Genomic DNA, 60948 nt, shown 5'->3' with positions numbered 1-60948 from the left:
TATCTTTGATGAAGATGAACAAAACACCATTAAGGAGTCTCACTGATGAACATCTTCACTCTATCCTGAGGATTTCCTCAGCTCAGAGCCTAACCCCAGACATGATGCACTTGCATCTAAGAAGAGATGCAGGAATCTGTCTTCAACCAATCAGAGTATATCAAAGTGTAGCAAACTGAGCTTGAATGAATGTTGTGTTTATGCACTTTTTCTACTCCAAGTCATGGACTGTTAATAGTTGAAAGATTGCCTATTTTTAATTAAAGAAAATTATTATTATTTTTGGTTTTGTTGTTGGCCTGTGAAAAAAGATTTACATTAAAAAGGAACTTAAAAGGCTACAAATAGAGAGAGACATAATAAGAAACAAATACCACTGATGTGTTTTATTTCCAATTTAATTTCTCATGTGTTTATAATATTAAACTTTGGTTGTTCCAGATTTAATATTTACGCAAAACTAAAGTTTGTTTCCATATGAAAAGGTTCAACATTACATATCTGGAAAGAAGGGAAAACATGCACAATTGCAGTCAATTTTCTAATAAATATTGAGTTTGGCCCGCGACTTCGTCCCAGTTTTTAATTTTGGCCCACTGTGAATTTAAGTTTGACACCCCTGATGTAGATGGTGAATTAAAAGCAACTGTTAAACAAAAAGAAGCTAATCAAGAAATTGAGACTTGTTAGATTCGAAAATTCAGCAGCGTTTGTGAAATAATATTATTATAACCTCAATTTTGGTATTAGGATGCAAATGCGAAGATTTATCTCATGTCCACACAAAAAAACTTATTAATTTTAACAATTGTCTCATATTATATCCTGTGTTCCCTGGTTCAGAAAACTAATTCTAGATAAGGAAAATGTGTCCTGAACTGTGCTTCGTGAAATAAATAATATTATGTAATTTAAAATATTACATTAGGGGAAAAAAGACACCGTTATTATAGATATTGAAATCAGCGTAAGCGAATTGAAAGGAACGGATTTTGTTGAAAGTGCTGCTCCGGTTAGACAGATGCACAAACCAGGTTCTTGTTTATGCTGTCTTTTACATTGAACGAGGAAGCTAAATGGCTAACAGCAAACTGGATTTTGTTCCTCCAGACCGCAATAGACTGATGTTTAAGAAGGTGAATATGAGCAGCAGGGATTCTTCCATCGATTTACATGGTGTCTAATGTTTCAACAGGATGCTGCTGAAAAATATTCAACGTTAGCCAGTTAGCCTTCAAGTGCTAACGCTCGAGGCTCTCCAGCTCCGTGACTCCAAATAGGTACTGAGGAGAATTAAATTGTTATTACTAAATATCAGATGAATTCTGTGGCTGAACAGGGTATTTATTACAACAAATCTTATTCTATCAAGTTTGTTTTCTAGTCCTTTAATAAAGCCAGAGATTCCCAAACTAGTGTCTAAGCTAGCTAATGGTGACCTTAGATTTGCTCACCAATGCCATATATATAAGAAGAAAAGGGGGGAAAAAAAAGGTGACAAAAATGCAATTTGGAAGATCTTTTGGAAAATAAGCATCTCCTTCTCTTCATATCGCTCATTGAACTCTATTGTACATTAAATTGGATTGTTTCTCATTGTACTATAACATTCACTGAACTACAGATTTGAAAATAAAACTGCATTAGTTAATCAGATTCCAGAGTCATTTCTGCTATGTATTTCTTTCTTTTTTTAATATTATGAAATCATAAATGAGAAGAACCATGACAACTTTTATTTTTTGGTTTAATGCAACAGATATGTTTGGGTTATTGCCCTCAAGCGTTTGGGCAACTTTAGTAAATTACAGTCTTCAGCTGTATATGGAAATTAATATGTAAATACAGTAAAGTAAAAAAAATACAATAACAACAATGGATAAAATGTTATCAAATATCATACAAAATGTGACCTTTATAGTATGGAAAAGGATACCTGCATTATTCAAATTGTACAGATAATATGCAATGGATACTTAATACAATCAGGAATATGATGTGCTTTATACATATGTAAGGCTGTCTGGTACATGGTACGGCCCCCACATCTGGAATTATTTCCCTTAGTTATTAACATAGTCTAATTGTTTGTTTGATTTACCCACCAAGCAACAGAGTTGTATATTCCACATAACTTAAACATAAGTGTTTTGATTTAAATAGCAATGAATATGAAAATAGGTAATTATGATAGTAATATTGCGCTTTTTAATAGGATAGATAGATAGATAGATAGATAGATAGATAGATAGAACTTTCTCATTGCATAGTACAGGTACACAGCAATGAATTGCAGTTTAGCATCTACCAATTATAAAAATTGACACGTGCAGATAAATGTGTAAGTATATAAACAGCATGCAAATATGTGTGTGTGTGTGTGTGTGTGTGTGTGTGTGTGTGTATGTGTATGTGTGTGTGTGTGTGTATATATATATAAATACAGTAAAACCCAGTTTGACAAGCATAATTTTTTTAGGAAAATTGCTCGTAGGTCTATTTGCTTGTACGTTCGAACTAATTTCCCCCCATAAGAATTAATGTAAAAGTGATTTAAACCATTCTGAGACCTCATTCGATCGCTTATTTCTGCACTTAAAAAGTATTTGTAGCCCATTTTAACAAACAAATACACCGCAAATTACTGTATTGACATAAAGAAATACATTATTTATAATAAGATAATAAAATACTTTAATAAAAATAAAGATAAATTAATAAAAATGCAGTATGGTAAACATAATTTCACACTTACTCATGTGGTAATGGTTGATTGCGAATGTGAGATGGTGGTGGACGGTGAGAGAGTAAGGAATTTCCTCTCTCCTTCTCTTGACCTTCTCTTTATTCTTCACTATGGTGCTTATGTGTATATGTGTATATATGTATATATATATATATATATGTATGTATGAATGTACAAACTTTTGGCCTGTACTGTATATGTATGTATGTATGTATGTATGTATGTATGTGTATGTAAACATATGTACAGTGAATACATATAAAGGCTATAGCAGTGAATAGATGTGTAGACATGGTTGAAAAGTACAAGTAAATGGTTCTAAGGCAGTAACAGTGATAAATGTGCAGACATTGTTGTAAAGGTACCACAAGTAGAAGGTTATTAGGTTATGGCATAAAAAAAAAAAAAAAAAAATGTGCAAGCTGAAAAAACAAGTCATATATATATATATATATATATATATATATATATATATATAATCTTCTTCTTCTTCTTCTTCGGCTGCTCCCATTAGGGGTCGCCACAGCAGATCATCCGTCTCCATACCACCCTGTCCTCTACATCTGCCTCTTTCACACCAACTACCTGCATGTCTTCCCTCACCACATCCATGAACCTCCTCCTTGGCCTTCCTCTTTTCCTTCTACCTGGTGGCTCCATCCTCAGCATTCTTCGGCCAATATAATTCATGTCCCTCCTCTGCACATGTCCAAACCAGCTCAATCTCGCCTCCCTCACCTTGTCACCAAAACATCCTACATGTGCTGTCCCTCTAATAAACTCATTTCTAATCTTGTCCATCCTCGTCACTCCCAACGAAAACCTTAACATCTTCAGCTCTGCTACCTCCAGCTCTGCCTCCTGCCTTTTACTCAATGCCACTGTCTCTAATCCATACAACATCGCAGGTCTCACCACAGTCCTATAAACTTTCCCTTTCATTCTTGCAGATACCCTACTATCACAAATCACTCCTGTCACTCTTCTCCACCTCTCCACCCTGCCTGCACTCTTTTCTTTACTTCTCTAACACACTCTCCATTACTTTGCACTGTTGACCCCAGGTACCTGAACTCCTCCACCTTCTCCAGCTCTTCTCCCTGCAACCGCACCACTCCACTGCCCTCCCTCTCATTCACACACATGTACTCTGTCTTACTCCTACTGACTTTCATTCCCCTTCTCTCCAGCGCATATCTCCACCTCTCCAGGCTCTTCTCAACCTGCTCCCTACTCTCACCACAAATCACAATATCATCTGCAAACATCATAGTCAGGAGACTCCTGTCTGACCTCGTCCGTCAACCTGTCCATCACCACTGCAAACAGGAAAGGGCTTAGGGCCGATCCTTGATGCAGACCAACCTTCACCTTGAACCAGTCTGTTGTACCTACTGCACACTTCACTGCCGTCACACTGTCCTCGTACATGTCCTGCACCACCCTCACATACTTCTCTGACACACCTGACTTCCTCATACAATACCACAACTCCTCTCTTGGCACTCTGTCATACGCTTTCTCTAAATCCACAAATATACAATGCAATTCCTTCTGTCCTTCTCTATACTTCTCCATCAACATCCTCAAAGCAAATAAGGCATCTGTGGTGCTCTTCCTCGGCATGAAACCATACTGTTGCTCACAGATGGTCACCTCTTCTCTCAGCCTGGCTTCCACTACTCTTTCCCATAACTTCATGGTGTGACGGATCAACTTAATTCCCCTGTAGTCACTGCAGGTCTGCACATCTCCCTTATGCTTAAAGATCGGTACCAGCACACTTCTTTTCCATTCCTCAGGCATCTTCTCACCTTCCAAAATCCTGTTAAACAATTTGGTTAAAAACTCCACTGCCATCTCTCCTAAACATCTCACGCTTCTACGGTATGTCATCTGGTCCAACCGACTTTCCACTCTTCATCCTCTTAATCGCTGCTCTCACTTCCTCCTTACTAATCCTATCTACATCCTGCTTCACCAACTCCACATCATCCAACCTTCTCTCTCTGATTTTCCTCATTCATCAGCTGCTCAAAATACTCCCTCCACCTTCTCAACACACTCTCCTCACTAGTCAACACATTTCCTCTCCATCCTTTACTGCTCTAACTTGCAGTACATCCTTCCCAGCTCGGTCCCTCTGCCTGGCCAATCGGTATAAATCCTTTTCTCCTTCCTTAGTGTCCAACCTCTCATACAGCTCCTCATATGCCTTTTCCTTGGCTTTCGCCACATCCCTCTTTACCTGCTGCCGCATCTCCTTGTACTCCTGCCTACTTTTCTCATCACTCTGTCGATCCCACTTCTGTTTTGCCAACCTCTTTCTCCTTATGCTCTCCTGCACTTCCTCATTCCACCACCATGTCTCCTTGTCTTGCTTTCTATTTCCAGATGTCACACCAAGTACTTTTCTAGCTGCCTCCCTCATCACTCCTGCAGTAGTTGCCCAATCATCCAACACCTCTTCAACACCACCGAGCCTCTGTCTGACCTCTTCCCTGAACCTCACACTACACTCTTCCTCCTTCAGTTTCCACCATCTTATTCTTCTTTCAGTCCTCACTCTCCTCCTCTTCTTCTTCGCCTCCAAAACCATCCTACAGACCACCATCCGATGCTGTCTAGCTACACTGTCCCCTGCCAACACCTTACAGTCTCAATCTCCTTCAGGTTGCATCTCCTGCATAGCACATAGTCCACCTGTGTGCACCTTCCTCCACTCTTATCGTCACCCTATGATCCTCCTTCTTCTTAAAATAAGTGTTCACCACTGCCATTTCCATCCTTTTAGCAAAATCTACCACCATCTGCCCTTCCACATTCCTCTCCTTAAAACCATACCTACCCATCACCTCCTCATCACCTCTGTTCCCTTCACCTACATGCCCATTAAAGTCTGCCCCAATCACCAATCGTTCTTTCCTAGGTACACCATCTACCACTTCATCTAATTCACTCCAGAATCTTTCCTTCTCCTCCATCTCACAGCCAACTTGTGGAGCATAGGCACTGATGACATTTATCATCATCCTTCAACTTCCACCTTCACGATCATCACCCTATCAGAAACTCTCTTCACCTCCACTACACTCTTACTGTACTTTTCCTTCAGAATCACCCCTACACCATTTCTCTTTCCATCCACACCATAATAAAACAGTTTAAACTCACCTCCAATGTTCCTGGCCTTACTCCCTTTCCACTTGGTCTCCTGAACACACAGCATATCTACCTTTCTCCTCTCCATCATATCAGCTATCTCTCTCCCTTTACCCGTCATAGTACCAACATTTAAAGTACCAACCCGAACCTCCACTCTCCTGCACTGCTCCTTTCCCTGCCGTCTCTGTAGACGTCTTCCTCCTCTCCTTCTCCTTCGGCCAACAGTAGCCCAATTTCCACCGGTAGCCTGTCGGCTAACGATACCTGTGGCGGTCGTTGTTAACCCGGGCCTCGACCGATCCGGTATGAAATTCACATTTGTGATCCCCATATTTGATTTGGCACATGTTTTATGCTGGATGCCCTTCCTAACGCAACCCTCCCCATTTACCCGGGCTTGGGACCGGCACTACGAGTGCACTGGCTTGTGCATCCATAATGGCTGGGTTATTTATATATATATATATATATATATATATATATATATATATATATATATATATATATATATATAATATAAAAAATTGGGAACCCCTGGATTACAGGAATTGTTTCTTACTGTAGTGTTTTGCTTTATAATGTAAATGTGTAAATGATCTGTTTGTGGAATCACAAAAGGATCGTCAAAATGTAAATGAGCCACCTGACCATTTTAATCTAGCTGACTTGCAAATCTCATTTTACCCACATTTTTTTCCCCCTCTTGTGTCTAAAAAAGGCATGCAGTGTACCATGCTGATGGCTAAATGTCCATTGTTTTTGAAGAAGAATCCACCATTCCTTGTGTGCTCACCTAAAAATGGAAGATGATATTGGATTATTCTGTGTACCCCAAACACACAGAATGTTGAAATCCCCATTTGAAGATGAGAAACCTGCTTTTCATACAAACCAAAATCCTTCTGGTCCCTCAGAAGCATTTGTTCTGTCAGGGTCCATTCAAGTGCCGTACACCATTAACAGATACCTACGAGACTACCAGCGAGAGGGGGTTAAATTTATCTATGACAGCTATTCGAAGTCCAGGGGTTGCATCCTTGGTGATGATATGGGCCTGGGAAAGACCATTCAGGTACGCTTAATACATACTTGATCATTTGTAACCACAAAGGATATGGATAAAGGCAAACCATGAATGAATGTTGCCTTTATGATTATATCTTTTAATTCTTTTTTTATGTGACAGGTTATCAGCTGCCTGGCTGCCATTTTGCAGAAAACAGGGACATGGAAAGATGTTGAAAATAACAGGCCCGAGTTTTTGCTGTCACAGATGCCATCAAACCTATCAAAAGTTAAGAAGAAGGTACTTGTCATATACATATATATATATATATATATATATATATATATATATATATATATATATATATATATATATATATACTTGTCACGCTTTATATATGCGAGCATAATCCATTCGGGATTATTGGTGCTCGAAAACTAATTAACAAATTTCCCATAAATTGAGTGCGTTCCAGAAAATCTGCATAAAAAATAAATAAACATGATCTTTACTGTACCTTTGAGAAGACTTGAGGCTGAGATGAGGTGTGGAGGAGGTTTATTTTTTGGAAGGAGAGTCTCCTTCCATTAAGATTTTCCATTTATTTATTTTTTATTCACTTGACTCTCTTTTTTTCTCAAATTTAATCAAAAACGTCTCACTCGATGCTCGTATATCAGATTTTCGCTTGCAACTCAGTGCTAAATTTTTACTCATACTACATATATAATATATATGTAAATAACAATAATTGTGTGTGTGTGTGTGTGTGTGTGTGTGTGTATTAGGGCTAAAAGGATTTCGAGTCATTCGAATACAAGAAGTGTGTCATTAAATGGACAAAATGAAGCCTTGATGCTTTTGCTCAAAGCAAAGTTATGCTTTGATGAAGTTGCTTGAGGAATCGTTTCAGCCCTAATACGTATATATATATATCCAGTACAGACCAAAAGTTTGGACACACCTTCTCATTCAAAGAGTTTTCTTTATTTTCATGACTATGAAAATTGTAGATTCACACTGAAGGCATCAAAACTATGAATTAACACATGTGGAATTATATATGGAATTATATACATAACAAAAAAGTGTGAAACAACTGAAAAATGTCATATTCTACGTTCTTCAAAGTAGCCACCTTTTGCTTTGTTTACTGCTTTGCACACTCTTGGCATTCTCTTGATGAGCTTCAAGAGGTAGTCACCTGAAATGGTCTTCCAATAGTCTTGAAGGAGTTCCCAGAGATGCCTAGCACTTGTTGGCCCTTTTGCCTTCACTCTGCGGTCCAGCTCACCCCTAAACCATCTCGATTGGGTTCAGGTCCGGTGACTGTGGAGGCCAGGTCATCTGGCGCAGCACCCCATCACTCTCCTTCTTGGTCAAATAGCCCTTACACAGCCTGGAGGTGTGTTTGGGGTCAGTGTCCTGTTGAAAAATAAATGATGGCCCAACTAAACGCAAACCGGATGGAATAGCATGCTGCTGCAAGATGCTGTGGTAGCCATGCTGGTTCAGTATGCCTTCAATTTTGAATAAATCCCCAACAGTGTCACCAGCAAAGCACCCCCACACCATCACACCTCCTCCTCCATGCTTCACGGTGGGAACCAGGCATGTAGAGTCCATCCGTTCACCTTTTCTCGTCACACAAAGACACGGTGGTTGGAACCAAAGATCTCAAATTTGGACTCATCAGACCAAAGCACAGATTTCCACTGGTCTAATGTCCATTCCTTGTGTTCTTTAGCCCAAACAAGTCTCTTCTGCTTGTTGCCTTTCTTTAGCAGTGGTTTCTAGCAGATATTCTACCATGAAGGCCTGATTCACACAGTCTCCTCTTAACAGTTGTTGTAGAGATGTGTCTGCTGCTAGAACTCTGTGTGCCATTGACCTGATCTCTAATCTGAGCTGCTGTTAACCTGCGATTTCTGAGGCTGGTGACTCGGATGAACTTATCCTCCGCAGCAGAGGTGACTCTTGGTCTTCCTTTCCTGGGGCGGTCCGCATGTGAGCCAGTTTCTTTGTAGCGCTTGATGGTTTTTGTGACTGCACTTGGGGACACTTTCAAAGTTTTCCCAATTTTTCGGACTGACTGACCTTCATTTCTTAAAGTAATGATGGCCACTCGTTTTTCTGTACTTAGCTGCTTTTTTCTTGCCATAATACAAATTCTAACAGTCTATTCAGTAGGACTATCAGCTGTGTATCCACCTGACTTCTGCACAACACAACTGATGGTCCCAACCCCATTTATAAGGCAAGAAATCACACTTATTAAACCTGACAGGGTACCTGTGAAGTGAAGACCATTTCAGGTGACTACCTCTTGAAGCTCATCAAGAGAATGCCAAGAGTGTGCAAAGCAGTAATCAAAGCAAAAGGTGGCTACTTTGAAGAACCTACAATATGACATATTTTCAGTTGTTTCACACTTTTTTGTTATGTATATAATTCCATATATAATTCCACGTGTTAATTTATAGTTTTGATGCCTTCAGTGTGAATCTACAATTTTCATAGTCATGAAAATAAAGAAAACTCTTTGAATGAGAAGGTGTGTCCAAACTTTTGGTCTGTACTGTGTGTATGTATATATATATATATATATATATATATATATATATATATATATATATATATATATATATATAAAAATGCGGACCATTATTACCCATGCATCACCCGCTAAGTAAACACACACTGTAGAATGAAAAAATAGAGGAACATGAAAACAGTGAGGGGGGAGAAGATTCATATGGAAGTCCGTTTCCGCCACATAAAAAAAAAATGCCTAATTTAAAAAAAAACGAACAAAACAGATGAAGCAGAAGACGCCTCGTTCATACACCAACAGCTTCAAACTTTAGGCCAACAACATGGTACCCGGTGGATGCACCAGAAATGTTTACAAGAAGTAAAGTCACAATTGCACTTTTTTTTTTTTTTTTTGATAGAAACGGGCTTCCATAGATTCAGCCCGAAGAAAACGACACAAAGTTTCCAAAGTTTGGAAATGTTTCAAACTAAATCACAAAAGAAAACATATGTATTTATATATGCAATGTTTTATTAAAAAAGTAATTCTCTAATTATAAGCAAATTCTTGCAAACATGGTTTTGAACTCTCTGAACGTTATGATTTTGTTTGTATCACGATTATGATATTAATCAGGAATTAAATGGTATCTGTGTACAATTTTACAAATACAATCTGTGATTGTTGAGTCAATAGATCAGTTAAAATCACCTCAAATAATTGTTTCTATTCTCCGTATTGTTTAGTCATTTGTGCTATTGTCTCACTGTATATCAGGTGATTCAATTTAATCCTAATAAATAGGTTTTCCTCATTGTGGCTCCCCTGTCTGTGCTCTACAACTGGAAAGATGAGCTGGACACATGGGGCCATTTTAAAACGGTGGTTGTCCATGGTGTGAAGAAGGAGGAAGAATTGGCTCGTGTGAACAGAGGAAGATTTGAGATCGTCCTGACAACATTTGAGACACTAAGACTCTGTCTAGATGAGTTCAACAGGTACTGTTGCGGAGCTCTTCCTTATTTCATTTACTCCCTCATTAAAATCTGGTTTGATCGTGTTCATGGGAACAGTTGTGTATTTTTAGGACTGTTACTCTACACATGCTGTATGAGCTTTATGCAGAAAAGATTATTTGACTTTCTGATGTTTTATTTGTATTGTATTTGCATTTTTTGTTTCACCACAGTCTCGACTGGGCCGCTGTCATTGTGGATGAAGTTCACAAGTTGAAGAATATCAAATCTCAGATCACTCAGGCAATGAAAGGTCTGAAATGCAAAGTGCGTGTAGGACTGACTGGTACAATCTTGCAGAATAACCTGGAGGAACTCTGGTGTGTCATGGATTGGTGAGTCATGGGGAGAACATCTCTTTATAATCATCATTATATATATGTACCTTCAGGTTGAGGTTTAAAATATGCTCATATCTTTATGAACTTGTTCTGTGGTTTCAGGGCCAACCCTGGATGCCTCGGATCACTAGGTAGTTTTAAGAACAGGTTCTCTGAGCCTATCGAGCAGGGACAGAAACACAGTGCAACCAAGAGAGCACTGGCCGAGGGCCGCAAAGCTGTCCAGGTTCTGGCTAAAATTCTTTGCCGCTCGTTCCTCAGGAGAACCAAAGCTCTCATTACTGACCAGTTACCTAAGAAAGATGACAGAGTGAGTCTGTAAATCCGGCTGAGATTTCTCCTCAACTCACACTGTTATTTTCAGAATTCTGTCCCAATTGAAAAACATACAAGACCATTAACTAAAGCATGATTAAATTTACTAGTGTACTTATTTTCTTGAGTTATTTTCCTGGATGGAACAATGATGAAACTTGTTAAATATTGTTTCAAATGCATGAAGTATCATAGTATCATTATGTATATTGTTGTGAAAAAAATGCAAATACTTTCTGTCATGGAAAATAAGTTTCCAGTCTATCTATCTATCTATCTATCTATCTATCTATCTATCTATCTATCTATCTATCTATCTATCTATCTATCTATCTATCGATCGATCGATCGATCGATCGATCGATCGATCGATCGATCGCTTCGCTCGATCGCTCGCTTATGGATATTTGTGTTCATCAGCCACAAGGGTATTAGGAAAGGCAGGTACTGATGTAGGTGAGGAGGAAGTCAGTGTTCCAATTCATCCCAAAGGTGTTCAATAGGGATGAGATCAGAGCTCTATAGCAGGTCACTCAAGATCTTCCTCTCCAAAGCATGTAAACCAGATCTTCAAGGAGCTTTGCCATGCTGGAACAGGATTTGGTTTCCTAGTTCAAGTGAATGCAAAAACATTATTTTTATATACATACATACATACATACACGTGTGTGTGTGTTTGTGTGTGTGTGTGTGTATGTGTGTGTGTATATATATATATATATATATATATATATATATATATATATATATATATATATATATATATATATACATACATACATACATACATACATACATACATACATACATACAGTGGAACCCGGTTATGTCGATGTCCTAGGGGGTCGCCAAAAAGCATCGAGGTAACCGATGATCGAGATAAACGAAAATCAAAATGGCGGCAATATATTAACATGCTTGAAATTTCTTTATGTACATCTTCTTCTTCTTCTTCTTCTTCTTTCGGCTGCTCCCATTAGGGGTCGCCACAGCGGATCATCCGTCTCCATACCACCCTGTCCTCTACATCTGCCTCTTTCACACCAACTACCTGCATGTCTTTCCTCACCACATCCATGAACCTCCTCCTTGGCCTTCCTCTTTTCCTCCTACCTGGTGGCTCCATCTTCAGCATTCTTCTACCAATATAATTCATGTCCCTTCTCTGCACATGTCCAAACCATCTCAATCTCGCCTCCCTCACCTTGTCACCAAAACATCCTACATGTGCTGTCCCTCTAATAAACTCATTTCTAATCTTGTCCATCCTCGTCACTCCCAACGGAAACCTTAACATCTTTAGCTCTGCTACCTCCAGCTCTGCCTCCTGCCTTTTACTCAATGCCACTGTCTCTAATCCATACAACATCGCAGGTCTCACCACAGTCCTATAAACTTTCCCTTTCATTCTTGCAGATACCCTACTATCACAAATCACTCCTGTCACTCTTCTCCACCCACTCCACCCTGCCTGCACTCTTTTCTTTACTTCTCTAACACACTCTCCATTACTTTGCACTGTTGACCCCAGGTACCTGAACTCCTCCACCTTCTCCACCTCTTCTCCCTGCAACCGCATCACTCCACTGCCCTCCCTCTCATTCACACACATGTACTCTGTCTTACTCCTACTGACTTTCATTCCCCTTCTCTCCAGCGCATATCTCCACCTCTCCAGGCTCTTCTCAACCTGCTCTCTACTCTCACCACAAATCACAATATCATCTGCAAACATCATAGTCCAGGAGACTCCTGTCTGACCTCGTCCGTCAACCTGTCCATCACCACTGCAAACAGGAAAGGGCTCAGGGCCGATCCTTGATGCAGTCCAACCTTCACTCTGAACCAGTCTGTCGTACCTACTGCACACTTCACTGCCGTCACACTGTCCTCATACATGTCCTGCACCACCCTCACATACTTCTCTGACACACCTGACTTCCTCATACAATACCACAACTCCTCTCTTGGCACTCTGTCGTCGCTTTCTCTAAATCCACAAATACACAATGCAATTCCTTCTGTCCTTCTCTATACTTCTCCATCAACATCCTCAAAGCAAATAAGGCATCTGTGGTGCTCTTCCTCGGCATGAAACCATACTGTTGCTCACAGATGGTCACCTCTTCTCTCAGCCTGGCTTCCACTACTCTTTCCCATAACTTCATGGTGTGACTGATCAACTTAATTCCCCTGTAGTTACTGCAGGTCTGCACATCTCCCTTATGCTTAAAGATCGGTACCAGCACACTCCTTCTCCATTCCTCAGGCATTCTCTCCCCTTCCAGAATCCTGTTAAACAATCTGGTTAAAAACTCCACTACCATATCTCCTAAACATCTCACGCCTCTACCGGTATGTCATCTGGTCCAACCGACTTTCCATTCTTCATCCTCTTAATCGCTGCTCTCACTTCCTCCTTACTAATCCTATCTACATCCTGCTTCACCAACTCCACATCCTCCAACCTTCTCTCTCTCTGCTTTTCCTCATTCATCAGCTGCTCAAAATACTCCCTCCACCTTCTCAACACACTCTCCTCACTAGTCAACACATTTCCCTTTCCATCCTTTATTGCTCTAACTTGCAGTACATCCTTCCCAGCTCGGTCCCTCTGCCTGGCCAATCGGTATAACTCCTTTTCTCCTTCCTTAGTGTCCAACCTCTTATACAGCTCCTCATATGCCTTTTCCTTGGCTTTCGCCACATCCCTTTTTACCTGCTGCCGCATCTCCTTGTACTCCTGCCTACTTTTCTCATCACTCTGTCGATCCCACTTCTGTACATGATGTGCGTTAATAAATGAGAATGTGCATGCACGTGTTTTTGAAGGGTTTTTTTACACAACAGCGTTGCCGCGATTTGTTTGACGAAGGCATGCTATAAAAATACATACAGTACATGTTTATCTGTCAGGATTTTTTTTTCTTTCTCGGCCGCTTTGTCTGAAGCTCCCGGCTTCAATCGCGCACATATGCTGCTCGTTTAGCATCATCACCAGCTCCTATTTAAACTTCCACACTCTCACTGTCCGTTATTGTTGGTATATGTTGGGTTACGGCGGTCGTTGTTATCGCGCATGGGTATCCCGGTACGTGCCTTCCCACCGGCACTCTCTCAACGGCTGCGCTTTTCTTCCCAAAGCGCATCCCGGATTAACACAACAAAAGGCATATGTGCACTAACTAACAGCAGAGATTCACCAGTATACAATACAACACCTGTAGCAGCTGTAAGCCTTGATTTTTCCGACACTTCCGCGAATTCTTCTGCGGCTGCACCGAGATAACCGACGGTAAATGGCTAATTTTTCCCCCCTTGTGCTCGAGATATTAGGGTTCGGCGACATAAAAAAGTCGACATAACCGATAAAAAATGCTTAGAAAAAGCGAGAATTTGGCGGTTCCACTTCAAAAACGTCGACTTAATAGGTTTTTAACCTCTGATTTTACTCTTCATAATGGTCAAATTATTGGCCTGCAAGCAAAGAAAACCAAAGAGATTGTTGAAACTGCTAAAATTGGTTTAGGAACTGTCCAATATATTATTAAAACTCGGAAGGCTAGTTGTGAACCATCGTCTTCGAAGATAAAATGTGGTCGGAAAAAAAGTCTTGAATAATCATGATCGGAGATCACTTAAACCTTTGGTGAAATCAAATTGAACAAAAACAACAGTAGAACAGCTATTTAATAATGAAAGTCAAAGCATTTCCACATGCACAATTTGAAGAGAACTTAATGGATTGGCACTAAACAGCTGTGTAGCCTTTAGAAAATCACTAATCGGATGAAAAAGCTTTGATTTTGTTTTGGAGGATAAAAATTGGTCTCTGGCTATTGGAAAAAGGTAATGGGGTCTGATGAGTCCAGATTTGCCCTGTTTTACAATGATGGGCACATCAGGGTTAGAAGAGAGGTGTATGAAGTGAGGCATCCATCATGTCTAGTGCACACAAGTTTGTTGGAGGATGATCTGGGGTTGCTTCAGTTGATTAGATCTAGGTTACAGCAATGACATTTGCCCAAAAAAATTAGGTCAGCTGACTACTTGAATATACTGAATGACCAGGTTTGCATATTGTAAATGTTGTACGTGTTGGATAGAAGACCATGTAAGGTTTCATGCCTGTTTTGAATTTGTCTATTCCTCATGACTGATTTGACCATTAATGAAAGCTCCTGTTCTGTATCTCTATATTTTTTTTCCTTATTATGCTGCTGGCTCTTGATTCGCTCACTGAATGAGCGGTGTACAGGTGATCCCATTAAAGTAGCTGGAGGGTATACATCACAGTACAGATATTTGTCTTTGACTTTATTTAACAACATAGAAAATTTAATAGACATTTAATAAATCTTTAATTGTATTCAGTATTTATGTAACACCACTGTACAGCTGGCAATGTTATATTTCTGCCAGTTAAATACAAACCTCTGTATCATCATTATTTAGCATGTTGTAGAACACTTTCTATGATTATTGTGATATCATTCACCCATACTCACGATGTCTCTATTCCTTGTGTGTCTGTATAGGTGGTGTTCTGTTCCATGACGGATTTCCAGCAGGCAGTATACCGTGCTGTGCTGAACACAGATGACGTGAGGTTGCTGTTGCAGAGCTCGGTGAAGTGTCCATGCAACAGCGGACGCTCAAGACAGACATGCTGCTACAAGCTCACTTCAGACGGGGTCCCTGTCAGACACATATACTTCAGTTATCTTGCGATACTGAGGAAGATTGCCAATCATGTCGCCCTGCTGCAGTCTAAAGAAGGAACCAGTAAAAAACAGGCATGTGTTACAGTTCTGGAGCAGCACTGATATGCCATATTTTTCTCCATATATCTGTGTTGAAATGACACACTTATAGCCATTTTAAATTAACATGGAGCAACCAGCCTCTTGTGCTAGGAGGTAAAGGTATTCTGTTTTCGGGATGTTCATGCATCTATCTATGTGTCTATTTGAGAAAGATAGATTTGTTGGAATTATCATTGTAACCAGCAGATGAGCTGAGTGCTTTATGGAATGGATTCAAACATGTTACCGCAAGGTGAAATACCTGCCATAGTTTATCCTCAATGTCTTTTTACACTCAAGTATATTTTAAATGTATGGTGTTTGAAATATACAATTAAGTTACCTGAAGAATGAGACTTGAAGGTGGAGGTATTCTTGTTGGCACAGTTTGCATCAAGTACAGTAATCCCTCGTTTATCGCAGTGGCTACGTACCAAAACCACCCCCGATTATCGAAAAAACGTGATAAATGGACGCCACTCTAAAAATGCTATTTGATGTATACAGTACTGTACTGTAACATTTGACTTCATTTTATAATTTGACTTCATTATACAGTATAATTTATTTCAACTCCATAAAAACAATCCCCTATAAGTTTTTTGGTCTATTATGCTATCCGCGGGAAACCGGGAAAATCAGCGGAATAAATCAGTTATGTGGCGAATGCAATGCTGCGATAAACCGTGGGTGCGAGATTCGACCCACGGTAAAGCGGGGGATTACTGTATTACATTACATGAACTATTTCATTAAACTCCACAATTGACATTTATGTGGTTAAAATTAGAAACACAATATCAAAGTATAGTAGTGATTAATAGAAAACAAAAGTAAAATAACATGAGTACAGAACTATTCGAACTATATAAAAAAGAAACGTTGACATCAAAATAAATCCGAGTTGTGCTCCGCAGGAAATAACTGGCTTTGAGAATAAATCTGTTTAGTCATACCGTGACTTGAATCTTATTAGCCATAAAATGATTTCAATCAGTCGAACTATTAATTGCATTGTTTTTAATTTATCTTCTAAAACTGAAATGTATCCTCATGTATCCTGTTACATTTCCAGAGTGAAAATCGAGCTTGTTAGTGAAATAGTGACCTTTTGCATGCATTTCTGTAGCAATAATTTATCAAAGAGGTCATGTTGATTTCACTCCTGGATATAAAATCATTCTGAAATAATCATCCCCTTTATCAGGAGAAATATGTAGCTGCTATCTGTGACCAAGTCTTTAAGAAGTTTCCAGACTTCACTGAAAGATGCAAGGAGGCTGCATTTGAGGCCATGTCAGACCCCATCTACAGTGGAAAAATGAAGGTTAGATCTGGATATTTTTCTTAATATTTAATATGCCAAAGATTGCATGTGCATGTTTTATGGCCCTCACCATCTAATCCACTGAACCACAGAACTGTAAATCTAACTTCTCATGAGATCCAGATTTTGTTCTGGTGTTGAGGGCGTGAATAATCCAGCCTTTGGCCAGCTTCAGGCCCGGCGTAGCTTTGCCTCACTAGCTATGGACACACTTCTATGCGAAATAACAAGGGTAGTATTTAAGCGTTCTTAAAGTCTATCCAAAGAGTCGTCTTCTCCCATGTGCAGAGCCTCACTTGTGCTATTATTGGCAGATGCTCCAATTCTGGTGCTCTCGGTTCAGTAAATACTCTGCACATGCTCCCATATCAGATATCAAATGAAGAATGACAGTAGAGCCAGTGTTTAATGTGAATTGCTGAATCCTTTTTTTTTTCTTGCCACTTTACTGAAAAAGCTCTTTTATTTGTTGTTCTTGTGAAACCTCATTTTGAGTCATATTTTGTGTTACAGGTGCTGCAAAGGCTGCTTAATCACTTTATCACAAGGAAAGACAAAGTTCTTCTTTTTTCACTTTCCACAAAGGTGAAGTGTTTGACGTGTTTTAATGTATTCTTTTCTGTTGTCTGAGTCTGTTTAATTAGAGAGGGCTGATATTTTTAGGACGTATATTGATATACTGATATTTTGTTGTTGAAGTAAAAAACGAAGTGATGTGTGCAGTTGCTATATAAGTGAGAGGTTAAGAAAACCTGTGACGATTAAATGGATTTTAGATTAAATTATTTTGCTAATATCAAGCATAATGTAAATGCTTTCTAGCTCCTGGATGTTTTGGAGAATTTTTGCATGGCTGAGGGTCTGGAGTACCGCAGGCTGGATGGAACCACCAAGTCTAAAGATCGCATTCACATTGTCAAAGAGTTCAACAGCACCAGTGATATTAACATATGCCTTGTGTCTACCATGTGAGTATTGCTATAACATGATGAGATTTGCAATTTTATGTTTTCTTCAATTTCCTTCATATGGTAATTTAGAATCTGTGGTTTTGATCAAGTGAGGTCATTTAGGCTGCTTATTTTAGAGCTAGAATTATTAGCACCCTTCACAAAACTAGGCAAAAATGGTTATTTAATTAGTTGTTTAATACTGTCATTCATCTTCAGTAAAAACATTATCTTGGTCAGTGTTGTGGTATATACAGAAACGATCCAAGATTTTCTTTTTCTCCAAAATTAAAGATGCTACTTTTTCCTCTTATGGAAAAAAAAAATTGTAATGAAAATTTTTTTCTAAGTAATAGTATAAATTTTTGTAATCTATTTCAATTGCTCTCAGTATCAGCTCTGCTGTTGCCTCTGACCCGATTGAAAATGGCCAGGAAGCTTTTCAAAATCATTTCTCAAAATTGCCAAGTTTCAAAATCAGCTTTGATGCGAAACCTCTACAACAAGAAAGATATAAGCTGTTCGTGAGAGTATTTGGCAAAATAAACCATCCGACGTTCACCAGAACCCTGGAGATAAAATGGAAGCATGTTTTAGGGTCCGTTGAGACCATAATCAAATGTCGATCCACACCATGTTTAGTGAAGAATCTGTTGTGTATACTTGGAAACATGCATATCCAGTGTGAATTCTGGTGGATTGTTCATGGTTCGTCGGGGTCTTTTGAAAAATAAACATCAGGAATTCTGCCAAATGCCTGCTAAAGTCTAGGATATTTCTGCACTAAACCTGGTTGCTGAGACCAAATATCCATCTACAAGTTGCTTTAGTCCGGTCTTTAGTGTATTACAAAACAATTACTCTTCATTAAGAAAAAGAACATAGTGCAGTAACTGCTTCAGCACAAAATATGTGAATGTGAAAATATTGCACAATTGTGAATGTATTTATATGGTTTGTTTTTCTTAAAGGGCTGGTGGTCTTGGGCTCAACTTTGTTGGGGCTAATGTAGTCATCCTGTTTGATCCAACATGGAATCCAGCGAATGACCTTCAGGCTATAGACAGGTAAGGCAGCACCACTGCACGAGAATGAGTGGCTCTCTGTGTTAGAAGCATTGGTACTCCTGAGATATGGTATCGGCTATGCTATGCGTTCTCCATAACTGTGAATCCAACACAATACAACTCATTACTTACTTACTGCCACATAACAAACCACCTTGGCATTTTTAGTTGTCTGTAGAATAAATGGAGTCACTTGGCAATCCTGCATGACCAGTGTTGGCAGTTCATATTGCTACTCAGATACCCCACTCTGATGGGGTGTAACTGGGAGTAGACAATTCTGATGATAAATCTTTTGTCATGCATTGTTGTTTAAGTACTTCACACTTTTATTTTTCAATATCCAGGGCATATCGCATTGGACAGTGTAAGGATGTCAAAGTTTTTAGGTTTATCTCACTGGGCACAGTAGAGGAGATCATCTATTTGCGGCAGATTTACAAACAGGTATAACAGTCATGAAAAACAGTTTTTGGGAACTAACGAAATAATACGTTTTATTCTTACCCAACCAAGGTCCTTTTCACTCACTTACATTCTTCTACTACTAATGTGTGATGTGATATGATACAACTTATTAACAAACTATTTAATGAATACCCATTGGATGAACCTGATTGGCTTCCCTGTGTTTTCCTGGGCAATACAGCAATTGCAGTCCTCAGTTATTGGAAATGAAAATGCAAAACGCTACTTTGAGGCAGTGCAAGGAGCAGACGGCCAAACAGGAGAGTTATTTGGGATCAGGAACCTTTTCCGCCTCCAGACTGATGGAACTTGTCTTACCCGCCGCATCCTGGAGGTTAGTGCACTGAATCTCTTGAAGGTATTCTCTCAATCACAGCCCAGTTTGTATCAAAAGTCCCACTTCTCCTCAGCACAACTTGATTTAAACACTTTGTTTAATTATAGAATTATAGAAAATTACTTTTTAATTGACATGACTATTACTTAAGTAAAATTTTAAAGTGTGCAATCATGCAGCCAGGTTGAATTTTCCAGCTAGATATGTGCTTTTGCCTATTCCACAATATCTTGAGTGCTGTTTTTATAATACCGGTGTTAAAGCAGTAGCCCGTGCACCCAGGATCAGCAGATTCTGTCTTCAGGTTATATATTTTTTCTTTGTTGTGGTTATAGCAGTAGACCTGAAAAAGTAAACAAGAAAATGAAACTGCTTTAATTCATAAGCAGGTGTGTATAGGATGTAAGCTTACACTTATGACAGGTCTGCTCCGTTGAACTTTCAAGGCTACGGTATATATTGAAAAAGTCAAATGCCTGATGTTCTCAATGAGCCATGACTATGAATTCTTTCTCACTGAGATGATGGAAAATGTGCATGTGTGTCACAGAGGGAGGGCAGTGTTGAGTTGGGGATCATGACAACCAGCACACAGGCGATGGATGAGAAGGTACAAGAGCTGGTGAGTAGCCGCCCTTCTCTAGACTCGTCACGGGAATGCTTCTGTTCTCCATCCATCTCTCCTCTCCTCTTTCTCAGACATCTCTCCCATCCCTTCATTCCCACAGTAAAGATAGGTATGACAGCCAACACATGGCTGTAATTAAGCCCCCCCCCACCCCAGCCCACTGGTGAAGACCACACGGAAGCATGTGTTATCTTTAGCGAGTTTATTTACCCAGAGCAGAACTTATCTAACTGTCCTTTTGGAGCATTTTCTCACATGTAGGTCTCATTAGAAGCTAAAAATGAAAATTCTCAGTTTTAAATCTGACATTAACTGATCATAAACAGAGTGTTGGTGGGCAAGTGATAAAGGAGCAACTTAATTTTTAAGCAAGGTGGTTACCAAGCTGGGGTTGACAATTTAGTAGCTATTTAGTTGTTGATTTAGTAGTTCAAGTTGTTGAATATTCAATAAACAAATTATTAAATTACTTATTTGTTTGTTTATTTTTTTGTATATATTAATTTATTTATTCTTTCATAGTTGTCCAGCATACAAATAGGTTCAACAACCTAAAGGAAAATAAAATAAATCTGGCTTCTGAAGAAACTAAAGTTTTCGTTTGGTATGCATGTTTAAATGTAATCCATTTCGTGACACAACTTGCTATGCTATGACTTTATAAAACCTTCAACGATCCTCCTAGAACAGCACTTCACCTCATAGTTAAGCATATAAAAATCTAGAAAATTAATTCTAGATTTTTTTTATTTTTATTATTGACTGAAAAAAATTTTGTTAGTGCTACATTAAACTTTATCAGGAAGAAATAAGGACTACACAATGGGGAGCTTTTACTTGCCTCTTAGCCTAGATATTTAATTTATTTTATTTCACTCATTCATTTCCAAACTCTGACTTCATTTCCTTTTTGTGTATGTTTTGCATGATTGATGCTGCTATATGAATTTGAAATTTATTTAAACCTTTTTATAATCCATATTACCTGTGTGCCACAGCAGGATCCAGTGTGTGTGTCAACAGATCCCTCTGGGCAACAGGGCAATATACCATCATCCACATATGGTACAAGTGCCAGGTTCTCTAATGCCAAAGTTCTGGAATTTAGCAGCTCTAGTGAGGATGAGGATCCCTGCAGCTCCAGATCAAAAGCCACATACGGAAAGACAGAAGAGGAGTTTAGACCAAATACTGCTGCAAATATGAATCTGTCTGCTCTGCTGATGAAACATATGACTAATGGGATACAGAGAAGCTCAGAGAGCAGTGAAGACAGCCAGTCTGATACAGAACCAAAGGTCTTGAACTTAAAGGAGTCCAAGGTAGCTAAGGGGAAAACAGACTGGTTCCTATCCAGTGATTCAGAGGAAGAAATGGGTAAGGCAAAAAAAGTCTGTGACCATGATTGCATGGAGGAGTCAGAAGAAAGAGAACTTCATCACAGCAGCTATACTAAAGCACAACCGAGAGGGAGAGATGGTACTAAGGAAGATCAGAGGCCAGAACGGGCAGTATTAGCAATACACAAACAAAGATATAATGACGAGGTTGAGAGTTTTGACTCATCAGAAGATGAAGCTCCAGTGAGAAGAGTGAAGTTTAAGAAAAGTATTCGACGCCCCTTTGGAGCACAGAATTCAGCTAAAAAATCAGTTCAATTCACAGGTTTAAAATGGCCAACTGTACATTCAAGAAAGCCACCAATCACAGAGACCAACAGCACCATAGACACATTATTAGGTAATGTAGTTACTGGATTTAAAGTCATTTCAAAATAACTGCACAGTACACTGGGATACTGGGAAATGTGCTTGATTTTTGAGTGTTTTGTTGTTTTGTATTTGTAGGTGGGTTTCAGGAGGTGAGCTACACCCACTCCAATCAGAAAGTGGTCGGCTCGAGCAGGGCTGAGAACCACCTCAGCCGTGCTGCATTACGGGATGTATTTGAACTAAGCACGAACTCCCAGCTCCCAGCAAACCATCTGCATGACACATCTGAGGTAATAACTTTTATGTAGGGCTGCAACTAACAATTATTTTGAAGAACGAGAATGAAACGGAGAAATGCAGCAAGCTAACAGGCCTGATTAAAAAATATGCATTGATGCACAAATGCAAAATCATTACCACAACAGTGCCTAAAAATGTGATCGTTTATTGCTGCTGTTATTTGCTGCCTATAGATTTAGTGTTTGTCTGCACCGTTTTAATTGAATCCATCACCATGTCGTGAGCGAGCTGATTGCGCAACCTGATGCGTTCTTTTTTTGTGCTCTGTGGTACTTCCATGCCACACAAGCTCTGCTTTGCATAACTTCCACAGTTTTCTTTGTTGCGTTTAATATAAAATGCTCCAGAGTCTTGGATGATCCACCATTTTCGCCGGGTGGCCGAGTTATCTTGCCATCACACTAACCCGTAACGTGAGCAGCCCAGCTAATCGATAACGTCAGTCGTTGACGACGAATATTATTAGCAATTTTATTGATTCGTTATTGCAGCCCTACATTTTATGAGAATAAAAAAAATATTGTAGTCAGTGGGTTCATGTTTAATTTTCAGTATAGTTTTTTCAGCAGCTCCAGTTTCACATGGCTTCATATCCTCATTTGAAATGTGACTTTATTTATACTATATTTAAGCAACATTGCACAAGCGAGAGTGTGGTTATAATGCAATATTGCTTAAATAGAGCGTTTTTCTTTTTTATTCAAATAGTGAAATCATCTCAAGCATTAACTGAACTTTGAAAACAGATCTACATATTTTTATTTTCATCAGAAGAGCTTTTATTTTTTAGGTTAAAAGTTATATTCCTTAAGCAATATTACTTGTCATGTTTATTTATGATGTGGTTAACACTATTCTAGTAACAATTCCAGACTAGAAAGTAAAATCTTACAATGCGAGCGGAGGGATGCACACAATGAAACACAAACTCAGTGTTATAGGAAGTAAATTACACTTGGAATGCTGCTCAACCAGTCAAATTTGTGGACTCGAGCTAAACATTGTGTAACAGTATTTTGAGCACAGAATAATTTTGGAGTCATCAGTCTGATGATGCACTTCCTTCATGCGGTTTATATTCACAGGTTAATGCAAAAGCACAAATGGTTATTTTGTCATTTTCTTTGTGTTTTTATGTTTGGAATCTAACCAGTTATCTGAGCCCAAAGATGGTTATAAGGAAGTCGAAATGCCAGAAGGTCATGACAAGACTTTTCTGAAACATCAGGTCACCCACACCATAAAACCTTCCATCCATACCAAAAGTGCAACTATTAGTGTTGGTGAGACTCCTGCTGCGGTCCGCAAGTAAGGCTGTGCCTCAATTTTATTTCTTTTGTATTCATTGTTTATTATTTGTTATATAATTATAAGCTACTTTATAAGTTTATACAATAAAACACTAAAGCAGAGTTTCAGTGCGTATTTTGTAGCTCTGACATGTTTTTTAAAGCAGGCATCTCTATAGTAGTTAATAGTGTTGGTTAGCCCGAAAAAAACAAGAAGCTTCGAGAGGAAAGTCCTTATAGCATGGGGCTGGGTGCCATTTCTGGCCACAGCTATGGCGTTCTGCGCCCTCGCATAGCCCCTGTGGGAGGGGTAAGACCACCCCAGAGCCCTCTCTCCCACCCTTTTCCCAGGCAGGGCCAAAACACATAGAACTCTGAGCAAAACTCCTTTTTAAAAGCCTTTAGGTTTCACCATTAGCCCAAGGACGCATCCACCCAACTCCAAAAGCGTATAGTGTTCATCTCTGTAATTAGGGAGATTGTTTATCCTGATATTTGTTGAGTCTCCCAATGATTTGATTCTAATAATTAAATTTAAATCTAATTGAATCTTTCAGTTGTAGCAGATTCTCATATGAAACTGTGCACAGATAGCATTTTTAGTGTTTAAATAGATGAGAGATGTTTCTGAATGCTTTTACTCTTTTAGAATGTGATTTAACATATACAGAGGTTTTTGCAAGGTTTTTAACATCTCTCACAAATCTCTCGTAAAATAAATGATGCTATAAAAAAGATGCAGATGAAATATTAAATTGTCTAGTATGCCACACAGAAGGACTCGTATGCTATTTCCTTTTTTTTTTTTTTTTAACACTCAGGCAGCAGCTGGAAGAAATGGCGAGGTTCTTCAAAGCGAAGTCTGTGCAAGAGTTTGCAGAAGAGCTTGTGAAGTGCAGCTCAGCACAGCGACTGAGCAGGCTATGCGAATTCTATAGCCACAGCAGCCCTGAGCTTGCTGACATTATTCAAAAGACCTTTTCAAAACCTGTGACTGAGCTGAAGCCAAGTATTTCACCTCCCACTGCTGCATGCAGTACGTCTAGAAAAAGTCCTACCTCGAAAAAAACCCTTGTAAACTCAGTTCAGAGAACGCATGATGAAACAGAAACAGGAACCTCACGAAAAATTAGAAGAACTAAGGCACAAAATGCTAAAGATGTCTATCATCACTCTGCTGGTCAGACTGAGCTTAAAAACAACTGTTTGTCTTTGCCTGACTCAAAAGAACAAAATCCAAGCTCTTCAAAAGACTCCCAAACCAATGCAAATGCATGTAATTCCAACACAACTTCTTCCACTACAGAATTTCCACTTCTTTCTAAAGATACACGAGCAGACAAAAACTCAAACACAACCCTTAGTGACCTCATAGGCGACACCTCCATTCTAGATGATTTTTTCAAGCAAAAGAGAAGTACAACCCGACCAAAACCAGCAACAGCACCCATTCCCTCACCCACTGAGAGGGCGAAGAGCAGGTGTAAAGACTTCTGGGACATTTTGAACGAGGAGAACGAAGAAAGCATCAATAAGCTAACAGATCTGACCCAGGTGGAAAAGCTTTGCAGGACCGTTAATGTAAGCGCAAAGCCCAAAAGTGAAAGCCAACTTGAAAACTCTCAACTCTGGAAGAAGAATGAGAAATTCCTTTGGAAAAGATAGAAAAAGCTTTAATTTTTTGTTTTATAAACTGTGAAATTACAAAGAATGGTTTACAAAGTATTTACATTTTTATCTAGTAATGTTTTGTGTGTTTGGTCTCTGATTCTAAATTTTTAAATAAAGTTTTTGTTGTATTTTTAACTATGTTTACTGATGCAATTTTGTATACATTTGTTCAGAATTGGCTGCTTTTCTCTCGGCACATAACACTTGTACAATCCCCCTTTGAAACAGCCCATATAATGATGATCATTAATGACTGATGACTAATGATATATGAAGCAAACCTCCCTCCATAACAGCCACAGACACACCCACACACACACACACACCCCCCAATACGCCAATACACCAATGTGAAAATGTTTATTAAAAATGGCAGGCAGCCATGTGGCTCTTACAGTGTGGCTATGGTCCAGCCTGACTGAACTTGATATTGTGCTGTGTATGTGATGGTGTTTCTGGGAATTATTCTGTTACCACACTGTAAAAGAGTGTAGCAAAAAAATAAGTAAAACGGACTATCTTTATTCTGCGTTGTATATTTGTTCATGCTGGATAGGGACCTAGTGAGTATGTACATGTGTGTGTGTGTGTGTGTGTGTGTGTATATATATATATATATATATATATATATATATATATATATATATATATATATATATATATATATATAGTACAGACCAAAAGTTTGGACACACCTTCACATTCAAAAAGTTTTCTTTATTTTCATGACTATGAAAATTGTAGAGTCACACTGAAGGCATCAAGGGCTATTTGACCAAGAAGGAGAGTGATGGGGTGCTGTGCCAGATAACCTGGCCTCCACAATCACCGGACCTGAACCCAATTGAGATGGTTTAGGGGTAAGCTGGACCGCAGAGTGAAGGCAAAAGGGCCAACAAGTGCCAAGCATCTCTCGGGGAACTCCTTCAAGACTGTTGGAAGACCATTTCAGGTGACTACCTCTTGAAGCTCATCAAGAGAATGCCAAGAGTGTGCAAAGCAGTAATCAAAGCAAAAGGTGGCTACTTTGAAGAACCTAGAACATGACATTTTTCAGTTTTTTCACATTTTTTTGTTATGTACATAATTCCATATATAATTTCACTTGTTAGTTCATAGTTTTGATGCCTTCAGTGTGAATCTACAATTTTCATAGTCATGAAAATAAAGAAAACTCTTTGAATGAGAAGGTGTGTCCAAACTTTTGGTCTGTACTGTGTGTATATATATATATATATATATATATATATATATATATATATATATATATATATATATATATATATATATATATATAGAGTGAGGAAAAAAGTATTTGAACACCCTGCTATTTTGCAAGTTCTCCCACTTAGAAATCATGGAGGGGTCTGAAATTGTCATCATAGGTGCATGTCCACTGTGAGAGACATAATCTAAAAAAAAAAAAATCCAGAAATCACAATATATGATTTGTTAAACTATTTATTTGTATGATACAGCTGCAAATAAGTATTTAAGCACCTGTCTATCAGCTAGAATTTTGACCCTCAAAGACCTGTTAGTCTGCCTTTAAAATGTCCACCTCCGCTACATTTATTATCCTAAATTAGATGCACCTGTTTGAGGTCGTTAGCTGCATAAAGACACCTGTCCACCTGATACAATTAGTAAGAATCCAACTACTAACATGGCCAAGACCAAAGAGCTGTCCAAAGACACTAGAGACAAAATTGTACACCTCCACAAGGCTGGAAAGGGCCACGGGGAAATTGCCAAGCAGCTTGGTGAAAAAAGGTCCACTGTTGGAGCAATCATTACAAAATGGAAGAAGCTAAACATGACTGTCAATCTCCCTCGGACTGGGGCTCCATGCAAGATCTCACCTCGTGGGGTCTCAATGATCCTAAGGAAGGTGAGAAATCAGCCCAGAACTACAGGAGGAGCTGGTCAATGACCTGAAAAAGCTGGGACCACCGTTTCCAAGGTTACTGTTGGTAATACACTAAGACGTCATGGTTTAAAATCATGCATGGCACGGAAGGTTCCCCTGCTTAAACCAGCACATGTCCAGGCACTTCTTAAGTTTGCCAATGACCATTTGGATGATCCAGAGGAGTCATGGGAGAAAGTCATGTGGTCAGATAAGACCAAAATAGAACTTTTGGGTCATAATTCCACTAAACGTGTTTGGAGAAAAAAGAATGATGAGTACCATCCCAAGAACACCATCCCTACTTTGAAGCATGGGGGTGGTAGCATCATGCTTTGGGGGTGTTTTTCTGCACATGGGACAGGGCGACTGCACTGTATTAAGGAGAGGATGACCGGGGCCATGTATTGCAAGATTTTGGGAACAACCTCCTTCCCTCAGTTAGAGCATTGAAGATGGGTCGAGGCTGGGTCTTCCAACATGACAATGACCCGAAGCACACAGCCAGGATAACCAAGGACTGGCTCTGTAAGAAGCATATCAAGGTTCTGGCCTGGCCTAGCCAGTCTCAGACCTAAACCCAATAGAGAATCTTTGGAGGGAGCTCAAACTCCGTGTTTCTCAGTGACAGGCCAGAAACCTGACTGATCTAGTGAAGTGTGGAGGAGTGGGCCAAAATCCCTCCTGCAGTGTGTGCAAACCTGGTGAAAAACTACAGGAAACGTTTGACCTCTGTAATTGCAAACAAAGGCTACTGTACCAAATATTAACATTAACTTTCTCAGGTGTTCAAATACTTATTTGCAGCTGTATCATACAAATAAATAGTTTAAAAATCATATATTGTGATTTCTGGATTTTTTTTTTAGATTATGACTCTCACAGTGGACATGCACCTACGATGACAAATTCAGACCCCTCCATGATTTCTAAGTGGGAGAACTTGCAAAATAGCAGGGTGTTTAAATACTTATTTTCCTCACTGTGTATATGTGTATATATATATATATATATATATATATATATATATATATATATATATATATATATATATATATATATATCTCACAATACTATAGAAATTTAACTTATATATATTTTATATTTATACTTAGATATATTTTAGAGCAGTCAATATGCAGTTTGTATAGCAGTTCAGATTTAAAACTCAACATACAACCAATATTGTCAAAATAGCTGCCAACAAAAGTGAGTACACTCTAAGTGATAACAGCTGTACTTCATGTAATCATGCAAAGCCACATGTTCTCTTGATCATGTTCATGTTTTTGTCTGCTTGACAGGACCATACATATTTGTATCATGTATTAGATCAGTAAAAATTTTGTGCAAGATAATTGTGCAAGGAAGGGAAAGGGAGACAGGGTGCAGAGAAGTCCACGGATTAGGTGCTAGGTGTTTCCTGGTTTAAACTCTGAATGGCCTGCAGGAAGAAGCTCCTTCTTATTTTCTCTGTGCTTGCCTTCAAGGAGTGAAAGCGATTCCCTGAACACAACATAGAAAAGAGTCCATTGTTGAGATGGATGAGGTCCTTCAGTAACTTCCTGGCCTTGTTCCAGCAATGTTTGCGGTAGATGTCTTGCAGGTCAGGGAGCTCGGTGTGGATGGTATGTTCAGCTGACCGCACCACCCTCCGGAGGGCTCGCTTGTCCTGCATGGTGCTGTTCCCGAACCAGAAAGTGATGCTTTAAATGGTGCTAGTGTAGAAAGTCCTTAGCACCTGAGAGTAGTCTTAAGTCCCTTAAGTGTCTCAGATGGAACGGACACTGCCGGGCCTGCTTTACCAATGTGTTGATGTGACAGGACCAAGGCGGATCCTGTGTGATGTGAACACCTAGGTACCAGAAACTGTCCACTCTCTCCAACGGGGGCCCCTTGATCTTTAGCAATTGGTATGATTGCTCCCGCTTTGTGCTCAAGTCCACTATTAACTCCTTAGTCTTGCTGACGTTCAGGAGAAGATTGTTCTCCTGGCACCATCTCTACAGGCTTTTAATCTCCTGTAGGTAGGCTGTCTATTAGGCCCACCATAACAGTATGATTAGCAAACTTGAAGATGGTGGTGGAGTTGGAAGTGGCTACAGAGTCATATGTGTACAGCTAGGATAGCAGGGGGCTCAGTGCCTCTCTTTGAGGATTTGAGAATTTAAATTGTTGCTTTCCACAAAGATAACCTAGGATATTTTAGGAACACCCTAAAACTGAGTTACAGTACACTGGCCAGGGTCATACAGAGGTTTTCCAAGACGGGTTCCATTCGGAACAGGCTTCACAAGAGTCGATCAAAGAAGCTGTGCGTCAGAAGGAAGCCTGCTCTGAAGCTAGCTCACTGAAGACAACTTGTCCAAGAGCATGACTTACTGGAACCATGTCCTGTGGTCTAATGAGACTAAGATCAACTTGTTTGGCTCAGATAGTGTCTAGCATGTGTGGTGACACCCTGGTGAGGAAAACCAAGAAAATTGTGTCTTGCCTGCAGTCAAGCATGGTGGTGGTAGCATCATGGTTTGAGCTGCATGAGTGCTGCTGGTACTGGGGAGCTGCAGTTCATTGAGGGAAACATGGTTTCAAACATGGACTGTTGAACATTCTTAAGCAGAAAATTATGTCTTCCCTTCAGAACCTGGGCCGAACAGCAGTTTTCCAACAAAATAATGACCTCAAACACACCGACAAGTGTAATGTCATGGAAAGGGAAAGTGTTGATGGCTATCAATAAACAGGAGAATAGTGTATGCTATGACGGTCTTTAAAACATAAAAGTTGATAGATAATATTTGAGTTTTTAACACATCAATTCAGCTGACAAACTTGAGCACATGTGCTAGTGTGCACAGAAGCATTCTAATCTGCCTTTTGAACAATTTTATAGAAATTCTGGTGATCGTTCCAGATTTACCCACTGATATTTTTAGCTTTTCCTGAGTCTGTATAGTTGCCAACTGGTGGGGGTTTCTCTAAAGATGATTTCAAAGTGCTGGATATGTAAATGTGCCTTACAGTTATGGACAATTTTCAAGTAAGATGATAAAAAAAGAAAAGTACACTCTGTTTATTGATGGATACTTTGTGTAAAGACAATGCCAGAAGTAATATATTATAAAGGTCATGCAAGACATAAAGGCAACGAAAAGCTCCAAACACAGCATTTGTTCTATTGATCTAGTATGTCTACATATGAAAAATTGTTCTGTATGATGAGTGTCAGTTGTAAATCTGAGCCTTACTGTGAGGCTGTAGTACTGCTGAGTTGTTTAGTTTTTCTGGCCTACATCAATAACTGAATGTCAGTCATGGTCAGCTTTTCCAGAGAGGGCCCTCCATTTATTTACACATTCACCAAGTACTGTAACTAAGAGGGGTGGTGGCAATAAAAATGTATTTGTTTTGAAACTGCAGATTTTATTAAAAAATAAATCTTATTGATGGATGAATTGATGGAAGTAAGTAAGCACATGACAAACATATTCAGCATCTAATAAAAGGTCCAGTTTTACAAATTGGGAAAAGTCCAGGAATTGTTTTTTTTTTTTCCCCAGATTTAAGACTGTTGAGTTTTTGGTGAACCCATTGCGGTCTTTGATTGGTCTTCTTGTCTGATAGGATTGGAGTTCATGAGCCTTCTGCTGTTGCTGGCAATCCATCTCAAGGTTTGGCATTTTGTGTTTTGAATGCTTTTCTACTCATCACTGTTGTAATGGGTGATTATTTAAGTTTCTGTAATAGCCTTTGCAAGGCCTGGGCCTGCTGGCAAAATCCTGCACCATTTACCTGAGGTATGGTAAACAGTCCATGGCTTGTGTCTTTTTAGATAATTTGTCCTCTGAAGGCATCGCTTGTACTGAATGCCCTTAGTGGTGCAGATAATCCAATGAGCCATGTCTCATTATGAGGCTTCTGCTTATAAACAGAGCAACTGTCATAACACATAGTAAAAAGGTGAAATTTACCTGAATCTAAGACATGACTACATGTCAGCCCCACAAGGTCAAACAAATTGTTTAGATCAGACTTTTTGTGTTCTTTTTGTTTATCTAGCATTTGTTACATGTAGATTTTTTTTTTTTGAGGTTATAATTATTCAGCATCCATGAAACCCATGAAAATCTATTGTTGTTTTTTTATATGAAATTGTTTGAATTTCTTAAATCAAGTAATTGAATATCATTATTGGCCAATCTTCATTTTTACTGAATGCATTTTTAAACGTTTAATTTGACCATTTTTTGTCTATTTGTTTATTGAAATGTTTTAACTAATTAGTACAGTAGTAATACAGTGGATACAGGTATAATACAGTGGACTTTGTTTGCTTCCATAAGAGTAATAAAATAAGTAATAAAAGCCGGGTGTAGTGGTTTTACATTTTGGAAAAAGGACCTTGTGGGTCATCCCATACTCCAGTTTGTGGAAATGAAAATCATGAGCTTGTCATGTAAATAACCTCCCATTTAAATCAACAACAACAAAATTAAGCACAGAAATCAAGTAATTTAGCATGCTTGTGTGTGTGTGTGTGTGTGTGTGTGTGTGTGTGTGTAGGAGAGAAGTATACAGAAGGTTCACAATTGTCCCACTTAACTTTTTTGTGCCAGACACTTTGGAAAATATCTCCACTTTTCTTTTTGTTAGGAAATTAAAATTTAAAAATTAAAAGCGTGTGCAGTGTAATTAAGAAGGGCCCTCAGGCCCAGGTTGCAGTGATTGACTTTTTACTGCCAATGTGAAACTTCCCCATTCAGTCTTATACCTTGCAAAACTATTCAGATCGGGGCATCATGGTTAGTTCTCCTACCTCCTGCCAAAAGAAAGTTGCCTCCAGGCTGAGATCACTTTTCCAGCTGCTCATTTTAGCCTTAAATGATTACCACAAGCGTGACAATAAAGCTCTCTCGCCCACTGCTGACACTCACGTATACTAGGCTTTTAACTGGACGGTTACAATTACCAAATGTAGACAAAGCTCACGTTTATTTTTTCTAGACTTTCATGCTGTGACAGCTTGCTTACTCTTCTCTAGGCTCAAACTCTATTTACGTAGATGGTACATTTATTCATTTGGCCGAGGCTTTTCAGGCAAAATACAATCCAAGCACAGAACTGCTAAAGGAGCCAACAGTAATAGAATGTGTTATGAGTGTAAATTCCACCAACTGATCACAAACAGTTGTATTCTGAATTATATGAAGAACAGACTGAGCCACAGGTGAACACAAGGCCTGAGATAGTACTAGTAATCAGGAGGGCTAGTAATAGTTAAGAAGAAGTTACGAGTTAAGAACATTTACAAATGTTGTGAAACTGTGAGAAATGTCACATAGTAGCACCATAAAGAAAAGAAGGGGAGTGAAATATTTAAGAAATGCCTTGATGGAAAAAATACACATAGTCATGTATATGCCTTAATAAATCATTTTTTAAAAATCGTGTAGAAATGGCATGAAATAAAAAAACAATTTTACATTGAAATTACATCTGGTAATAAATGAAGTATGTGTAGAAACCATGTAAACAACAATTGAAGAGAAAAATAATACAGGACGTATAATGTGTAGAACTCATGTGCAATCATGTATGAACTAGCATACAAAAACATACAGATGACTACAAATGAATCATTAATCAGTGCAAATCAACAAATCCTGTGAAAGAAAATCGCGTGGAAAATCTACTTGTAAAAGTCTGCATTTGAATAATGTGTTCAAACTAAACATAACTTTCATATATCAGATCTTTAAAGATTTACATGCTTTTGTTCACATAGAAACAGGCTGAGGGTGCTTCTAAATGTTTCCTAAAGGTTGTGTCAGACATTTTCTATTTAGATGTTTCTATTTTATGTTCAAAAGTGTTTTCAGAAGCCAAACAAATTGAGTCAGGGAACAAATTGATAGCAAAGGCTCTTTTTTGGAATCCTGACTGTGTATATGACGTCTTTGTCCATGGGAAAAATAGCCATGACTTTTTTATTACACTAAATATTTACCAGTGGGAGAACAGCATAAACTCTGTGTTAGATTGCCAGAGTTTGGTGTCATTTGAGCAGTTGTTTAGGGAATTGAAGGTTCAGTAAACAATCATTCCTCTCCCATCTGCCTGCTGTTTATGTGTGTAAGGATTTGCACCCCTTGATGTCAGGCCACACAAGCAAAGCTTATTAAAACTGTAAGCAAGTCTGATGCAAGAAAATGTCGAGACAAAATCTCTTCATCTTTGCCAATTTTGGTTATCTTTTGAGACAAACGTGAAGTATTGCATTTTATTTATTTTTATTATCACAGCTGCATTGTTGAATTGTTAAAAAACAGGCCCTTGCTCACAGTATAGTCACCAATTTAGTACCTTCTTTAATTTAACATATGAATATCCAAACAGGGGATTTATTGAATTTATTCATACCAGCTGAGGTGTGACCATTTATTTTAACATTACCTGTTTTTGATGACTTTGTTCTTCATGGTTTCAAATACTACTTTTGTATTAAAAAGCTTTCCCCGCTTAAAGAATTTATAAATTAAAAAAATTTGACATATAAATTAACTTTCTATATTATATGACTTTCTATCGTACAACCTTCAAATTAGGAGAAAGACACAAATGCTCTAATGCATTTTATTTTGATTATGTTTAACTATCTCTGAAAATTTCTGTGTATGTTTAACCACAAATTACAGTATAAATGCGTTTCTTATGCTTGTTTCGAGTGAATATATATATACAGTGAGGAAAATAAGTATTTGAACACCCTGCTATTTTGCAAGTTCTCCCACTTAGAAATCATGGAGGGGTCTGAAATTGTCATCGTAGGTGCATGTCCACTGTGAGAGACATAATCAAAAAAAAAAAATCCAGAAATCACAATGTATGATTTTTTAACTATTTATTTGTATGATACAGCTGCAAATAAGTATTTGAACACCTGAGAAAGTCAATGTTAATATTTGGTACAGTAGCCTTTGTTTGCAATTACAGAGGTCAAACGTTTCTCGTAGTTTTTCACCAGGTTTGCACACACTGCAGGAGGGATTTTGGCCCACTCCTCCACACAGATCTTCTCTAGATCAGTCAGGTTTCTGGCCTGTCGCTGAGAAACACGGAGTTTGAGCTCCCTCCAAAGATTCTCTATTGGGTTTAGGTCTGGAGACTGGCTAGGCCACGCCAGAACCTTGATATGCTTCTTACAGAGCCACTCCTTGGTTATCCTGGCTGTGTGCTTCGGGTCATTGTCATGTTGGAAGACCCAGCCTCGACCCATCTTCAATGCTCTAACTGAGGGAAGGAGGTTGTTCCCCAAAATTTCGCAATACATGGCCCCGGTCATTCTCTCCTTTATACAGTGCAGTCGCCCTGCCCCATGTGAAGAAAAACACCCCCAAAGCATGATGCTACCACCCCCATGCTTCACAGTAGGAATGGTGTTCTTGGGATGGTACTCATCATTCTTCTTCCTCCAAACACTTTTAGTGGAATTATGACCCAAAAGTTCTATTTTGGTCTCATCTGACCACATGACTTTCTCCCATGACTCCTCTGGATCATCCAAATGGTCATTGGCAAACTTAAGACGTGCCTGGACATGTGCTGGTTTAAGTAGGGGAACCTTCCGTGCCATCCATGATTTCAAACCATGACGTCTTAGTGTATTACCAACAGTAACCTTGGAAACGGTGGCCCAAGCTCTTTTCAGGTCATTGACCAGCTCCTCCCGTGTAGTTCTGGGCTGATTTCTCACCTTCCTTAGGATCATTGAGACCCCACAAGGTGAGATCTTGCATGGAGCCCCAGTCCGAGGGAGATTGACAGTCATGTTTCGCTTCTTCCATTTTCTAATGATTGCTCCAACAGTATACATTTTTTCACCGAGCTGCTTGGCAATTTCCCCGTAGCCCTTTCCAGCCTTGTGGAGGTGTACAATTTTGTCTCTAGTGTCTTTGGACAGCTCTTTGGTCTTGGCCATGTTAGTAGTTGGATTTTTACTGATTGTATGGGGTGGACAGGTGTCTTTATGCAGCTAACGACCTCAAACAGGTGCATCTAATTTAGAATAATAAATGTAGTGGAGGTGGACATTTTAAAGGCAGACTAACAGGTCTTTGAGGGTCAGAATTCTAGCTGATAGACAGGTGTTCAAATACTTATTTGCAGCTGTATCATACAAATAAATAGTTTAAAAATCATATATTATGATTTCTGGATTTTTTTTTTTAGATTATTACATTACACATTACACATTACATTTATATAGCGCTTTTCTGCAGCACTCAAAGCGCTTTACATATGAAGGGGGGATTCTCCTCAACCACCACCAATGTGCAGCATCCACCTGGATGATGCGACGGCAGCCATATTGCGCCAGAACGCCCACCACACACCATTATTATGTCTCTCACAGTGGACGTGCACCTACGATGACAATTTCAGACCCCTCCATGATTTCTAAGTGGGAGAACTTGCAAAATAGCAGGGTGTTCAAATACTTATTTTCCTCACTGTATATATATATATATATATATATATATATATATATATATATATATATATATATATATATAAAATGAAGTACTTGGCAAGGAAAAGGGTCTGCTTTTTTTAAATCCCCCAATCAGTCTAAAGGTTTGTAGTAGTAGTAGTAGTTTGAAAAGTTACAGACCTGCAGCTAATGAGCGTCCTCTACAGGACAAATGTTCACAAAGCAGGTTATTTCTTTCTTTCTTTCACTACTTTCACTTCGGAGTTAAGCTTTTATTTATTTAAAACCTTTTACTAAACACCACCATCTTAATCATCGTGTTTTTTTGCACATAAAACTGTAAGGAGTGGGTTCATACATACTGCTTTTATACACACATTATTTAATACAACCAAATGAATATCATTCACAGGTCCGGGTTATTTAAATTGTCTACATGTTTGACACACACTTAATTGACTCACATTTGTGTACACACACACACACACACACACACACACACACACACACACACACACACACACACATTCATGTGAAAAATAACGTACAGCCTTTTTTATTTTCATGGTTTAATGTATTAGTACATAAAGGATATCTGTTCATTAACATGTTTTAAAATTAGGTAAATACAACCTTAGATGAACAACACATAAAATATTACACAGTGTCATTATTTATTTTGCAAAAATAAAGCGGCCATGTGTTAAAACTAAGTACACATTTACACCTACACCTTTACTCTTTTATATAGGAATATGCTAATTAAATTCCCTTGATTAATTGATCATCAGCAAGTGTAATCATCTCTATAAAAATGTAAAAGTTTGCTGGTCTGGAGCATTCAGGATTTATTGTTTTTTTTAAACAATGACAGGAAGCAAAGACATAGGTAACTTAAAAAAGCAATTTTTCTTGCCTTTCAATCTGGGAAGGTATACAATTTAAAAAACATTATTCACGTGTGGAAAACATTTAAGACAATGCTCATAGAATTGGCAAAAAAAAAACAAGAATTACAACTCAGACTATTGGTATCTCAGACTCTCAGCATCTCAGACTCTCAGGCATGTTAAAAGTTTAAGTTCATGACAGTACAATTAGAAAAGGTTTGTTTGGAAAGACTCTTCTCAACAAAGAACATGACAGCATGGCTTAAGTTTGCAAAGTTACAGGTGATTTATGGAACAGTAAAGCTAAAGCTTGGCTAAAATTTGGTCACGCAACGGGACAATGATCCCAATCACACCAGCAAATCTACAAGGGACAAAACAAAAATCAATACTGGATGATGGCTTGAATTCACAGTAGAGCCCAGGTGCTAAACTGGCCAGTCTGCAGTACAGAACTTTTACCAATTGAAAACATTTGGGGCTTTACAAAATGAAAACTATGATAAAGAAGACCCAGGACTGTTAAATAGCTTGAACCCTGCATCAAATGGGACAACATTCCTTCACAAAAACTCCAACAACTGGTTTTCCCAGTCATATGAAAGGACTGTTATCAAAAAAATAGGGGATGCTACACAGTGGTAAACATGGACCTGCCCCAACTTTTTTGACAAGTGCAGTAGCCATCAAATTAAAAATGACCTTATATTTTCCATTAAATGGTACATATCCTAGGTTTAAAACTTATGTTTTGTTCCGATGTGAATAAAATATAGAAGATCATGAGATTTTGAGATACTGATGAGATTTTTTTATTTTTGATTTACATTTTACACAGCATCCCACCATTTTTTGATTTGGGGTTGTATAATTCATATACTTTCTGAGAGGTGGTTTGCCCACTAGATGGAGCCATGTATTTTAAATATTCCCACACTGTTTCCAATTTAGGAATCAATTGTGTATAAAATAATATGAGCAATTTGCCTTAAAACAGACACGGCATAAAAGGTTTCTGTTATAAAATTGTATTGTATTTCTTCTTTATCATGAGACCAATTGAGAGGCCGACTGTGATTCTGCTCTGTTGTCTTTCCACATAGAAGGTACATTGTATAGTATTGCTAGTTCAAGTTTAGTCTGAGATTTTGCCATGTTAGGGCAGTAGTAAATTTAGTTTTAGTTAGTTTTAATAGACACTTTCTTTAACTTCCCAAAACAGTTTCTTTCAAACTACAAACTACAATTACTATAATAAAAAACACAATATGCACTACCCAAAGGATATTTCACAATCACAGCTCTCAGCCAGCCACTTGTGTCTTTACATACTCCTGAAAGCTATTTTGAAATGCTTCTCTTCTTAGAAGCCATTCTGGTATTGCCTGGATAATCCAGCCCTGCAAAATAAAGGATATATTTCAATAAAAATTAAATACAAAATGCAGATTTGGCACAACCTGTTACTTCTAAGAGATACATTTATGATTTAATCTGGACTAACTGTAAGAATTTCAATAGTGCCAATATCAGGAACAAATGAACATGTCTTAGCATGTATTCTTCCTCACTAGTGGCCAAAAACACTCTTTTTAAAATTTCCTTACCAGGATTGCATGGGTGACACTGCCATATGTTTGTTCTCCAGCTTTAAGATACTGCAGGGAGTTTCTCACAAATGCCTCAGGAGTGAATGTTATAATGCTTGGGTTCTGATAGCCTGTCATTGCAGTGGAGACCCCAAAAGGAGACACATTCTGGAAGAACCAGGTCCTCAATCACAATGGTATAAATGTAACACTTGATTCATATGCTAACAATGCAGGGTTTTTTCCTTATAAATGTTACTTAAAAGAAACAAACAAACAAAAAAAATGGGTTGTGCTTTTATGTCTAGGGCACAGTAGCTATTACTGAGGAAATGCATTGAGCTTTTCATTGATTTGAAGATCTACCTGAATGAGAATTCTTTTGGATTTGTATTCAGCAGAAAGCCCTCGTGAAAATGTCTCAACAAACATCTGCGGGAGATCCAAACATTATTGTAAATATACAGGTGATAGCAAATGCTGCAAAAATTTATATAAACATAATATAATTTAGAATTAATGAATTTATAGAAACTTGACCTCACATGTTTTAGCTTAAGGACAAATTTTAAAACAACAGATATATCCATATATAATTATCTGTAATTACCACCATAGTTCTGTGAATACATAGTATAAAAATAAGCACATGGTCTATGAATCCATTAGTATTTATTACATTTATTACTTTCTGGTGCTACCTTTATCAAATTTAATAATTTTTAAATACCCAATTCCATACATGTTTATTGTGTTGCAATTAGGCTTGCAAAATCATGAGCATTTTCATGACTGGAGATTTCCATGGGAATTAACAGGATTATATGAGAATTAATGGGAATCAATGGGAATAAACTAGAAATTGACAAAAGCATAGGTTAGCCAATAACAGGTAACTTAAATGTAGTAAAAAAAAAAAAAGTCTTCTAAAACAATCTTGGATAAAACAACCAGATTTAATTAAATTTCAGTTGAATTGCTACCCTACACATTTATCAATCACATGCGCACATTACACTTACTGCATGGCTACTGAGGCCACACTTCTACATGCACTGTGCATTCCTTCCTAACATAACAAACATCATTTCTTGAATACTGCACACAAAATAATGTAAAAAGAAATGTCCATTGTGGCGCATGTCACGTATATTACATAAATATTACATATATACATAACTTCCTTGTGCTTTCGAAATGAGTTTATTAGAGGGACAGCCCATGTAGGATGTTTTGGAGACAAGGTGAGGGAGGTGAGATTGAGATGGTTTGGACATGTGCAGAGGAGGGACATGGGGTATATCGGTAGGAGAATGCTGAGGATGGAGCCACCAGGAAGGAGGAAAAGAGGAAGGCCAAGGAGGAGGTTTATGGATGTGGTGAGGGAAGACATGCAGGTAGTTGGTGTGAAAGAGACAGATGTAGAAGACAGGGTGGTATGGAGACGGATGATCTGCTGTGGCGACCCCTAATGGGAGGAGCCGAAAGAAGAAGAAGAAGACATAACTTCCTTGTGATGTGTGTAACCTGCACAAGGAAGTAAAAAGTACTAGTACTAACCACAAAATTTTACTAACAATTAAATTAAAGACAAAAATGTAATTTTATAAATCTGTATTAGTTTGCATGGATGTCATCTTATGACCAAACAAAATGTTTATATTTGTTTTAGTATATAATACAGGTATTAATAATTTCCCCAAATTTCTAATAAATTCCCATAAATCTATATAAATTCCTGGTAACTTTCAAGTTTTTCAACTTTGAATATTTCCAAAATTGCCCAGATGAAATTCCCATAGAAACTTTCCTAAAATTTCCCAGAAAATGTCTACCCCTTTGCAACCCTAGTTGCAATCAAACAATGTCATATAATATAAAGATTGTTTGAATCCTATATAATCACAATAATTTGACACATTCAACTGAGGTACAATATTTATACTAACCTTTGTAGCAGAATATAGTGTGTACAGGGGGAATGGAACTTTGGAAATGCCAGATGAAATGTTGAGGATGATGCCCCCTCCTCTGGGGAAACACAGATACAATGACGCTGTCATTAAGAGACCACAACTATGAAACTAAATTTGCAGAGCCTGTTACAGAACCTGTTATCTAACCTTTTCACCATTCCAGGAAGGACAATATGGCACATCTGTACTGATAAAAAAAAAAAAAGGGCAATTGTCAAGTGTCCTTTAAATATGCAGTACATGTAATAGGTAATTTGCCACTTACTTACAACTATGACAACATATAGCTTTCTATTAATATACAATGTAAAAGAACTGATTTAATTTGACTTGAGTTTTCATACCTTGACCATTGCTTTGACATTACAATTGATCATTTGATGAATTTTCTATGAGAGAATATATAACAGGTTATAATTGCTAAATAAACGTAGGCATCTTTTATAAAAATGTGTCAGACACACACACACACACACACACACACACACACACACACACACACACACACACACACACACACACAAAATTTCATATACAAGTCAAGCATTTTGACTTGTATATGAACATTTTATCAATGATCATTGAACAACAGCATGATAAAACATTTCTTAATTATTGTTGTGATTTACTGCTATGCTATCAATATAACTTGTTTATTTTGAACATTTTGGGTTTTCTTTCTACACCCTTCTACCCTTTTCTCTCTTTCCAGCCTCTATGTTATTTTAAAGTTATTTAATACCCCTCACAAGCAATACAGAATTATAATCCAAATAAATAACTAGTGGGCCAAACAAAGTAGTCAGAAGACATCTTCTTATATAAGATAAATAGTTACTGAATTAACAATAACAAGTAGTGACATAATAAGGCAAAGTGGTTACATACTATTCAATGCCACATATTTTTCTGATATATATATATTTCTAGAAAACAAGCAAACAAACAAACAAACAAAGAGGTGAATCAAAGAGGTTAATCAAATTCACCTCTTCCATATTAACTGTTTCAAGAAATTTGCAGGGTATAACATTTTGAAGAATTCCCACATTGTTAACTGCAACACAAAAAAAACAATTAAAATAGATTAGATTGAATTTGATTACACTAATATTTCTCACATCAAGCTCTTCAAGTATGTTAGGTTGAAGCCAACAAACCTAAAACAGCGATATCCAAATCCTTAATAGTTTCCTTAATGTTTTCATAAATATTGTCCTTTGTAAAGTCTGCGGCTATGACCATGATGCTTCTGTCCATTTTAATCTCTGCTGGGAAAAGGAGACAAGTCAATTGGAGGCCAGACACTAGCACAAAACACTGCACTTACATATACTGGATTGTAATGTCCTGAGTCACTTATAGACTGGCAGAAGTCACTAAAGATTTACATGATTATGATCCAAGACCGGTTAAACTGATTTATATACTATTGGACATAAAACATAATGTAAACATTTTAAAACCCTTCACAGGCACTCCACCTATGTCTCTTGCAGATTTGTCAAGCTTCTCTTTACTCCTGCTAATGATCACCACATTCAGCCCAAGTCTTGCAAACTGGGAAGAAATTTAGAAATGACATTTGTAGGAAAATTATTTGAAACTGTAATAAATCAATATAGTGTGTGGAGTGTTTCAAAAACTGGACTGCAAATTTCTAAGCACTTATGGTACCTCTTCTGCATAAGCTTTTCCTATTCCTCCTGACCCTCCAGTGATGACTGCAACAGAAATAATTAGGATTATATAACAATAATAAAATACTAAACATAACTTGGCAACATAAAACCAAACGACACATAAATCACACACTCGAAATTGCTCTCATAATACATAATTGCTTTTTGGTTGCCAGGTGATGACGTCTTAGTGGTAAGCTAACCACAATATAGATATCTATAATTTATTATGTGTCCAATGACCTAGTATCTTAACACTTAAGAGACTGTGCTACTTATAAGTGAATCAAAAATGGTCCATTGAGCAAAGCCTTTAACACAATTAAATGCTCACACATACATTTACATTCGCTTAATTTTTATGCTTTTTCAAAAGTGACAAACAGGATACAAATGACCAATTCATGTTTATGGGGCCTTCTCGAGTACATGAATGAGCAGCTCGCTGGGATTTGAACTCACAGGGTCAATGCTTTTTTCCACAATTCCATTTAGATTACGTGTTGCTCAGCCTTATGTGGTTTGGTTGAAAGAGATTGCCATATGTGTCAATTTTGTTATGATTTAATATCTTCCATATCAGCGGTTGACATGGCTTAATGATTTGGCATGTAGCCAAAATTTATTTTTATTTGTTTAATAAGTATTCAGAGGATGATATGCATTTATCAGTCAGCATTTCATCACACTGAAATAAATGCAAACACACAGGCAGAACATAATAGAGGACAGACTCTATCTGTGTGTGTGTGTGTGTGTGTGTGTGTGTGTGTGTGTGTGTGTGTGTGTGTGTGTGTGTTGGTTTTTGTGGTTTATGTGGACATTTGACCTGATTACGTAACGACATTATGGGGACATTTGGGATTATGGGGACAGGACAGGTGTCCTCATAATTCCCGCACTGTGGCTGTATATATCTATACTAGAGGAGCTGAAATTCAAAATTTCAGTCCATGTCCATTTATACCACAAACACCCGAAACTGACTTAACACAGTGTAACTTTGGAATTTCGTAGTGCGCCCCTGTAGCCCGGAGCCGGTACTGCAATCCGTTCACACGTGTGAAAATTTGAGCCTTCTGATTGGCTAGCGCTGATTGCCATTTTTTCGTTCTCTGATTGGCTGAGACCTACGTCAATTATCCCACGTGTTCCTTTTAAGGGCGGAGTTTCACTAGACTCGGTTTGCCAACACATTGAACAGCCATTATCCAGCCCTTTAAAAGCCAGGTATGATTATTAAGTTCATAAACTTAATTAATAGACTATTGATATATTCCAAGAGCTCGGTTCCTTGTTGTAAATTAATATTGTAAGAAATATTTCATTGGAATCTGGAGATTGGGGTGAATTTAGCCTTAAGAAGGCATAAATTAAAGCTGGCTAGTTAGCAACATTATTATCAATGGTTAGTTTTAAAACCTGAGTTGAATAACTAATTACTGATAAATCTTGTACCGAATGCGCACTGTATCAATTTGGGTTTAGTGCGTTTGGCCGAATTAAAATGAAGGGGAAATGTTTGTATGTTAGCATGGATGCTAGCTAATAATAGTCAGTGCTGATAGCCGCTAGCCGCTATCTGATAGCCGCGCGCGCATCCTCGAGTTACATGACTGAGTTTGGTGCGGTGGTGAGGGTCTGAGTGTGAGATAGAGATGATGGTACAGTGTGTAAACACTGCTGTATCACTGTGAGGGTGTAAATAACCCCTGATACTCTTCACTCATAACTCAGTAATACTGTAGTCAGGAGTAAAGCAGAATGAACACATCAGAAGCCTGATATCTCTGAGTGTCAGTGTGATGGAGAGTTTAAATCCCAGCTCTCCTCAGCATTGTCCCATGCTCGATCACTGGACATGTTTTACATAAACGCCACTTATATTTACACTTTAAGGTTTTAGTTTAAATAAACACTCATTTCTGTGGGGAAGAACAGCATCATTTTAACATGGCTGAGATGAAGCGCAGAAGGAGAAAAGAACATCCAAAGCAGGAGACGGCGTATTACACATCTGCTGGGAAAGACAAACCTGGACTCGATGTGAAATATATAAATTCAGATAAAGGTAAGGGTCCATTCACACATGCCATCCTATGTTCCTTTTGACCTAGACTGCTTTCATTAACAGACAGGGCATCAGGATAAAACTGGTGTGAATTTCACGACTGGATTAATATTTCATCTTTTTTCTTATTCAGGGCGTGGAGTATTCAGTTCAGTCCCTTTTGATGAGGGAGATTTCTTTTGGAATACAGAGGACAACTAATAAGCAAACCTGAATGTGATCGGAGACAGAAATTCAGATTCAATGGAGGACTCTTATGGTATGTATAATATTGTTTTGTCTGTATATAATGCATTTGATTAGAACATGATAACGGGTATAAAATGTTATTTATTTCATGCTCCAGTGTTGATGCTACCATAGAAGATGGTTCTCTTGGGAGACTTGTCAATGATGACTATCAATCCAAACAGCAAAATGAAAACCATCAGTGTAGAGGGAAAGCCTCATCTGTGTTTATTTGCAACTAGGAACATTAACCCTGTAGAAGAGATTACATACAACTATGGTGATTCTGATTGGCCTTGGAGAAGCAAGTTATTATTGAGGCTGTGCTTATACATGTAGATACAATAGATCATTACATGTTACTTTTATCTATTTATATTACCAAGGTTTTAGCTTGTTATAACATCTTTATAGGTTGCATCTGAAAAACACAAGACCTCTTCAACCTTGCAACAGCAGACACCCTGGCAATCATCGAACACAGTAAACAGGTAATATATACTTATTTACGGTTGTGAAATTATATTGAGCTCTTATTATATCTTATAAATCTGTATGTAGTGTGTATGGCTGAGACCTGTTTCATTGTATATCAGGGCTTTAGTGATTTACATGTGTTTTGTGTTTATTGGCGTGTGTATGTAACAGACATGGTTTAGCAGTACACTGGGTATATGGGGACCTTGTTGTAATGTGATAGTCAATGTACATCATCAGCTGTGTGTATAGTGTCTGACAGAAACCTGGTCTCGAGGGACTTCACTTTATAAAGTTATTGTATGGGCACCATATACTTTATTAGATTAATTTCTCTAAAATTTGCATCTTATAGATGTAGTCTTACTGAATATTGTACTTCCTCATTTCTCAGAGGTAAGGGTTTGTTACAGAAGCACCAAATAGCAGATGTGACCTGGGTGATTGTATATTATGAGAACAAAAGTGACCCAAATAGTATATTTAAGGCATCATGCTTATTATTATATTGCAGGGTGTCAATTATATGGGTGTAAATCAATAGAGAGACAAAAGATTATGAAAAGAAAAAAATATATATATATTGTTAATTATGTCCAAATGATAGTCCTTAAATGTGTTAACCTGGTTAAGAAGACGCTACAGCCAGGCTTGGAATAACTCCAATATTTTACTGCTGTCCGTACATCAGATAGTCAGTGGAATGCGAGCGTAAATTTGAAACATTAGTGAAGCTAAATGTATGTTTAAACCAAAAATGGTTTGAGAATCTAATTGGTTTGTGTCCAGCCTAAAGGGAGGTATTAGCCATTAAAATATCCCTGGACAGGTCCATATAAAAGCATTTAGTTTTGTCTATTTTAGATTACCATCGTAAAGGACCAATCTAAGCCTAAGAAACAGGATTCAAACGAACTTTGTGAAAAGACAGAAAAAGTAAGGTTGCCTGATAGACATTATTTTTGTCATAAGAAATTCTGTTAAATAATTATAAACTGAGTTTGTTTCGGTTATGTTTTTAAGTATGTACTGTACAGTATCTTACAATAACCAAAACAGTTCTTGAACAAAAAGAAAATATGACAAAGTTTTATATTGATAATTTGTATATCATATTACTGTTCAGTAGAATATACAAAAACCTTGCTATTTTATCACCTCAGCTTTGAAAGACATTGAAATTAAAGGTATGCATTTAAATTGTAAAATGATGAGTCCTTGATATGTCCTGTGTAGAATTAGGCTAGTATTAAGGCATCAAGATAAATTGGTGAAAATCTTTAATGTTATGATTCAAATCGATGAGCTTTTAGTTACAAACGAAACATACTGTAGTATTAATTTTTGCATCTGCTTTTAAGATAAACTCAACATTGATGGCAGTGATGGAAGTGACTCTGAGAGTGGGGCTGATGCTGAGAATTTGGATGCTTCCCTGAAGACACCAGCACAGATCGCCATAATAATATGTCAGTCCACACTGCTAATGTACTCTCAATGATGATTTCTTTTTTACAGGTAAGTGAAGCAATCGGACACCAGAAGAGGAAAATGATGTGGTTTGCATTGCATTTTTTAAGGTTATAATTTTTTCAGGATTTTTCAGGACACTTTTTTCAATATATTAATTAGCAATAAGAATTTATATTACAAAAGGTAACATTATTCACATTTATTTGCTATTTATAATCCTAAACAAACCTCTGCCATCATACCTCTTTTCACTTACTGTCTGTGGTTATATGTTTGCATACACTCATCCATACAATTGAGTTCTGTCGATGTCCCATCTACATTTATGGGAATAGCAAACTCCCATTTCCAGAGCGACGTAGAAAAAGCTTTGGAGTTCCCATCAAGAAATGTACACACCAGGCATAACATTATGATCTTATAACGTTATGACTAGTGATTGAATAACACTATCTCTTTATCATGGCACCTGCTAAAGCAAGCTTTATATAACACTGAGCTTTTTGGAGATTTCACCATGCACTAAACATTCAAATATCTAAACATCTTGGTTATCAGATTTCATTTCTAATGTTTTTTTTGGTTCGTTTGTTTATGAATATTTTTGCAGAGACTAAAAAACTCTAAAAAGAAGTCCCGAAAACTACAAGGAAAGGACTTGTTCTTTTAAGTCACTGATGTCTTGATAGTGCACCATGCTGTCAAGTCTTTGTGTGTGTCAGAGGGCCAATAAAACATGCCTGTCCCTCCAATACTGTGTGATGTCTTGTTTGTGTATTGTTAAAACCAATGTCCTGATAAAGCCGGTATGTCCTTACAAACACTACTTTTGTCAGAAGGCGGGACATTCTGAGCAGGTCCTCATATACAACCATAATGTCAGGTCTTTATATAAATTGTTTAAATTTGTGTAAAGTAATTCTGAAGTGAAATTTGTTTTCCTCAGAGCTGATTAGATTTTTTGATATTTGTAGCATCACTGTAGCACAAGGGGAAGGGTGGGTACCTTTAAACCATGGTACAACTTGTTTACCAGGCAAAGTCCACCTAATACGTAAAAAACAGTATGTGTGTGTGTGTTTATTTTAACAGTGTGTACTTGAGAAGACACTGTGTGCCCAGATGCTTGATAAAGGATCAGGGAGCACTGTAGCCAGGAGCTGTTCAGCATGTTCTCCAAAAACATGCCCTGTTTGTTTGTTTGAGTGGCCCAATAATCCCCGCGTTTTTTTCATAAATGGGTTTCTCCTGCTTTCCATAAGCAATTCAGCAAGTGGAAAAAATAAAACCAGATTGGTGTATTAAAATGTGTAGAAACTCACACACAAAGTGACATTTCAAACTATTCTCACACATACCAAATTGATCTTGTCAAGCTCAAGGGGAAGGAAATTGTATAATTATACATCCTGGAACATAGTGTTCTAATTGGCTTTTTTCTTTGCCTTTAGTACAAAATGTTGAAGAAACAAAGCTTGGGAACAGGTTTTGCATTTTCAATGTGGAATTCCACATCAGTGGAGGCTCTTACTTTTAGAAATAATGCAAATGTAACTCCAGACCTTATTATGTTAAAGTGTACAACAGTAACTCGTGATTTTGGGAATAAAAATAGACTGTAGGAAATGTTGGGAAGGGGGGTGATGGTGACGCATTCCTAAATTCAGATCAATAAGTCACAGGGCATGTAAGGTGACTGAGCATTTGTTCATTTCTCTTTTGTTGTAATCAATTGCAAGAATTGCCGAGAATAAGTCAAATATATGTCTTGAAGTGTCCATCCTTATAATAAATAAAATGTATTCAATTAACCAAAGTCTCTCTTTGGTTGATCTTTTTTAAGCACCAACACTTATGCAGTTGTGAGTGAAAGGAAGCATAGAATAAGATAGAAATGTGAAAGCATCAACATATCAGCATAAAGGTTTCTGTGCTCTATTGTCATTGATTAAAGACGACCTCACCTGCCCATTTCCCCATTGAAGTAAAGAAATTCCCAGAAATCGAGCAGACCTTTGGAGCAATCATCTTTAACCCACGTGCCAGCCAAAGGAGAACCACACAAGCACCACTCAAAACAAATATAAGCTCAATAAGTGCCATTCAGGAACCACAGGATTTTTTTCTGCACAGGAGCTGAGTGTATCCTGACAGCAAGCCTGGTCCCTTTTGCACTACTCTTCTCCTGCAGTGGCTTCTCAAACACAACCCTCCAGCTTACACACACACACACACACACACACACACACACACACACACACACACACACACACACACACACACTCTCTCTCTTTCTCACTGACTGATGGCTGATTCACCCAATCAGACCCAACAAGTTCCACATTCCCAATTACACTGGCTTGTGGGAATTTATGCTGATAGTCTGGCCATGATGTTATCATGTAAAAGCAAAGTAGAATATGTGAAACTGGCAAAATATGTATGTGTTTACAGTAAGATATTAGAAAACAAGAGAAGAAAACAATACCACCTGTCCTATGCAAATAATATTCAAAAGACATACCATTTCATACATACCTACTTTGTGACAAATCTGTTATTTTTATTTTATTTGTATGAATGTCCTTGTTTTGCTGTCCTTGTCAGGATCTGATCGTGTGGGTTTGTGTATGCATTTTTCAGGTCCCTGTCAGATTTTTATTTCAACAACAAATCCACTTTTAATTTATTTTAACTTTGGTACTTGAGGTTTATGGATGAAAAATGTATAATTGAATGTATTAATAGTGTATTAATAATATGTGAAGCTTATATGTCTATAGGAAGTTAGAAGTTTAGAACTTCTAAAAGTATTTGAAGCATATCTGTAGTGTAATTGTTTGGAATTTATATTTTGCATGGATTACATATCTATTGTTTATATATAACAATCCTAGTTAGCTAGTATATCCATTACCTAATGATTTACCCAAATGCATACATGCTTTAGCTAGCTAGGTTTTGTTAACTAACGTCTCTAGGTTACGACCGTAACCCTAGTTCCCCGAGGGAACGAGACGCTGCGTCGAAACGCTATGGGAACGCTCCCATAGCTTTTCGACGCAGCTCGAGTTCCTGAAGGGGAACGTCTCTAGGTTAGGACCGTAACCCTAGTTCCCCGAGGAAATGAGACGCTGCGTCGAAACGCTATGGGAGCGTTCCCATAGCTTTTCGACGCAGCTCAGTTCCTGAAGAACGTCTCTAGGTTAGGACCGTAACCCTAGTTCCCCGAGGAAATGAGACGCTGCGTCGAAACGCTATGGGAGCGTTCCCATAGCGTTCGACGCAGCTCGAGTTCCTGAAGGGGAACAGAAAAGTGTTAGCCATTTGTTTTTTTGTTTTTTGTTTGTTTGTTTTTTCTTACTACACTTTGCCACAGATATTTGCATGATAGTGTAATACATTAAACCTTTCTAGGACATAAATTGCATATAATATAATTTTTATTTGCATATCACCTTTTACAATAAACGTGTCAATTTGAAGCTTTACACAAATCTGACTGTAGATATAGAATTATGTAGCCAAAGAGTAAACCAAAGGCAACAGTTAGAAGAACATTGATATATTCATTCATACCACTGTGGTACATTTAGTCAAAAGAGTGAGAGGATCCAAAATTTACACAGCTTAATATTAAATCAGCACCTTTGGCCTCTGTACCTAAGGAATTTATTGTGTACACTGGCTCTGCTCAGCAATAAGGACTTCTTCTGGAAGTCAGGAAGAATGTAGAAGAATGGTGGGTCAGAGTGCTCACTTACCCAGTTATGGTCTATTCCATGATTTTCCCTGAGCATTTATCTTATTTAGTATGGTTAGCTATTTAGGAAAATAATATTGAAATATTGAAATTACTCCTAATAAGTACATACATTTACGGCATTTTGGCACCCACCGTTATCCAAAGTGACTTACAATTATATTGTTTATACAACTGAGCAGTTAAGGGTCTTGCCAGTGGTGGCAGCTTGGTGGAGCTAAGATTTGAACTCATGATATTCTGATTACAAGCCCAACATCAAACCACTGAGCTACCAGTGGCTTTGCGTGTTCTAGATTATCCTATGTTGCCAAGCTATGTGAGTAAGCTCATGAATTGGGCCACCTTTTATTGATCAGATTCCCCTCAAGAACACTGGAATAGAAACCCTTCAAAATTGCACATCAAACTTTTACCAGCGTGGGAGTGGAAGATTATGATTCATCATGGGCATCATAATCGTGGTGGTGCTGCATTGGATAAATATGCAGGGTTTGTGTTGAGTATCTTTAGTTATCTGTTGCTCCCTTACTAAGTTGTCTTGACCCAATTTCACATTCCATGTTAAGGCGAAGTATCTTGTCAGGTGGCAGGAATGGAAGCATTTGCAAAAAAAAAAAAAGAATGTGGCAAGCATGAAAACAGATCCAAAACACTAGACGTAATCAAGGTCAAGAGACAGGCATAAGGTCATGCCAGAATAGGGTATCAAAGATCAAGGCAAAAACCACAAAACAAGATAAACTAGCATCAAAACCAGAAACAGTATTCAGAATGCAAGGCTTGATACCTCAACTGTAAAAACAGCGCTTGGCAAAAACTTTACCCTGTATGAATGTTTGGAGTGTGCTTAATTTGGTGCAGTGGTGACTAAATGCAGGTGTGTTCAGTAATTAGAGGAACGTGAACATGGAGTTATAGTCAGGTTTTTAGTTTTAATATCACTGCACACAAGTTTCCTGTGTTTTCTGGATGTATTCCACTAAAGAGACTAAGCAATCATTTTGATGTTATATGATCATTATATCATTGCTGTATATCAGTTCAAAAGGCTGCATTTCTGATGGTATAGGAAATAGGCAGTTTCGAAAAACACTAACAAAACTGAAAAATATACAGGTTTTGGAGCAACATATGCTTCCATTCCAGACAACTTATTTTTCACGGAAGGCCTTGCATGTTTCAGCAAAACAATAAATGTGCTAAACCACATACTGCATCTATTACAACAGCAGTTGTTTGTAGTAGAGTCAGTCTACAGTCTAGACCTTTCACCATTTAAAAACATATAGCACATTATGAAATGAAAACTATGGCAAGTTTTTCCAGCTAAAATCCTGTATCAGACACAAATGAGACAAAGAGGGGATGCTACATAGTGATAGACATGACCTTGTCCCAACTTTTATGAGACATGTTGCAGCACATTGACCTCCATTTCTTTTGATCACTATGTTTTATCGTTCTATGTCCTATTGCGAATATTTTAATATTGAGAATATGTTTATGTTCATTAATATACAAAATGCAACATAAGAAGACAGAAGATGAAAATAGAAGAATCTAAATCAAGTCAATATTTAGTATGACTAGACTTTGGTTTTAAACCAGCATTAGTTCTTTAACAAATTTTACACCTAGTCAGGGATTTTGTCAGATCAGTGTCAGGTTTATGATTAACCAATTATACAAATAATCATCAATTCGTTAGCATCCGCTAAGTATGCTAGGAGGTATAGCAAAACACCATACCTACAACCAAAGATGGGACGTAAAGAAGTAAAAACACCTTTACTGTTACTGTACCTAAGTAGATTTTTCAGTACTTTACCTCATTATTTATTTTTTGGACAACGTTTTACTTTCACTCATTAACTTTTACACAAATATCTGTACTTTCTAATAAATGTCATTTTTTTCTTTTTTTTTTTTATCTACCACTGGTGTATCATTTCCTGGCTCGCACACACCACAGACATAGACTAGTTTATGTTAATGAGCAGGCAGAAGGCAATAATAAGTATAGCTAACTTGGATAAGAGAGAGGGAGTGAATCCTGGCAGAGAAACCTTGCCTCACAGAAGTAATAAATATATAAATAGAAAGCTTAAAATATCTAATTTATCAAATATCTATCAAATTTAACATCAAAAACAAATATTCTCTGAATATGAATATGTATAAAAGTTAGAAAGGTATCATCACATTAACCGTCATAGCAAAGGTTTCTTTTTAATGTCCTGATGATTTACGTAATTTAAAATACCATAATTAAGTCTTTATGCCCTATGCTGAGTTTGGTTTCACTAATAATAAACATACATTTGCATAAAGCATTAATATTTGTCCATGCCCATGTTGATTAGAGTAATTAAAAATTGGAAAGTATTAATTTAAATAAGGTACATTTAGAACAGATAAAAATGTGCGATTAAATTGAGATCAATCGTGAGTTAACTCATGACAATCATATAATTAATTGCGATTAAATATTTTAATTGACTGACAACCCTAATATTAATATGATGTGAGGTCCAGTTACCAGCATGACACTTAAACAGGTAGTAGTGGCTACTTTTTACGGAAGTACATGTCAGAGCCCAAACTTCTTTACTTTATCTTGAGTAAAAAAGTATAGTCAGTACTTCCACTTTTAGCAGAGTATTTTAAAACATGAGTATCTGTACTTCAACTTAAGTGAAGGATGTGCCATATCTGCCTACAACATGAAAACAAGTTGGGACAATGTATAAAATGTAAATAAAACTGACAATATATACCATTTTAAAGGGAAAGAAAAAGGAAATTTTTAAATTTTGGCTGCAACAGGCTTCAAAAGTCCCAATATTGTATAATTACAACTTTTAATTTTATGGTTTACGAATCTAATAATAATAATTATTTGGTCTTTATAAGTTTTAGAATAAAGTAAAAATACAACTTCAGATGAACAACAGCATGATGGGTTATACCATGTCAATATTCATTTTACAAAAATGAAGCTAAAATATGATGCCTCACATGAAGTAACTAAGTATATCTTATGAATCAATAGCTTGTAGACCACTTTAGCAGGAATATTTTAAATCAATCATGTTTTGTATGACTTAGATAATTGTGGATAAATGTACTATTTTTTACGATGGTGCATTTCATTGCAATTTGTGGCATATGCTTATGCTCAAATCTCTTAAGGTCCTGCCACAGCAATTTATTTGAAGTCTGCACTTTGCACTGGACCACTGCAACACCTTTATCCTGTTTTTTTTTAGCCGCTCTGTTGTTGATCTGCTGGTGTGCTTAGGATTATTTTCCTGTTGCATGATGCAATTTCAGCCAAGCTTTAGCTGTCAGCCAGATGGGCTCACATGTGACTTAAATAGTTTGGTATACAGAGAAGTTTAAGTTCAACTTAACTGCAAGGTGGGCAGGTTTTATGGCTGCAAAGCAAGCCCTCCACCTCCATGCTGGGCAGTTGGTATGAGGGGTTTGTACAGATATGCTGTGTTTGGTTATTGCTAAATGTAGTGCTGTGCATCAGCCCAAAGGGCAATATTGCAGAAGTCTGGTAGTTGGTTCAGATGCACTTTGCAAACCGAACCATGTCCTTTTAAGAGAGAAGAGGCTTTATCCTGGCAACCATTACAAATAAAACATGCCTTTTCAACCACGTCTTTTCTACTTGTACTCATGAGCTTTCACATTTTACATGATAGCTGAGACCTGTAGAGTTTGAGACGTAACTCTTGGGTTTTGCAATTTCTCTGAGCATTGCACAGTCTGATCTTGTACATCCACTCCTGGGAAGATTGGCAACTGTTTGGCCATTTCTATGAGTATTGTCTTGAGTGTTTTTTATTTGTGAATAATGTTTCTCATTGTAGAATGATAAGCTTTAAATTTTATGGAAATAGCATTTTAACCCTACCCAAAATAATAGGCAGCAGGTCATTGCTGATGTCTTTCCTATGTTTTAACATACACATGAAAGCTGCTCACCAGCAAATGCCAAGCTCATTTTATGTTGTTGTAGGTCTCTTGGCAGTCTTTTTTGTCCTATTATGAATTTTACTTTGAGATTATAGTAATATATCATATCTGTCCTATATTTGAAGGGAGCATGTATCATATATCTTGAAATCCATATATCTTTTTATTATTTACTTTGATGAAAACACATTCTGTCTGTCCTTCTTTAAGCTACAATGACATTATTAATTTCTGCTACTGCTCATTCATTTGCATATTTTAGTTTTTTGTACAAACTCTATCGACCATTTGGTAGAAATTTTTGGTTGAAAAATGTGTGAGGCAAATTATATTTTTCTTTCTGTTTTTTTTTTAATGGGCAGGAGGTTTGATCTTTGGTTTAATGATATTTTCATTTTAGCCATTATTTCAATAATTTTTAAAAGAGTCATTGATTGCATTCCAGGTTTTTATTGTACTTAAAACATTATCAGTAATGTTATTCATCAGTAATATTGGAAAATAAAAATCACATAAAATAAAATAAAGATAAGATAAGATAAGATAAGATAAGATAAGATAAGATAAGATAAGATAAGATAAGATATACCTTTATTTGTCCCACAGAGGAGAAATATCCAAGTTAAAGCAGAGACATAGTACAAATATATACAAAAGAAACAAACAATATAGAAGTTACAAATCAAACAATCAAACTTCAGTAGGTAATATTATAATGGGGTTATTGCACAGTTGTTATTGCTCAAAAATGTAAGTTATTGTTATTGCACAGTTTAAAAAACAGTATAACAGTGTGCATTATGGTGACTGGTTCACTAAGAACAGCTCTGATTGTATGGTCTAATAACTGCAGGGTTAGAATGTAACAGTCTTTCACTGCAGAAGCTGCTCAGAGATTAAATTGTTACATACAAAGGTTGAGAGTTGTTCTCCAGCAATGATGATAGTTTAGCTACATCAAATTACACAGTGAATGTAAGAAAATAATTTTGTATTCAATTATACATAAAATGATATATTTATTTTATAAATCTCTCTCTCTCTCTCTCTCTCTCTCTCTCTCTCTCTCTCTCTCTATATATATATATATATATATATATATATATATATATATATATATATACTTATATATACTTATACACTTTATATAGTATGCTAAAGTGTGTTTTAATGAGATAAACCTTGATTAGAAATGTTAAAACTAGCGTTTTGAGCAGCTCGCGGTTGCTCACGAGCCGATCTGAATGAGAGTCGCCGGTCGGAATGAAAGTCGCGAGCATGCGAGGTCGCGAGCGCTGAGGCCGCGAGCTCCGAGGTTCCACTGTATATATATATATATATATATATATATATATATATATATATATATATATATATATATATATTTTTTTTTTTTTTTGCTATGAAGTTAAAAGTCGAATGAGAAAGTGAAATGTAATAAAAAAGAATAGCAGGGAATTAATTGTAAAATGAAACTCCTAGCTTCTTGAACTACAGCACTGTGGTGTACACCTGCTCATGATGTAAAAAAAAATTAAAGAATAAAGAAAAAACATGTGGATTGAGAGTAAGGGGGAAAGGTGATGTGTTAAAAGTGTGTCAAGGACATTTATTCATTTACTGTTAAATTTGTTGCTATGTCTATTGTTGCTATGCTATTACGCATTATAACCTTTGGGATGGAGGGAAATGTGTGTGTATACAGGAACTCACAAAAGTGAGTACACCCCTCCACATTTCAGCAACCATTTTAGTCCAGTAAAACCCTATTGTACGAGCAACTAATAGTACGAGCAAACGAAGGAACGAGCAAACCCACGCTGCCAGTTCCCCGCTTTTGGCTGAGGGTAGTTGCTTAGTTGATCTCATGTCATGTCATCTCTTGGTCGCTCTCGTTGTTTAGTGCAGCAAAAACTTTACTTTTTTAAAGTGTTATATTTTTATTTCACTAGAAAGCTTGAAAAATGTCTCAGAAGAAAATCAGTGATGGTGCTGGGAAAAAGAAAGTAAATAGAATTACCATTGAAACCAAGAGAGAATAGTCGAAAAGTACGAGCGTGGTGCCCGTCTCACACTCGCAATCAACCACTACCACACGAGTAAGTGTTAAATTATGTTTACTGTACGGTAATTTGCGGTGTATTTGTTTGTTAAAATAGGCTACAAATACTTTTTAAGTGCAGAAATGTGCGATCGAATGAGGTCTCGGAACGGATTAAATCACTTTTACATTCATTCTTTTTGGAAAATTTGTTTGAACGTAACAGCAAATGGACCTACGAGCAGTTTTCACGAACGAGTTATGCTCGTCAAACGGGGTTTTACTGTATATCTTTTCAAGGGACAATATTATAGAAATGAAACTTGGATGTATTTTAGTGTAGTCAATGTGCAGCTTGTATAGCAGTACAGATTTACTCTCCTCTGAAAATAACTCAACATACAGCCATTAATGTCAAAACACTAAACTGACTAAAGTGATAACAGCTGTATGTCACAAGCATGCAAAGCCCTATTCATCATTGTCATGTTTTTGTCTGCTTGACAGGACCATACATATTTGTGTATTTTGTATTAAAACAGTTAAAATGTGGTGCTTTGAGGAAAATGTTCATACAGACCACTGGATGTTCAACAGCGCACCTCATGGCAAAGAACTCGAATTAGAATTGTTGCTCTCCACAAAGATGGCTTAGGCTATAAGAAGATCGGTAACACCCTGAAACTAGTTACAGTAAAGTGGCCAGAGTCATACAGAGGTTTTCCAAGATGTGTTCCACTCGGAATAGGCCTCACAAGGGTCCATCAAAGAAGTTGTGTCCTCGTGCTGTGCATCAGGTGCTGCTTCAAAAAACAGACGCATGTGTGCTGGCAGCATTGCTTTAGAGGTTGCAGAAGCGGAAGGTCCGCTTGTCAGCTATCAGACTTTACGCCACACACTGCAACAAGTCGGTTTGCATAACTGTCATCCCAAAAAAAAAGCCCTGTTGTGAAGCTGATTCACAAGAAAGCCCATAAACAGTTTGCTGAAGACAACCTGTACCAGAGCATGAACGTCCTGTGGTCTGATGAGACTAAGACAAACTTGATTGGCTCAGATGCTTACCAGCATGTATGGTGATGCCCTGGTGAGGAATAACAAAAAGTCAAGCATTGTGGTGGTAGCCTCATGGTCTGTGGCTGCATGAGTGCTGCTGGTACTGGGGAGCTGCAGTTCATTGAGGGAAACATAGATTTCAACATGTACTGTGACATTTTGAATCAGAATGGCAGTTTAGCAATATAACAACCCAAAACACACTGCCAAGATAACAACTGCCTTGCTGAGGAAGCTGAAGGTGGTGGGGTGGCCAAGTATGTCTTCAGACTTGAACCCTATTGAGCACCTGTGGCATCCTCATTGAGAAGCACCATGTGTCTAACATCCAGCAGCTCCTTGAGGTGTGGAAGAGGAGTGGAAGAGGATCCCAGCAACAATATCTGGTAAATTCCATGTCCAGGAGGATTAAGGCAGTGCTAGGTAACTAACTATTGACAGTTTGGACACAGTTTTGACATGTTGACTTAGGGTCTACATACTTGTTGCCAGCTATTTTGACAATAATGGCTGCATGTTGAGTTATTTTTAGAGGACAGAAAATACTATTATAGCAGTGGCACACTGACTACTCTAAAATATATCCATGTTTAATTTCTATAGTATTGTCCCTTGAGAAGATATACTAAAATGATTGCTGAAATGTGAGGGATGTACTCACTTTTGTGAGATACTGTATGTGTGTTTATGTGTATGTTTGTATGTCTGTATGAAAACTTCAGATCCTCTCCATGGTGGTTAGTGTCTTTTCTACATGCAGTTCCATGAGGCACAACACAATGGTGGCTAAAGCTAGATCACTATAGAGCTCCAGACATTGTGAGAAAGGTTCCTCAAGCAGTACGACACACGCATACACACACCCACGCACGCACGCACACACACACACACACACACACACACACACACACATACACACAGCATTTTACATATTACTGAGATGGATCACAAAAATATATATATTTTTCAAGATTTATGTCAAGATCATTTAGAACATATATTATAACATCAGCCTTGAATAGAGCTACTCAAACTACATGATGTCCTTGTCCCATTTACCAATCTTCTGTCCTCCGTAAAAAGCCTCCATCTGACTTTAGAAAAGTGCAAAAAAAAAGAAACATGACATTACGTTATTTTCTCTGTCATGAATCAGACAAATACATTGAAACAGAGAACTGAGTTTTGCTTGTGAACTCGATAAGTACATAAAAGAAGATGTAATGATGCAGCTGTATGAGGAGAAATGTTAGAGAAGCAGCTAGCCTTACAATTCAAACAATCAATCTAGAATTCTGTACATTTAATTATATGTATTTTTATACAGTTATGTCAAAGTATACTTGTGCTTTAAGTAACTCTGCTTCTGAACAGGTCTGTCAGGAAAAGAATCTAGGCGACATAGGTGAGCTAAAGACTGGCCAGGCCCTGTCCAAAAAAGACACAACTTATATCCCAGCCAGAAAGTTAATCCCAGTTGCTGTTGTCTCTGCTGTCATGTTTATTTTTATTTGACATTTTTAATATATTGCAGAAAAAACAGCAACATGCACCTCTTGAGAAACAACAACATGGCAACATTCAATCTGCACATTGATTTAGGAATCAAATAAAATAATATTGAATAAGGAATGAGTTGGATGAAATGCTTGTAATAAAAATGTTAATAAAGACTTGCTGGCCTTAGCTTGCCACGTGCATTTAGATCAGAAAACAGTAGAGGGCGGAATTGCAAACATTGTCACCTTTACTGATAAGTCAACGCGTCCGCCATATTGGAAGGGTAGAAATCAAGTTTATATGGGGTGTATTCGAGTCAGATTTATGTCCCTCTCCTTTTAGATTAATGCGTTTTTTTCCTTATTTGAATTTTTATAATAATTTTAAATATTAATATTATTCAAGAAATTAGATTTATTGTTATTATAGGCTGCTTGATAATTAATTGATGCAAATTGAATACACAATTCACACACCCATTATTACAAAAAATTATATTTTTAGTAAACACTAAATAATTACAATAAATATTATTATTATATTATTATTATTTTTAGTAATTCCTTACATTCAAGTAAAAATTAATATTTAAATAAATATACTTAAATGCACAAACCACATTACTTATCACTGCAATTTTATTCAGTCCTAATCACTATCCTTTTTTTTTGCATAGTTTTTTATTCGAGAGTAAACTTATTATACTTTATACTTCCTATTCTTAGTAAGAAATTACAATCCAGAAAGCATCAATAACAGTGGTGCAACATGCATTTCACACCTAGGACTTCAGTGGTGTCCTACCTGAATCAATCCACCTCGTCAAAATCAGAATCAAAAACAGGTTTATTGGACAAGTGTGTTGACACACTCAAGGAATTTGGTTCCAGCCGTTAGTGATTCTCAAAAGTGCAGACATAAATAACACTACACATTTAGCTTTGACTATACAAGACAAAACAGACAAGATAAGACAAAACAGACTATATGAGACAAAACAGACAATGTGGACAATATGGACAGTATTAAGAGTATTAATTAGGAATACAGAGTATATGACAGATCAGTAATGTACTTAAAATGTGAGAGTGCATTTAGTGCAAATAACAGTATTGTGCATCAGGAACAATATAGGGATACTTTAGAACTTTTGTATAATATACAGCAGCATTAGTATGTGTAACATATACAGATGATGTGATGACTGACAGTTCTGATAATGCAGTACTTATCGATATGAAGCAGGGAATATAATTATGGTGAGTTATTAATAAGGGTGATTGCCTGGGGTAAGAAACTGTTCCTGTGTCTGGCAGTTTTGGTAAACAGAGTTCTGTAGCACCTGCCAGAAGGGAGGGGCTGAAAGAGGTTGTGTCCATGGTGCAAAGGGTCGGGAGTGACCCTCTTAATAATGAATATAATATAATATAAATTACTTAAATGTAATAATTACAGAAACCATCAATATTATACAGGAACACATGATAACCGAGCGCTGCATCGCAGAGAAGAATCGCATGCAGTAAGATTTAATGCCATTACTAAGCCAAAAGTATAAATGGTTTTTGAAAAAGCTTAACAACTGATTTAGCCGACTTATCTTCACAATGTCCAGCTTCTGTTTTTAAGTCTGTCTTGTAAATGTCCTTGTGAAAGTGTAACTGTGGCCAAATCAATTGTGTGTCCTCTGTTAGCCATTGTGGAATGAAATATTAGGTATTAATCTACACAAATATATTTGAGCTTGTGCAGTTTGTTACAGATGCAATTTGTGGGTTCTGACTAGTGTGCTCCCTGACAATCCATTTAAAGGATATAAAAATTGAAATGTTAGTGTATGCATGCCAGATGGCCCTGGCATTGACTGTTTAAAATCTGTTCAGTTAAAGCAAGAGTTTCATTGCGATGTATTCAAAGCTACAGGCACCCACACCAAACACTACTTGGAAGCAGTGCAACTAAGAGAAAAGCTAAATAAAGAGCATAAACTATTGGGAATAATTTAATACAGGATTTTAAAAAGAATATATTAAAATGTAAGTCAGTGATTCTAATTGGAGTGTATTGGAAGAGGTGCTGATTTAACCTGCATGGTCAATCTCACTAAACTTGTCATGTATCCAAATACATTTA

General features: G+C 37.4%; 2 protein-coding genes across 6 annotated transcripts; one reads left to right on the top strand and one right to left on the bottom strand.

The window, feature by feature from the left end:
- The first annotated feature begins 1012 nt into the window (after positions 1-1012).
- ercc6l2 (excision repair cross-complementation group 6-like 2) lies at positions 1013-26189 on the top strand. Of its 5 annotated transcripts, none has more exons than XM_046871511.1 (18): positions 1013-1280; positions 6755-6983; positions 7098-7217; positions 10258-10451; positions 10643-10804; positions 10913-11120; positions 15664-15921; positions 17138-17257; positions 17771-17842; positions 18080-18225; positions 19179-19274; positions 19622-19721; positions 19924-20076; positions 20630-20701; positions 21706-22447; positions 22555-22709; positions 23873-24027; positions 24830-26189. In XM_046871511.1, the coding sequence occupies exons 2-18, from the start codon at positions 6756-6758 to the stop codon at positions 25671-25673; spliced, it is 3825 nt and encodes a 1274-aa protein (XP_046727467.1). In that variant the 5' UTR covers positions 1013-1280; position 6755; the 3' UTR covers positions 25674-26189. The 5 variants fall into 5 exon arrangements, with proteins under 5 accessions (XP_046727467.1, XP_046727466.1, XP_046727464.1 ...); XM_046871510.1 differs by having other exon boundaries at positions 6630-6983; positions 21709-22447; XM_046871508.1 differs by having other exon boundaries at positions 6630-6983.
- Positions 26190-36636: 10447 nt separating this feature from the next.
- hsd17b3 (hydroxysteroid (17-beta) dehydrogenase 3) lies at positions 36637-48682 on the bottom strand. Its single transcript, XM_046872428.1, has 11 exons — positions 48430-48682; positions 42212-42258; positions 42019-42094; positions 41695-41802; positions 41524-41591; positions 40879-40923; positions 40682-40716; positions 40508-40589; positions 38925-38990; positions 38577-38726; positions 36637-38369 (listed from the first exon to the last, which is right to left on the bottom strand). Exons 1-11 carry the CDS (start codon positions 48566-48568, stop codon positions 38274-38276), a joined length of 912 nt encoding a protein of 303 aa, XP_046728384.1. The 5' UTR covers positions 48569-48682; the 3' UTR covers positions 36637-38273.
- Positions 48683-60948: the final 12266 nt, after the last annotated feature.

Source organism: Silurus meridionalis, chromosome 17, assembly GCF_014805685.1.
Source record: "Silurus meridionalis isolate SWU-2019-XX chromosome 17, ASM1480568v1, whole genome shotgun sequence".
Classification (NCBI taxonomy): Eukaryota; Metazoa; Chordata; class Actinopteri; order Siluriformes; family Siluridae; genus Silurus; species Silurus meridionalis.
The sequence above is the reverse complement of the archived record's forward strand: the minus strand, read 5'-3'. Positions and strand labels throughout refer to the sequence as shown.

Coding starts and splice junctions, on each gene's coding strand:
- hsd17b3 (XM_046872428.1), bottom strand. CDS start 48,568: ATGGCACTTATTGAGCTTATATTTGTTTTGAGTGGTGCTTGTGTGGTT. Junction 40,924..41,523: donor AAACAGTTAATATGGAAGAG/GTGAATTTGATT, acceptor ATTCTCTCATAG/AAAATTCATCAAATGATCAA. Junction 38,370..38,576: donor GTGTCACCCATGCAATCCTG/GTAAGGAAATTT, acceptor TTTATTTTGCAG/GGCTGGATTATCCAGGCAAT.
- ercc6l2 (XM_046871508.1), top strand. CDS start 6,711: ATGGAAGATGATATTGGATTATTCTGTGTACCCCAAACACACAGAATG. Junction 17,843..18,079: donor TTTTTTCACTTTCCACAAAG/GTGAAGTGTTTG, acceptor AATGCTTTCTAG/CTCCTGGATGTTTTGGAGAA. Junction 19,722..19,923: donor TGCGGCAGATTTACAAACAG/GTATAACAGTCA, acceptor TGGGCAATACAG/CAATTGCAGTCCTCAGTTAT.